The 60,948-nt window shown below is 40.1% G+C and overlaps 1 protein-coding gene across 3 annotated transcripts; it reads left to right on the forward strand.

Moving 5' to 3' along the window:
* The first annotated feature begins 30,478 nt into the window (after positions 1-30,478).
* On the forward strand, positions 30,479-60,305 carry rab11fip5a (RAB11 family interacting protein 5a (class I)). 3 transcript variants are annotated; one of them, XM_034111190.1, is made up of 6 exons: positions 30,479-30,704; positions 46,754-47,262; positions 48,474-49,047; positions 51,638-55,129; positions 56,787-56,937; positions 57,697-60,305. In XM_034111190.1, exons 1-6 carry the CDS (start codon positions 30,661-30,663, stop codon positions 57,952-57,954), a joined length of 5,028 nt encoding a protein of 1,675 aa, XP_033967081.1. In that variant the 5' UTR covers positions 30,479-30,660; the 3' UTR covers positions 57,955-60,305. The 3 variants fall into 3 exon arrangements, with proteins under 3 accessions (XP_033967081.1, XP_033967079.1, XP_033967080.1); XM_034111188.1 differs by lacking the exon at positions 30,479-30,704 and adding an exon at positions 31,452-32,184; XM_034111189.1 differs by lacking the exon at positions 30,479-30,704 and adding an exon at positions 31,452-32,184 and having other exon boundaries at positions 51,893-55,129.
* Positions 60,306-60,948: the final 643 nt, after the last annotated feature.

A 60,948-nucleotide genomic window follows, 5' to 3' on the forward strand; every position in this document is an offset into this window, starting at 1 on the left:
ACAACCAGCTGCAGCGTTGAAATACTGAGGATTTGACAAGGAATGTATGTGTTTTACTTAAACATTTTAATTAGTTCTAAAAGTAATCAACCAGGAGATTATAGAAAGCCTTATGCAGATACAGTAAATGGAAACACTCCATAGGTGTCAGGCGAAGACAGCAGGGGCACATTACATTAGGATTCAGACTATAACAAACATAACAAAGGTTTGATTTATGTGAATAAAGACTTGGGTCATTATATTGAAATCACAACGGGGGCGATTCGTTGATACAAAGCATCTTCGACACAGGATAAAACAACTGTCAGTCACACTGCCTATCAACAAGATGTTTAAGGTCGGAGTCTTGTCAACAATAATGTGATTTGTGTGAGCTGCAGAATAACTGGTGCCAGAGTGCCACCGTGTGACACAGGAAGGAAACACTAAGAAGATACATTTGTACAGCAGAACAGAAATGCAAAAATGTAGAAGCTTTTCTACTTTTATCTAAGATATCTTTTTTAGTTTTCCTACTGAGTTTATGTTATTCACCAAAGCAATGAATGTGCAGAGATTCCGGGAAATGAAATGATTTCCATTCCCAATCTAATAATAGTAATTCACCATATAAGGCACATGTGTCAAACTCAAGGCCCGGGGCCAAATCAGGCCGTTGGTGGATTTAATTTCGGCCCGCAGGATAATTTTTAATTACTATTAGATCTGGCGCGCCGGTATATTGCACGCACACCTTCACTCCATCCTGAGGGTTTCCTCAGAGCCTGAGCCCAAACATTGATGACCTTGCACCTAAGATGAGATGCCAAGTATCTGAACTAGCATCTCAGAGCAGCACACTGAGTTTACATGGATGTTTCCTTCTGCAATTTCTCTCTCACGACAACAGGGCATGTTTGGTTTTTTCTTTGAGGGAAATTGTTTTGTTGAAGCTGTTGTTGGCCTGTGGAAAAATATAATCCTAAGAAATGACTGAGGAAAAGCTGCAGATAGAGCCATAAGAAATGAATGCAACTGATTATTTATTGTTTAATGTTGTTTTTATGAGCAATAATTGAAGCTTTGTTAGTTCCAGGTTTAATATGTGCAATAAGTTCATTTCAATACGTTTTGCAATAAACATTGAACCAGTCCGGCCCTCGACTAGTACCCATTTTTTTATTTTGGCTCACTGTGTATTTGAGTTTGACCCCCCTGATATAAGGCATTTAAGAAAAATAAGGTATTTCTCATTCACCACTTTAGTTTGTTTACATTTATCTTTGTAAAACATTAACATGAAAACAACATTTGTTTTCCTCATGACACCAACAGCAGGTGGCAGCAGATGATAGTTTGTTTGAATGAAAACGACGTCCTTCGAGCCACTAGATGGAGACTTTGACATGTGAGTCGATGATGGAGAAAATCTGAATCAGTCTATCATTCTAGTTTTTGAGGTTGTCAGTCTGTGTAGGATAATAAGACACCACATTTAGACCAGGTCAACTATTACATGAGGAATTTAAATGGAAACCAATGTGTGCTGCAGTTACTTTCTTTTTAAGTTACACAAAAAAAATGGACAAAAATGAATTGACACTTACATTTATTATTTTAATTTAATATAAGAACACAAAATGTAACACATTAAATTAAGTAATAACACTCAGTTTCACTTTTTGAAAAGAAATGGGTATTGATGTTGGAGCTGTTTCTATACGTTGTGAAAATCCTCACATTGAGACTGCATTGTTTCTACTTTTAAATTCATTTTAAAGTTGCGTTATTGCATTCAATGAATCTGCATCTTGTGCACTATTTCCCTAGCTATTATATATACAGTTGATGTTTCCATGAAGTACAACTGCACATTCAGCTAAACGTCCCAAACAGGTCTCCTGCTTCTCTTTCGTGTGTGTTTTCCTCTCTGTTTTAATTATGACCAAAATCAAATAGCTTTTGTGGATTAATGAAATTGTGTCCCAATGGCACGCTAGTGTCTATACATAGTGTGGGTTAATCCAATGCTGAAAATATTCCCAAACAAATGTACTATTGCTATCTTTTTGAGTTACGTACGCACTTACAGTAACCTGCTGTTTTAGCTAATTATTGAGCCTTTTTGATATAACATTTTAGGATGTTTTCTTGAAAGGTTAGCAGGAACAAATGATGGGTAGAAAGTGTTGAAAGATACACAGCTTTTTATGTGATTTAAGGACAAAGCATGTTAATGTATCCGTCTATGCATTACTGAAATCACTTTTGTGTGCAGTGAGTGTGAAATAACAACCAAATGACATTGATTCAATTCATTATGGGACAAAATAACCCCCTTAAAACCTCTGATACCTAAAAGGGATTATTCAATCTGTTCCACATAAGGATTCATAATTACTCTGTCTTTAATGATGCTTTTATGACTTGTGTGAAGGACACAAAAAGCCTACAGCAGTCTCAGAAATGCTGTATTATAGGTGCACACACACTCACACACGCAAAGACACACATGCACGGTCAAACTGATTCAAGTTAAAGTTTTAATGCGCACAATAAGAAAGCAAATGTGTTTTGTTTATGGGCCTGTGCTGCTCTTTTATTTAATCTAGATGACTTGTATGTTCCCACCTTTATATGCACACAGGGCCCCGCTAATCTTGTTCTGCATCGGCCCCTGTGCATAATGAAAAGGAGCTTATCATGATGCTGGCCTCGGGGTGACGTCGACTTTCTCCATTTCCGCTGAAAATAAGGTGAACGCCACTTAAACCACGTGACCGGCAGGAAATCTCCCAGGACCCATAGGTGCCATCGCTGCCTGGAAAGGGAACAATAACTGAGAGAGAATAAAAATGAAGAGTTCAATTGGGAAGCGATTAAAATGAATAGAAGCTTTGACTAGATAAGACACATACCATTTTCTCATCTATTTAACATTCATTGAATTGAATAATCCGGTCCTATTATCGTAAATAGTCTGCATATTTACCCTGAATATGCTAATTTATGTTTGCTGCAAGCCCTGTGCGACTTAATAATTTCCCCATGCATATCTCTGGCTTTCACCTATAGCTATTTCTAAAGAGGAGTGGAGAGGGAGGGAGGGAGACCTAGAGAAAGAGAGCAACACAGTTATATAGTGCTCATTGTTTCTGTAACTTTTCTGCACTTTGCCCAAGGCCAAGCGAGTTACATTTCAATCAAAAGATTCATTGTAAAGTCATTATCCCAAACTAGGCTCCGATAATTGGCTGTCATTTTGCATAGTGGTGGCACTCTGGCTTTAGGGCAAATGACTGCGGTCTTATCTTTCACTTTTAAGGAAAAATAATGGACAATTTATCATTAATCTTCTCTGGGAAATAATAACAAGTTAAATGTCATTCCCTGTGTCGCGCATTACAATAAAAAAAAAAAAGAATAGTGTTGCTCAGGGCTGATCACCGGCTGACCCGTCCTCTTCACTGCGGAGGTGGAGGAGAAATGTACCAACCTCAGCAGGGTGAAACATTAAGGCCTCTGCAGCGCGTAAATAGACATGTAATATGAGCTATAACACGTTTTATTCGTCCTCTTCTGCTACACTCACTGTGTGGGGAGTTTTATCATTTTTAAGGCATTGTTTGCCTCCAATTCCTTTCTACATGTCACCTTATATGTTGATTTTAGGGCACGTATTTGAAGGAACTTGGCTCTAGGAAACAAAGGGTCCTTGGTTCAAGTCCTTGAAATGAGCACATTTTGATTAAGGACTGACACTTTGAGAGGTGCCAGTTCACCTTTTGAGCACTGCCGAGGTGCCCTTGAGCAATTAACTGGACCCTCACACTGCTCTGGGTCCTGTATATATAGAAGAGGCTCCACGTATACTAATTGAATGCAGAGTCTACATTTCATTGTGTACGTATGACAATTAAAAGTTGGTTAGGGTTACAAATCCTCAAAGAAAAAGGCAAGTTTATTGAGAGCTCCACAGCAGCTATGGACCAAGTGTTTATTTGTAGTGCTACTGTACACATTGAATGTTTTATGTTGAATAACAACAGGTAAAATGCTTCATTGGCACACAGAGAGATCTTCAAGACTAATTTGACTCACATCAATGAAATGCTTGCCATGTTAAAAGAAGCATGCTTACACTAAGCCATGTTGGCCTTCATCAGAGCATGCTCTGACAACATGGTAAAAGTGAGATCAGTCAACTGGAGATCTGAGTTTGTGTGCCACCTTTTTATCTTTGGTATTCAGTGTAGGGATAATATAACAAAACGTCAGCATGTTCCAAGTCAAGCTGAGTTTTAGACATCCTGCTAAACAAAAGAAAAAAAGAGCTGGAAAGGCTAATAAAACACTAAAGGAAAGAGTAAAATATATGTTTATTTACCACTCATGGAGTACTTTACCTACATTTTGCTGAAAATATTTTGTACTTTTCCTCAAAGTCACATTGAATTCAGGCCTTTAACTTTTAATGGAGTATTTTGAGACCCTGGTAGTTTTAGTTTTACTTGGATAAAGCATCTGAGTATTGCTTCCTCCACTGAAAGTCAAATACTTTAACTTTTGGTACTTGATGTACAGTTTCCTGAAGCTTTGCCGTTTTAACATAAGTATTATTTGAATGTCAGGACTTTAACTTTGAACATTATTGGGGCTTTGTATTTAACATTTTGGAAATAGTACTTTTACTGAGGCTCAGGATATAAGAACTACTTCCATACTATCCGTAGTAGTCTTTGTCTTTATCTAAGTACGACTTTTGGTTTGTGAACGAAGCAGCAGGCGTCTCTTAAAGTGACCCCGTCTATTCTTCAGGCCTCATCAGTAAACAATATGAGACAAATGGCAGAGTGAAAGGTTGAAATCTGCAGAGGACGACACTCATTCCCATTCGTTTATCGGATTAAGCCGCTGTGAGAGGAAAAAGACAGAATGACTTGTTTGGCATTCAAAGGCAACTGTGTCTCAAAAGAGTGTTTGTACAAGGATCAATTATCAATCAGTGTATAGGCGAGATTACCACAGCTATACGAGGCGTGTTGACAAATAACCTCACAGATCCTGTCAATGAATGCACACGGACAAACGCCTTTGGCTTTGACACTTGGCCACTGCTGAAATTCAGATTAGAGTCCATCTCTTCAGAAGATTAGTGCTGTTTATGTCTGCTGCGTCGTTTCTGTCCTCATTTCAGCCGCATTAAGCTCCGGCACGGACAATTATGTCCTTGTTAGCTTAAAGGTTACTTTCTCTTTGTCAACAAATCACATTGTTTTTGGAAATATACTCCCACACAGAACCACTTTACACATTTCTAATAATGTTGTAATTGCATCGGCATAAAGAAAACAATTTGACTCAGAAAACATAGATTAAATGTTGAGAAAATGTGTGTTTTCATGGACTAGACACACAAATAATGAGCTGCAGCTATACTAAGACAATACACATGCACTGTGCGGCAGGAATTATAAATTGTCTGCAATCAATTAAAACAATCGGTGAATGACTTAATTAATGAAGGATTATTCTTGGCTGCTGTAATTAATGCAGATGGTGGAAGAAGTAAATAATTAGCCTTAAATAAATCTAATACGCAGGTACAAAGGCACATTCTTACATGTTTTATGGAATCTAAAAGCTTTCAAAAGACCTGAAAATATATGTTACTCTGTCAAATGTTATTGTTTAATCAGGTGATAAGAAATATCCTCAATTCAACCAACCATAATATTAAATCTGCTGAGTTTTAAGAGGAGAAGCTATAAAATATACAAGGATTAAGAATTAACATGGTAGCTATTGATAATGAAATATGTTTATTTTATTTTATACAATATAATATATTCTCTCCTGCTTGTCTTGGTATCATTAACACAAAGTGAAAAATTAATAAAAATATACTGTACATCTTAATTTGCATTCGTATCCATTTCACAACATTTCTGCTACTGTATGTTTCACAGCAAAACATCACACCGACTAGACGTGAAAACACTACAAATACTTTGACACATAATTGCATAAACTTGTCAGTGAATTCTTGATCATAAAAAGGTTTCAAAGAGCAGCATGTTAAGGCAATGTGGATCAAATAATGCACGCTGCTTCATTGTATTCACGATTATCACAGGAATCTGCAAATACACCACAAACCTCCACGTTTTTGTTGAAAGTGCAACAGATGAGGATTAATTCGACCAAATGCTGCTGTTTGCTGATGCTAATGTTTCAAATAAACCCATCTACTCCTAAAGCGATAAATAGAGTGAGATCACAACACTCTCACGGAGGACATACAGGGGGTTTGACCCGAGTGGCAGTGGTCAGAGTGGCAGTTTGGAGGGCAGGTTGAAGGTCACGCCGGGCCTCAGAGAGCAAACAGACCCTGGTAATCCTGACCTTCTCCTTCTGCAGCCGCGAGTTGACCGTGACGGCTAAGAACCGCCGGGACTCCTCGGGCACGTCTGGACGCCGCTCAAAGTCGAGAGGACGGGACAGAGACAGACGGGCCTGCCCTGAAGCATCATGGGAAATGTGCAGGGCAACAGGATGTGCTTATAGTCAGGGGTAATCAACAGGAAGGAACTAAGTGCAGATGTAGCTGATGTACAGCTCAAAGAACATTGAATGCAGCTGTAAATGCATTCAGCCAGGGCCGTATTCACCATATACATTGGGGGGGGGGGGGGGGGACATCCCCCCCAATATTCAGATACACTCAAAATGTTTTTTTTAAAAAAAATGTTATTAAAATAAAATAGCTATTCTATGACTTCTTTATTTTAGTTATTTGTATACTTGAAAATCTATATTTGCTGTTATTGTGAACTTCACCAAAATGATATTTCTTTTCATATGTAAATTGGTTCCTTATTTTGTACCCGGGGGTGTATTTCGCTGTTGCACGTCTGAGTCCACCTTCAATTAGCTCGATGCTCCAAGCAGGTCAGTCATGTTTTAATTTGCCCTCCATCAGTTCTGGTATCTTTTCTAGTTACCCCTAAAGTAATCTATATTATTTTATTTCGTAATGGTAATGTTAATGAACCCTCCGGTTTAGCTTCTTTGTGTAAGTAACTTGTAGTTCTGATGTTAAAACCGAACTTTTCAGGAATAGTAGCTAACTAGCTGTGGGCTAGCTGGTTTCAGTTGTTAGCCAGGCTTTGGCGGGCTTGTGTCAGCTATGTGGAAAATGACTGTGTCGTTTTGGATGTAATCCAATAGATATTTATTCATGTGGATTATTTCTATTTTATTTTGTAATTTGTAGGGTGTGGAAAGATTTAAAACTGTGATGTGACACCTATGGAATACCAAAGGTGCCAGAATTAATTAAATAATAAAATAGTATTTCATAATCGTCAGAAGCATTTAAAAGATACTCACACGCAGGAGGTTTGCAGTGTGCATCATAGCTTGTGCTGGGTTTAGAACGCTCAGAATTGCTAATAAACATGTTTCATTATCTTATATCCAGCGCTGCTGACCCGTATTCATCACATCAGCAACTGCAGATCGCCGAGGTCAAGATGTAAGCATGAGCAAGAGGAAGGGTGGCAGTGACATTAGACAGTTTTTTGGGCAGCCTCCGAAAAGAAAAAAAGTAAGTTAAGAGCAGTGAGAAAGTGAGTATTGTTACCAGTCAGATAGCTTGTTTACTGATAATATTTCTTCCATGTTCACTCTGGTATGTTCAGAGTAAAGAGGGAGAGAGAGAATGTGAGCATGGCGACCAGACAGGGAGAGTGTGCGCTGGTGACATGGAGGTAAGTCAGAAAGGAGCTATATTGATGGTTAAGACAGAATAATGACAACATAGCAGTCTAATGTTAATGTTCATTTAAGATGAGATCATCCTCATATGTATTTCATATAATACCATCAAGCAGGGAGAGTGAGTTTGACAATGAGAGAGAGAGCAGCCAGGCAGGCAGGCAAAAATGAAGGTACAGGAAAGGAAGGGGAGGAGCTTGGACTTTGCCCAAATCATCTAAATGTGAAAGTCATACCCAGTCAAACCCTATCAAATAGAATACTCTACTTTCAGGAGAAGTGGTTTGAAGATCATACATGGCTCCATTACAGCCCCTCTGTAAAAGGGGTCCTCTGTTTCTATTGTGCTAAATACTTTGCAGCACTAAGCTTGCGTCAAAAGCAGATTCAGCGTTTGTCAAGACTGGTTTTAACAATTGGAAGAAGACACTGGAGAAATGTAGTGTGCATAAACACAGCCAGTGTCACAAATTAGCTGTGATGACTAGGATTCAGGAGCCAGATTGATGCTTTTAACTTCAACATTTAAAAACAAATCTTCCCGGGGGAGCATGCCTCCGGACCCCCCTAGAGGAGGTTAGGTCCCCCGCCCGCCCACACCCCCCGTCAAATTGTCCCACCCACATTGAGGATGCTTCCTACACCCATGCCTGAGACACAGTTTCGTGACTATTGTTGTGTTTTGCCCCCACGGGCAGGGGCATGGGGTTTAACAGGTTTTAAAGTATCCAATGTGTTAGTGATTTTTTATGTATTTTCCTTTAGAATGGCAGGAAATTAGTATTCAAATTTGTATTGAATTTTTGGTCCCCCCCAATGTTGACTCCATGAACATGAATACGGCGCTGCATTCAGCCCATGCATTGGCATCGGTCCATTAAGTGGCTTGTATCAGTTTCAAAGATATGGATTAAAAGGGGCTTGCTAAACCTATGGGTTCAGAAAGCTGTTTTCCTCTATTGACACGGTTGCTTACCAATAGAAATAAAAGAAAGCAGCTATATTGTGACATTGGTCTTTGCTATGGAAGACAATATAGTTAGTTTGTTGACGTAGTTAGCATTCCTCTTAACACATCATGTACAATGCTGATTAGTTTAGCAGAATTGTAATGTATAAAGGGATGGAGGCACTGGTAGAAGTGAATGTAGCGGTGTATTATGCAGGATTACTGAGCATGACAGATCATGTCTAAATATTCATCCTCCTGAAATAATATCAGCCCATTAAATGGCTGTTATCAGCAGTTATCACCATCACAGATATGGGTTGGAAGGGGCATGCTAAAGCAAAATTATTGCTTTTCCACCAAGGAAGTTCTGGGGGTTGGGGTTCAGTCCGAACCACACCCCCCAGAACTTCCTTGGTGCTTGGAACTCGGAGCAGGGCCCGAATTACAAACGTGTTTTTCATGTTTCTGCTGTTAAGGCTCCTTGAAAAGTCAGACACCGACTATTTGCCTGGCAGGCACCAAGAGCCAAGGGCAGCAAAAGAGTAGAAAGTTGTTGTTATAAAGTAGAAAGTTCTTGTAGAAGAGTAGAAAGTGGTCATTAAAGAGTGAAACGTTGTTGAAGAAGAAAAACTGACTCATTTGAGTGGAAAAGGGGTACGGTACGGTTTAGAAGGCTGTTATCTATTCAGAAAGGTTGCTCGCTAATAAAACTACAAGAAGCTGGTAATCTCTAGCCACAGTGGTGATTATGAATAAATGAAAGTTCCAGTGACGTGGTATTAATTTTCTTGACACATAACTGACAATGGGGTTTAGTACACGAGAAGAAAACTTCGAGAAGAAAACTTCTTCTCGTTTACTAAGAGCAGGCTATGTAGTGCCATCTTTCTACAGAGGCCATCAACGGATGAACATAACTCCGGCTCTTTAAAGACCCCGTGAAGTGTGTGCCTGTGCATGATCTGTTATGCTAATACATATAGTAATGACCAAAATTGTCCATTGAAACCCATATCAAAAGATGTTGGAATAGCAACTAATTTGATGAGTTTTGAATTTGCTGCCGTGAAATCCGCAGTTGACCTCCGCCTTCGTGGGCGTGGCTTGCGAGCTACTGCGTGACGTCACGAGATGGTCGCCTCCGAAGTGTTTACATTCATCACAGTGTATTGTTTCTCTGTTTCAAAGTCGAATTTATCAAAGTTTTTGAGCGAGTATTTTACTGGAAAGTGTGTCGGAGTCGACTGGAAGTGATTGCCAATCGAGAAAACCTGACAATGGAGGCGACAGTGAAGAAAAAGGGAGGAAAAACACACGGGAAGCGATGCATTGCCGCTGGCTGTAGTAATGTCAAGTCTGCCGAAGTGGCGATGTTTCTGTTCCCAAAAGATGAAGGTGAGTCTGGCTGGTGTCATTGTTTCGTAGATTCGTTGATTGTTCATGACAAATAAAGGCCACTGGTCGATTCGAGAGAGAGACAAAGAGAGACTGAGAGAGTTACAGGGTTGTTGTTAGCATCTAGTGCTAGCTCGGAGCTAACGGAGATTAGCTGTTTCAAGAGGGAGAGTCCTCTCCTGTTGGACTGAGAGAGATAATGTCAGCTCAGGGAGGTAAAGGACTCTGAGTGATTAGATTGTAAACTGTAGCCTAAGTTATCTCAGTTGGTTTGGTCATCTATGTAAACAAATATTTCCATCTATGTTAGTTGTATAAAATAGGTTAAGAAATCCTTCCAATGTTTTTTGATTATTGAAATATATGTTTGATATGAGTGTTGAGAGCTGTATCCATAAATCTCTTAATGTTGCCCTCAAAGTGCACCAGATTGATGCCTTTAACTTCAATTTAAAGAAAAACATCTTCCCGGGTGAGGGTGTGAGGTCATCACAAATAAAACAGGTTCACATGGATAGGATACTAGATAAGTGTGCACACTCATTATGTACATTACACATTTTTCTTGGATTTGTTAACACTATAGTCCCTAATATATTTGTAGAAAGGCAGGAAATGGAATTAAATCGAGAAAAACTGTCAAAATCAATCATTTCTCTCACACTTGTATCACTTTCCAAAGTCTCCGCCATGTTTACAATCACAACTGGGCCCATTTTGTGACGTCACCGCCGCTATTGTCTGAAACTTCCGGTAGGCTCAGACGGCCGTTATTATTAAAAAATATTTTTTAATTTTTCATAATGAATTAATCAATAATTAAAATTATTTTAGCCATGAACAGACACAATGATATGTAAGGAATGAAACTGCCATTTCATTTTGGCGCAAAAAAATGCACTTCACTGGCACTTTAAGGAACCTTTCATGTTTGTTATGCTACCTAATTGCCCCATTGGACGGGAATACAGTTGGCTGCAATCTATAACCTAACCAATAGATGCCACTAGATCATGTCCTTTACACAGCAACGTGATCCATGTTCTTTTTTTTAATACAAAAAAATACATTTTCTTACATGAAAATGTATTTGTTCCCCTTCTTTAGGACACGCACACACACACAGTCCTGAGGAGGGTCACGCTGCTCCTCTAACCTCATGACCTGCAGGAGGTCAACGAGAGCAGCTTTACAAATCCAGACTGTATAAAAACACTGGGTGAAGGTCCTCATGGGAATTACCGCTACCCAGGCAACCCCAAACAGTGAATTACAGGGGGCTTACATGATTCCTGCGTTCCCCGGGGACATCAAACAGTCAGAGGGACTCCGTTAAACTCGCCCCGCTCGCTCCACTTTAGATCTGCTCCTCTCTTTTGTTCCACTGTATTAGTTCAATCCCTTCCAGGCTGCAGGGAGCTGATCACTCTCTGCACGCTGTCTCTCTCTCTGTGTGCACGGAGATGTGTTAAAAATGATCTAATCTACTTAAGCTTGTTGGTGGATCAAGTGTTACACACATTTAGGTATCAAGGGAACAAAGTATTTTGTTGTTGTTAATGTGGCTAAAGAAACTAACATTTCTAGGGAAAAAGACAATCCAGAATACCTGCAGATCCTATTCGTTTCAGAACGTGTTATATACGCTATTAGATAGATGGATAGATGGATAGATGGATAGATGGATGGATAGATGGATAGAGATGGATAGCGATGGATAGATGGATGGATAGATAGATGGATAGATGGATAGATGGATAGATGGATGGATAGATGGATAGATGGATGGATGGATAGATAGATGGATGGATATATAGATGGATGGATAGATAGATGGATATGGATAGATGGATAGATGGATAGATGGATGGATGGATAGATAGATGGATGGATGGATAGATGGATAGATAGATGGATAGATGGATAGATAGATGGATAGATGGGTGGATGGGTGGATAGATGGATAGATGGATAGATGGATAGATGGATAGATGGATAGATGGATGGATAGATGGATAGATAGATGGATAGATAGATAGATAGATAGATAGATAGATGGATGGATAGATGGATAGATAGATGGAGATGGATAGATGGATTGATGGATAGATGGATGGATAGATGGATAGATGGATAGATGGATAGATGGATAGATGGATGGATAGATGGATAGATGGATAGATGGATAGATGGATGGATAGATGGATGGATAGATGGATAGATGGATAGATAGATAGATAGATAGATAGATGGATATGGATAGATGGATAGATGGATAGATGGATAGATGGATAGATGGATAGATTGATGGATAGATGGATAGATAGATGGATAGATGGATGGATGGATAGATGGATAGATAGATGGAGATGGATGGATAGATGAATAGATAGATGGATGGATAGATGGATAGATAGATGGATAGATGGATGGATAGATGGATAGATGGATAGATAGATGGAGATGGATAGATGGATGGATAGACGGATGGATAGATAGATGGAGATGGATAGATGGATAGATAGATGGAGATGGATAGATGGATGGATAGATGGATAGATAGTAGGGGTGTAACGGTACACGCACCCGTACCGAATAATTTCGGGACGGGCCATCCGGTTCGGTACACGTGTGTACCGAACGAATATAACGTTAAGCATAAAAAATTGGATAGATGGATGGATATATAGATGGATGGATAGATATATAGATGGATGGATAGATAGATGGATATGGATAGATGGATAGATGGATAGATGGATGGATGGATGGATAGATGGATGGATGGATGGATAGATGGATAGATGGATAGATGGATAGATGGATAGATGGATGGATAGATGGATAGATGGATGGATAGATGGATAGATGGATAGATGGATAGATAGATGGATATGGATAGATGGATAGATGGATAGATGGATAGATGGATAGATGGATGGATAGATGGATAGATGGATGGATAGATGGATAGATGGATAGGATAGATGGATAGATGGATAGATGGATAGATGGATAGATGGATGGATAGATGGATAGATAGATGGATGGATAGATGGATAGATAGATGGATAGATGGATAGATGGATGGATGGATGGATAGATGGATGGATAGATGGATGGATAGATGGATGGATAGATGGATGGATAGGTGGATAGATGGATAGCAAGATGCTTTATTAATCCAAAATTGGGAGATTCTTTATGCTATTTCGTGTGATGAAGTGTGCCCTTTCTACCTCATCTTCTGCAATGTACATTTGACCTGTTATTTGTTTCAAATACAAAAAACATGATGAAAATATATACAAAAAACAAGTCCATTGTTCCTATATAACAATTTTAAAATGGAAAACATGTTTCAGAAATAATGTATACACTAAATGAGAAGCAAATATGTTTTGTTTTTTATGTTATACTTCCATAAGTGGAAGCCTAGAATATTGTTGTAGTGTAAACAATATGAATGCTGAAAAAGCTGCAGCATATTATAAATAACAATCTGACTTTAAAAGGCAGAATTAAAAAGAAAACCGCCTAAATGTTAAACGGAGGTCTGAGGCTGCAGACTGCAGGTCTGTATTGACTCGGGACAATGGCTCGTATGTCTGAGTGTTTTTTCTCAGCTCTTCATCGGGAGGATCCCCGCTGGGAGCAGATTAGCCTCTTCATGGGGGATGTGACGCCCAGAGAGGAAGTATCAGAGGAGGACAAACACAAGGACAAATCATCCGGCCGTCACTTAATATTCAGCACAGACAAGCAGACAGCAGGAGAGGGCTTCCTCTGAGCTGCGTTTCTGCTACTCTTTGTTTCCCCACATTTTGATCTCTATTAGCTACTGAGATGTCTTTTGGTCATCTGTGGAGAAAGGAATGTTTTAAGTAACAGCAAAGGAGGGAAGGAAATGGAGATGTGGTCGCATTTCATATTCAGCAGTATTTTCTTTTCAGGTTTTATTTATTTAATATTTCAACTAAAACTGAGGAGAGTAGAATTTGTTGAAAGAAATTCAAAAATACAAAATGTGTGAATAAGGAAATTGACTTTTGGTGCACAATAATCTAATTGTTTATTCATAAGTTTTTCATTTAAGGTTTTATGATTTTATATGGCAGAAAAATCTTATAATACACATTGTTGGAAAATGAAAATATATGTTTATATTGTCAAGAAGGTTTTCATGTACAGCACAATAAAAATAAAAAAGTAAAATATAAAAGGGGACCACAAAAGTCAAGAATCATGAATATGGATTCACAGTAAAATAAAATATATCCGTTTTAATTAGAGGCTGCAAAGAATAAGCCAAACACACGCATTTAATGCCATTGGTATATTATTATAAATATGAAAGTAAAATTAGGAAGCACACATATAAGTGAGAGAATCAGCCAACAAAAAGATACAAAAATAGAAAAATTAAATCATGTATCTAAACCGGCCACTTCATATGTAAAAAAGGAGCTGTTTACATCATTTACCCAATCTTTCAGATCTTGAGCTTTAATTATTTTCCAAATGCCTCACAATATGTCTGGAGGCTGTAATCACACTGACCAACATAACAGAAAAGGCACATTTGTACATGTTTGGATTTGTCCCTAGCGGTTAATGTTTCCACCATTTTGCACTTATAGATTATTTATGGAGGAGCTGCAGTTAATTGTTTTGGGATATTTTTGTTGAATTACTTCATGATGAGGATGATGATGATGATGATGATGATGATGATGATGATGATGATGATGATGATGATGATGATGATGATGATGATGATGATGGAGAAAATGTATTCTTAAACAATTTATCACTGAAAGATTACCCAAAGGATATTGAGGATCCATTTATTTTTGTATTTCTTTGTAAGGAATTTTGATCTAACTGGACTAAACATGTTGTCAATCTTGTATGAAATAAATTAATTGAATAAATTAATAACATATATCATTTGGAATTCCCTAAAATATATTTAAATGAATGAATTTGTGATGAAATGTGATTACATGCAGATCTTTAACACCCGTCATGAGTCTCCTTTCCTCAGAGGTGGATTTCTGACCAACAGATGGCGTCAAATACAAGCTTTTTTTTAGATTGAACTGAGCGTTTCTCTACTTTATATTCATGTTATATCACAACTTTAGACACTCATTTTGATGTAATCTCAGTATTATTCAGTAAAGGACAGTAAATAAGAATATTTACTAAAGTAATTTGTACAAGTTTGAACTAATTGCTAATCATTGTATGCTGCAAAGTTTATACCCTTATTGCACTTTATTTGAAAGGGAACTTTTTACGCTTATGCCAGCTTTAGCACTTTGCATATTCAGATGATTCGTAGAACGTATTGTTGTAGATTAAGCTGGCAGTTTATATAGTCATCCAAATCAAAACCACCTCAGCTGCGACGTTAAAGTGTTGTGCGAGTAAGATTGCATTAAATGCAGGACTTTTTTTTGCTTCTTGGAATTAATGTAGAACAACTGCCGCATCACCTGGTTTTGAAATGAAATAAAATCCTTGTTTTAACATTGTATTTTTGAGAAACACAATCAGGTAACTTAAATTGCAAGTATTGTATTTACACATTTTGCATTGGTGTGCATATGAAAACAGTATGATACACTCAAATGTTAAATAGGAGATAATATATAATAAAATTGTACACAAAATGTTTACAAGAACTATAAAAATACAAAAAATCAACTACAATAAAAAAAAGCTGTGCAGTATTTCTGAATGGTCTCTATATTAGATATTGTTTGTGTGTATGAATATGAAGTGCAGCTCGTTGCTGGATGATTGACAGCTGCCAGGGTCAGCGCGCGGCTCTTTCCCACATGGCCCTCAGCCGCAGTTTAGCAGATAATTAAAATATAAATCGGACAAAGACCACTAAGACGCTGCTTAAGGGTTACAAAGGGAGAGCCCACATCCCCAGAGCTGGTAAACCTACACCGTATTATTGAACCGCAGAAGAAAAACACGCCGCGGTCTCCTGCCAGCTGTTACCCGCAAGTGTTGGTGCGTGCAGGGGCCGCGAGACGCGCTACAGACCGCGGGAGACACGCTGCGTTCAGGGGCCGTGGGAGGTAAGGGAATCCTGCAGTTTACTGAACATGATATGTATTGGTCAAGTGGATACTTACAAGCAGTTTCACTCAAGTTTATGGTGTATTTACACACAGAAGAATTTACAGGAAGATAGACATTTCTGTAAAATAAGATCCAAAATAAGATTAGGCCTAAATAGATAATTGATAACATAGAATGGAGGAAGAAAACTCAATAAACAATAATACTACAGAAATCAGTTCCCTCGCAACCTGCACATATTCATCATCACACACTTCAAAGGCCGAACAAGGTCTCTTTTCTATTTAATTGCAAGTATTGTCATTTTTCACATGTTATTTAATTAGATTATTTTTGACAAAATGCTGACAAAATAGTTGTAATGCAATACAGGCAGCTGTGTAATGCAGAGTTTCTTCTTTGAGAGTGAAGTTTGCCTGTTAATGTATATCCAACAATGTGCACTGACCAGTATTCTTTTAAAGCTTACATTGAATGTGGCGATATTTGAAAAATACAAAATTAAACTATCCTGCAACTTGGTTACGTTTATTCTGGTTGTACTCTGTTGCTTAAACTGCTTTTGAGATCAACTTAAAACTAATTTCCCTGACTGCATCCAACCTCATCTTGGAAGTTGAAGCTTTTAAAAATGGTCTAACTGCACCTGAATGCAGCATGCAAGGCAGACCTCTGAGGAGCTGCATTTGCTTTGGGCACTGAATGCATCTTCTCCTGTGCTGTTAAAGAAGAATAACACTTACATACATTCAGTGAAACACTAATCTGATTTTCTCTTGTGCAGTTTTTTTACAATTCTAAAACCCAGCTTTAAGTGAAAGTGCTACCAACACAATTTTAAACACCTGAAATAAAGCACTCTTGAGCTATTACTGCATGTTTCATTGAGACGTCTTATTAAGAAGCTTTTGCAAAAACTTTTGTATAATTTACAGCTGTTCTTTATGAGTTGCCTGTCCAGATAAAAACTCATTAAGGTCCTTCAGACATCGGATCTTCTCCACACAGTCTAAATATTTGGATTTACATAAAGCCCAGTGACACCAGTATCACCAGTACTCCCTTCAGGAACAGCTGCTGGTGCAGTGGTGTGACGGACAGGAGGGTCTGTGTTCACACTGCGTTATACTGACCACCCCATGAGGGGGAAAGTGATTATGACCTTCATAAAGGGAGGATTTGAATTAGTTTCAGGGAGGGGAACTTGAAATACTGTCATTTAACATACACACTTTTTGTTTGAACCCATCTGTAACAAATCTAGAAGTCTAAAAAGAATAAAACTAATCTACATATTTTGTAGAGTTGTGTCTTCATCAATCTCACATTTCTCAGAGTGTGTCGTCTGCCAGAAGCTGTCAAACATTTAACCTACATTTTGAATTGAATGAAGGATTTTAAGTGATCAGAGAAACAAGCTAATGTATGCGACAGCCAAGATGCAGCAAAAAACATTGATTTTAACATTCAACAAGGGGACATTTTTATTATTCTACCTTTATGAAACTAATATCCTGCAGGCACTTAATTGCTTTTAATGTCCAGTGGAGAAAACCTGTTAAAGTGTTAACATGTTTTCTGGGAATTGCCTTAAAGTTTAAAGACATGATGTAGTGCCATTAATGCAACCCTATGCTAGAAAACTCTTTTGTATGTGCACCATGGAGTGCAGCTGGTGTCCTTAATAATTGTTCACCCTCTCCCTTCAGGTCCACAGTGAAGAAAAGCAGCTTTACCTGAACTTATTCCACCAAAAAGCCAATGTAAACTGCCTGATGCAAATAATAAATACTTTAGTCTTTTGAGTTTTAATGGCTTCTCGATGAATTAAGTGTTAAACACATCTGTTGACATATTGTGATGTGCGGTGTTTACTGGCAGCCACAGCTGTTTGTTGGGCCCCGTGAATCAGAGTCCGTGTGAGTGCCACGAATACGAGTACAGGAGCATTTCATTAAGTTCATCAGGGTGAGAAAGTGAGCCCTGATTAGGTTTCTAATTGCCCAGTTTAAACTCTAAGTAGGCCATTTGCACTGTGGTGCATCTCAGAGCCTCGTCTCTCTGTTTCTCTTGGCTCCACAGAAAGTGTGTGTGTGTGTGTGTGTGTGTGTGTGTGTGTGTGTGTGTGTGTGTGTGTGTGTGTGTGTGTGTGTGTGTGTGTGTGTGTGTGTGTGTGTGTGTGTGTGTGTGTGTGTGTGTGTGTGTGTGTGTGTGTGTGTGTGTGTGTGTGTGTGTGTGTGTGTGTGTGTGTGTGTGTGTGTGTGTGTGTGTGTGTGTGTGTGTGTGGCAGCTGCTGGCCCTTCATTGTCTAGCAGAGTGTGTGTTTATAAGTGTGTGTGTATATTCATCTTACATGAGGATTATGTGGTTATGTAACAGCTGTTCTGATATGAATCTGAGAGCCTGATGAGGGGATGATTGGCAGCTCAGCTCTGGAAATAGATGAGGAATCTCTCTTTGAAGAGGCCCCGAGCTTTCTATAGAAATCTCCCTCTCGTCTGCATGATTGGCAGGGATACTATCTTAATTAGACAGATTAGTTTGTAAAAAAAACATTTCAGGCCCTCATTTAGAGCCTGTTAGATGCTTTTATGGCTCTCAAATCGGTTTTGTCTCTTGTGTGATTAGAGGACGTCGAGGGATGTTAAGTGACCTCATGTTGGTCTGCCGTGCATTAGAAAATAATAGGAAATATGGCTCTACATTTGTAGATGTTAAAAATGTAAGAGAAAATAAGAATTGAACAAATGCTGAAACAAATAATCAGAGGTAATATATAAAACAAAAATAGGAATATACATTTTAATTGAAACCATACAAGAGTAAGAGAAAGGCATACGTGGCAGTGGTTTCATTCATGATAACAATTTACACAAGAAAAACATGATTATAAATATAGGATATATATATTACAAAAAAAATGTACTGTGTAAAAATAGATTGCATACAAACTATTTTTCTTTATAGACGATTAAAATCCTGTTGAAGTCAACCTATTTTTTCAGCTTAAGTGTTTATAGTCTAAAACCATGTGTACAATGTGTGTGTTTTGAGTCAAGCTGTTGCTGTCTGTGCTGCCCAACAGAGGGCGCTGTAGGCCTCAGCTGGAGTCTGTGTAACATGTCTGACCACAAACTGGAGAGCTACAGAAACTGCTGCTGGTCCGTAAAGGTCTCAATGGTTTAGTGGAAAGAAAAACATTCCTGAGTATTGCTGCATTATGAGACACCAAGACCAAAACACTGAGCATCTAGTTGTTATGCTCCAAATACCTGGAAGAGTCTGTCGTCCCTTCTTTGAAAATCAAGGCTGGAGAATTTTCAGTTTGCCTCTTCTCACATACTATTACATCAAAAATATTATCTAGTTCCTAACCGGCACTGTATATTTCATTCTGTCTGTATATTATATTTGAATATCTTTTGTTTAATAACCGCTCTTTTGCACCATCTCTTGATTTAAATTAATGTCTTACTTGATAGAGAATGTTATCTACTTCACACATAGAGCATAACACTGATACTGGTTTATAGCTACTTACAACTCTTATCCATATTAAGGCTTTCACATGTGCAGTGTAGTTAAATATAATACAAAACAATATACACTATAATGCTTTGTATACCTTATGTGAAGCTCAAATGGTCTTGTAGCTGCAATGTATCATACATGTAAACCTGAGAATGCCTCTAGAGAAAATGATGAAGAGAAAAAAACAGAAACACTTTTGTTCTCTTCCAAGTAACCATCAATTATCTTGCCTGCAGGTAAAACCTGAGCGGCCGTCATAATTCATGCAAGGCGTGTCAGCCATTCATGCACAATCACTGTGTTTTGATTTGCATGGATACAGCACAGAGATCACACCGAGGTCAGTGTTTCTTTTCAAAGTGTACACACAAACACAATTCCCTTAAAAAGGTCTCATGTACCAATGTTCCTCAACACCAAGCACAACATTAAGATGTATTTACTTATGCTCTTTGATGCAAGTTTGGACTTGAGACAACCATGAGATCTGGACTTCCACCAACAACACCTTCTTCATCGTTCTGCCAAAGTAACATGTTTTCGCATCCAAAACTTCATCTTGGCAGCGCTTACATATTCCTGTCTATCTTCCAACTCGTATGAATTCTCCAGAACTCAGACAGGAACATTTATCAGAGAAAAGCTCCTTACACATTATGATTTATAAGAAGTGAAAAGGGTTTTTTCTTTTTCAGTTCAGGGAAATCACAACCTTTGACACCTGCACACACACAAAACTAAATGTACTCTCAAACCTCATTACTGCTTCCACTGAAATTAAAGTTTCCATGTCATGGCCATTTCTACTGATCATAATTCCATTGTTGAGGTCTACTAGAATATATTTACATTGTGCAATTTCCCAAACTCACATTGGTTTCTAATACAGTATCTCATATTCACTCTCTGTCCTACACGGCTTGTTGGAGCTCCTTCTGTGTTAGAGTTTTACTCGCTACAGGGTGTACTTTGAGGGTTTGTGACTCTGCAGACCGTTTACATGCCTAAAAACCTTCATAACACAAAAGGGGACGGGTAATAACCGGAAAAGCATGACATGGGACCTTTAACATCATGGACAGATTCCCAATATCTGATTAATGTGAATACATTGGAGAATTTAAATTATATATTGGATGTGTGTGACTTAAACATCATTTATATTGTACTCCATAAAGTTCTCTCTCCTAGAAAAATATAACTGTTAATAAATATAGTGCTTTTTTTTAATGCAGAACTTTTACTCATACCGAACGTTATTGCTATTTTCAAGTTATAAATACTGTCTTCTTTCGTGCCTGCCAATAAATGCTTTGTGAAACTAAACTTCTTTTTGTTTATGATGTTTTCTTGTTGACATAATTTGGTTAAAAATGTGTTCTTATTTGCAATCTCTCTCTATATAAGGAGCCTATATTACTTCTCGGAGGTCAAATAAGCCAACGAGAGGACACAACAGGACACATATTAGTTGAGGTTTGTCAATGAAAAGAAGAGAAAGGAGTGAGAGGCAGCAATTTTCAACTGTGGCTGCTTTGTCCCCCACATTTCAGTAAAAAAAAAAAAACTCCCTGCACTTAACACTTCATGGACACTAACATTTGTAAAGTGCCTCCCTCTTCTTGGACGTCACTTCAGAGAAGTGTTTACTCTGTCTTTACCTGAGTGGAAAATCTCAAGTGCTGCTGTCAAAATACCCTTAAAAAGAAAGAAAATCCCCGTACTGTGTGCACAAACTGCTCCATAAAGTAATATTTCTCATGTGGGCGGCAGTAAAATGTGTGTTTCTGTGCATGCAAGTCTCAAGAAGATTGGGTTATGAACAGATCCTTTACTTAAGTAAAAGTACCAATAGTTAGTTTAATAGGTTTATTTTTCCGCTACTTCCCCCCCCCACCCCCTTAACCTGTCTGCCTTTTTTCCCCTACTCCCCCCCCCCCCCTACCCGACTTGTAAAGCAACCTTGGGTTTCCTGAAAGGCGCTATAAAAATATTATATATTATTATTATTATTAATAATTTTTTGTTAAAGTACTGCAATACGTAAAAGTTCTACTTTCATTCACAGTGCGGTATAATGAGACAATAACAGGCTACAGATGCGGGGACACATATATATATGTATATATACATATATCTATCAGAGACTGGATATATCCCCCCCCCCCCCCGATTCCTTGCGTCCCTCACTTGCGTCGTTTCCCTGCGACTAGTCCCTCTCACCAGGGAAGCATGGAGAGACGCAAGGAAACCACGAGAAGCAGGGAAATGAGTTTTAAGAGCAATGGGACGTCCTTTCCTCCGGGGCGTCACGTGAAGCGACGTCCGTTTGTGATGACGCCGCACAGCTGATCGTCTGACAGCAGCTCTGTCCCTGGTCCCGTTGTGTTCACAAACTCCCCTGCCTCTGTTAGTACACATTTACTGACACAAACATTTGTATCATCTGTTGTAGACCCAAAAACATTAAATCAAATAAGAACTCATTCTCAAAAAAGATAAACGCCATTCTTAAAATGTATAAACGAACAATAGTTAGATTAATATTGATTATAGTGCACAATAGAAATAAAATAATTGAGAGAAGAAAAAGAGATATATTATTATCTATCAAAACCCAGTTAGTATAACATTCATTGGATTGCACACTTTGTTTGTTTGTTTAGATATAATGTAGCCAGTGATGTACCTGAACGCGTTCAATGAACGATCGTTCATGAACGCGTTCATATTTTGGGCGAACGTGAACTGAACGTACTGTATTTCCGCTAGATGAACGTAATTGAGAACGCGTTCATTCTCAGCGCTGTATAACGGCGTTCAAACGTGCGTTCATTCTCAGCACTGTATTATAACGGCGTTCAAAAGTGTGCCAGATTTCATATGCCTTTCAGCCGAAAACCCAGTTAAAACACACCGTAAACAGGCTTCAAAATAATGCGGAAAACCACCCAATCTGGCAACAGCAAGCTGCCTGTGACGCGTACGCGCCTGTCACCCCTGGCTGTCGCACTAAAATATACACTATATACTAAATATATCAGACTCCTCACAACAAACAATGTGGAACCGCGGAACCGGCGAGCATTGAATGAATGAATGAATGAATGAATTAGTATGGACGAAGCCGAGAGCAGCTGCAGCAGCACTCGCTCAGAGTGAGACTCTACGGCAGGGGTGGGGAACCTCCGGCCGTATACGGCCCGCGAGACAATTTGGTACGGCCCTCGAGGTAATTTATAAACACACGCAAAAAATAAAAAAATGAAAGAAATCTAGACCGCAAAAAAATTAAACAAGCGAGTACCTGTTTTTCCTGGCCAAGGTCAGGGTCCTTGAACACAACACGAGCCTAACGTGTCATCACGTGGTATATGTCTCGACTGACAGGGGTGCAGTTCTGACGGAGAGCACCAGAACGCCACTCCAGCACTTCAGAAATTGCAGTACCGATAAGTCCGTACACATGTCACAGTTTCTGCGTGTCTGTGTCTTTAGTTGAAAGCCCAGTGGCGATCTGCTCATCTGTCATACTATAATAACTGTGTTGTTGTCATTAGCATCTGGTTAGCTAGCTATGCTAACGAATATAAGAAGCTTTGTCTACAACCAGTGAGGTAAAGGCACATCTTTATATGATCATTATAGTTATAAAAAAAATAAGAGAATAAAGTAAACAGGTATAAAATACTATAAGACAGTTATTAATAAAGAAGAATACAGTTTGAAAGGGGAGTGATTTGTCAAATATCCATAAATTAAAAGAAAATCTGCTTACAGTTGTGTTTGGGTGTTGAGAGATGTGTCCATAGATCTCCTAATGTTGCTCTCAAAGTGCAACACATCTTGCCAGGGGAGCATGCCCCCCGGACCCCCCTAGAGGAGGTTAGGTCCCCCCCACTTAAACCATGTTCACATGGATAGGAAACTAAATACATTTGCACACATCTTGTGTCCATAAATTATCTTTCTGTTTAGGTGGTCACGCCACACCCTGCACGTGCATGCATACGCGAGTCATGGTGAGATATCTGGATTAGGAGGTTGCTTTTTCTTTGCACAGAATGAAATGAATGAGCTGTGATTTTAGTTTTTTTAAGCAGAGGTCAATAACTTGTACGGCCCTCTGAGGATATTGTAAAAATTGAAATGGCCCATTAACATCGTACAGGAGACAAATAATAGCTCGCAGCAACGTATTGAAAAAAGAACTATGAACTATAAATTAGTTCATTTTTGAAACCATGAACTTTAGTTCAAAATGTTGAATTATGAACTATGAACTGAACTAGTTCATTTTAAAATATGTGAACTGTGAACTGAACTAGTTCATGTAGAAAGTGAACTTTCCCAACACTGAATGTAGCACATTAACATTTTAATAGCACTTAATGACTGAATGACTGAATGGAAATGACAATAAATGAAAATGTAAAACGAATAAAGCGATCATGAAAATGTTTCCAAAAAATGAATAAAATGATTTTTGACCACTTTGTTGTTCAGATATATCACATATTTGTAACTAAATGATACATGAATTGAAACAAAACGGTATAAACTGAGGAGTGACTCCCGTGAGGTTCATGTGTTTTCTTCACTCCGCTGGGAAACTGCTCTCATGTCAAGAAGCATCAGATCAGTGCATGCACTGCATCGTCCAATCAGTGAGCGGTACACAGTAAGGGGGCGGGGCGAGTGTCTGAGGATTTCATCGAAGGATGGTCTGGTGGTTCCTCGATTATAGCTCCTCCATTATCGCTCCTCGCTCCTCGTTCCTCACTCCTCTGGCAGAAATAAGGCCATTGGGACGCTATTCAAGATGGCGCAGACAAATCAACTTCCGGTGATACCGAGACCGAGGAGCGAGGAAATGAAAAATAAGAGAAGTGAGAAGGGCCCCAGGGGATGCATGCAGAGCTGTCATTGGCTGAGATAAGTCCGGCCGTGCGTCACGACTCTTTGAAACATCTCTGTTGCCGGAAATGCATCCACGAAGGAGCCGTGGAGGACCCATCAGTGTATCCTCGGTTATAGGTCCTCCAGAGAGCCTCCTCGATGCTCGATGCTCGGTCCTCGAAGTGCATTTAGAGAAATTAGATGTCCTTCAACATGGCGCGCTGAAATTCATTTCCGGGTCACTACCGGAGGACCGAGGAGTCGAGGAGTCGAGGAGTCGAGGAGTCGAGGAGTCGAGGAGTCGAGGAGTCGAGGAGGGGGATTTGATGAAATGAGAAAGGGCCCTGGATCATTCCTCGTGTTTCCTCTTAGATGTGTTGCATGTGTTCCTCGTGCCATCCTGGTAGATTCCTTTTCTTGCTTTTCCTCTGTTTTGAGTTTACTTGTAACCAGCTTTCCATTTCTTAAAAATGTTTCTTTTGTTTTTTATACCTGCTGGTTTGTTCTGTGTTTGGGTACAACTCCCAACATAATGCCTGAGAGTAAAACACAAGGGAAGCATTGTGATTAGACACAGGTGGATAACAAATCAAAATGGAGCAGCAATCACAAAAACAAAGACAGGAAGTGAAACCAGACATTACACAAAGGGGTTGTTTTGTTACAAAAATAAAACAGGAAACAGACAAAACCATTAAGATCATGACAGTATTTCTACCTAAATGTATTAAAAGTCCCATGTCATGCTTTTCCGGTTATTACCCGTCCCCTTGTGTGTTATGAAGGTTTTTCTGCATGTAAACGGTCTGCAGAAACCCTCAAAGTACACCCTGTAGCGAGTAAAACTCTAACACAGAAAAGACCTGTCTATGCTGCCCCAGAACGCCTCGTTGGAGATTTCTCATTTTCCATTGTTTGCTTCCTGGGTTCTGTGACGTGTGAACACCCAAATCAACAACAAATGACCGGATTGGCCCAAATGGACCAATCCGCGGAGCACCTCACACACCAGGATCCCTTGGCTAAGTAACAGGGAGTCCCCATTGACTTGCATAGAGCTCCCTGAACGCTGGTAATAGACGAGATGGGATAGCGGAGAAATGCTCTCTGCAGACCCATTCTCACAGCGTTATAAACCTTTTTCTTACTCAATATCAAGCCACACTTATTGTTTTTACTTCGGCTGTGAGTGTTTGTGTGTGCTCAGGATGAGTTTCGCTTGTTCTCGCTGTATCGCCGACCCGGAAACCTGTCCGCTCCTCGCAGCAGCGGCGAGCAGCAAAGAGCCTCGCAACGTCCCGACCAATCAGAGCACACAGGGAGGGGGGGGGGGGGCAGGAGCTCCAACAAGCCATTTAGGACAGAGAGTGAATACCTGGTGAATACACATACTATACAGAGACGCTGTATGAGAAACCAATGTGATTTTGGAAAATTGCACGATATAAATCTATTCTAGTAGACCTCAACAATGGAAATAGGATCAGTAGAAATGGCCATGACATGGGCCCTTTAAAGCCACCATGACTCCAATGACAAAAAGACTGATTGTACCTCACAGAAAACCAAAGTTATTATTCTGCTTCTGCCTTGATTGGTTTGTTTATTGTGTAACTTTATTTCTGGGATTCAGGACTAATTCGTGCCCCACTAACATTACATTACATTACATTTAGCTGACGCTTTTATCCAAAGCGACTTACAATAAGTTCATTCGACCAGGAAGATACAACCTTGAAGAAAACAGAATCATATAAGTACATCAGGGGGGTATACTGCGAAGCAGGATTTTCGCTTAGCCGGCTAAATTCAGGGGAAACTCCGGCTTTCCGGTCCTACAAAGCTGGTTCTCTTTTTAGCAGGCTAGATCTCCATGGTAACTTATGCTTAGCGGCTAACCTGGTCGGGACCAGGGGGGTATACTGCGAAGCAGGATTTTCGCTTAGCCGGCTAAATTCAGGGAAAACTCCGGCTTTCCGGTCATCCGAAGCTGGTTCTCTTTTTAGCAGGCTAGATCTCCATGGTAATATATGCTAAGCAGCTAACCTGGTCGGGACCAGGTTAGGTTGCAGGCTAAGAGCTCAACTCAGTGAAAGCACTGCCTGCTGACCAATCAGAGCTCAGTGTGCGGAGTTTAAAGCGATCAAGTCATATTACAGGAGAAAGGAAATACAGAAAAGCTGCCGTCGCAGGAAAGACGGCCGGCAAAAATCACCTACTGTGTGAACGTGAACATTAATAGAATATTACCTCCCATCTTCAGAGCAATCTGACTATTATAACATTAGCGTTAAGAAAGCTTACTTAAATATCGGCCACAACATAAGTAACCGGATCAGAGTACATTAAGTACAGTCCGCTGCATATCACTTCATAATGTATCATATATCTCCTTATCTGAGTCAGCTGAGCCGTATCTGGCCGTGCAACACTCACAGTGTCACATACTGTATGCAGAAGTATTATTTTAAGCAACACATAAGTTGACGAAACACTCGAGACAAATGTAATTGAAGTCAGATCGTGTTTTAGACGGGGCAGTGATATCATAAACCTGTTAATGTACGCATTCAAACACTTTTTCTTTTGCCAGCTGTATTCACCTTGCAGGTGCAGCTGTGGCTTTTATCCTGGATAAAGTGTTTAAGTCAGGGATGTTTAAAGTTTAACTTTAACTTTAATTTTTGACTAGTATTAAAGTTCACTTTTCATTCAGGAAGTATGACGCTGCGCTGTCAGTGCGCTTCTCCATGTTTGTGATTGGTCGAATGCTCCAAATACCACCCCTTTCATGTGAACGCGCACCTAACTAGATAGGACACGGCTGGCTTGAGCGATCCACTTGATAACCAGCGTCGTAGTACAGTTTAGCGAGAGCGCGTATGTTTTGGATTAGGCCAACCGGCTAACTCAAACATATCCAGGTTAGGTTGAACCAGCTTCGTAGTATAGGCCCCAGGTTTCATAGAGCCAAACATTTCAAGTGCTACTCAACTGGCTATAGATAAGCCAGTCCTTTATTAGTATATAAGTGCTCTGTTGGCAGTTCTTTGTTAGTAATTCTATCGCTCGAAGTGGAGTCGAAAGAGATGAGTTTTCAGTCTGCGCCGGAAGATGTGCTAACAACATAACCCTGCTGCCTTGTGTTTGTGCCTCATTTGTTTATGTGATTAGTTCAGAGTGTATATATGTCAGTCTGTCTGTGTTCGTACCTGAATAATTTGTCGTGTTTGTTCCTCATGCCATCCCGGTATATTCCTTATTTAGTCTCAAGTTGCTTTTCCTCTGTTTTTGCATTATAGCCTCCTCCCTCAGTTTGGAGTTTACTTGTAACCAGCTTCCCATTTCTTCAAAATTGCCTTTTGTTTTTTATACATGTTCTACGTTTGGGTCCAACTGACATAATCCGAGTAAAACATAAGGGGATGCATTGTGATTAGACACAGGTGGATAAAATCAAAATGGTGCCGAACAATCACAGGAAGCATGAAAACCCAAAGACAGGAAGTGAAACCAGACATTACACAGGGAGATTGTTTTCTACAAAATAAAACCAGATCATGACAGTATTTCTACCAAAATGTATTCAAGTCAACAGACTCATCAATCCAGTAATTGTCCATATCATAATTTATTGATGCTTAGCTTGATATGAGCTTTAAGAGACTAGATATCCAAAATGTGTGTAGAAATCTAACACATATTTAGTGCCTCACAACACCGCTGAGGTGTTGACAGCTACAGGCAGACTGGAATGCCATTACTATGAGTAAATTAACCAATTAAGTACTTCTAACCTGAACTAATGATCCATTACACTAGTGTGTCTATGACCAAGAGGGAAGGTTGTCCACATTCAGCGACAAATTCTTCACTTCATTTATTGATTTTCTTGCACGACAACACCAACATCAGCAGCAACATTACCAAGTCCTGCCATCAGTAACTTGCAGGCAGACCTCGCATACCCCCCCCCCCCCCTGCAGACATGCACAATTTATATTTATTAATGTATGCTTTTACCATGACTATTTTGCTCATGTTTCCAGCCTTTTCAAAACAAATTGCACAGCTCTTTTTACTTTTAACTCAAATATTGTGTGACATATTATGTCATAATAACTTGTGACAAACTTGTATTTTTTCATATTTTTGAAACTGATTCTGATTGTGATTAAAACAGCTTAATGAATGTACACTAGCAACCACAATGATACTTAAATCTCCCCCGGGAAGATTTTTTTTTAAATATTGAAGTTAAATGCATCAACCTGAGAGCAAAATGAATTTATGGTAAACAGATTTTCTTTTTCTTTATGGATATTTTACAAATAATTCACCTTTTAATCTGTATTCTTGTTTTACTGTCATATAGTAGGCCTATTTCATAACTGTTTTTCATTTATTCTCATAAATGGTGACCAAAACGTTTGAGACCCACTGAGATAACTAGACTAAAGTTAACTATCTAAACAGAGTCCCTTACCTCACTGAGCTGTAGTTATCTCTCTCCGTCTGACAGGACAGAGCTCTCCCTATCAATTGTTTTAGAAACAGCTTAATATCCGTTAAGCTAACCAGATGCTAACAACAACAATGCAAATAGTGAGTTTGGTAGAAATATAGCCTACTATAATAGTAAAGTTATTTAAGATGATGCCATATTTATTGAAGATTTTACATTATAAATATTCCCCAAAATTATTCAAAAGCATATTCTTCCAAACTCCTTGCTGTAGTATGACACACAGGAGACCATTGATGTGTGTGGTGAGTTTGGTAGTATAAGCTGTATAATAGTGATTGAATATTATTGTATTCTCTTTTTTCGGAGTTGCACTTTGCAGACGGTCAAAATGTGATTGGTGTTCGTTGTCAACATTACGGTACTTAGGAGACGTCATTTGTGTCTGAATAACGTTTTGTTCATGAGTTATTGATCCGTGAAATCAGAATCTCCCAATATCGTTCCAACTTTACTGAACTAAGCCAGAAGACCGTCTCATTTCGTAGACCGCTCGGTTTGCTGTTCCTTCACTTTATTTTTATATTTATATGTGGCGTGAGTGCGTGAGATGGGTTAATTGCGTGACTCACGCTCAATGCGTGAGTGTTAGCAGCCCTGCGATAATAAAATAATTAAGTACAAAACAAAGAAAATAAAAACAATTCAAACTTAAGGTAGCACTGGCAGGGACTTAATATACAGTGTAATTGTAGCATCTGTTTAGGGGATTTACAATATGCAAAAATCTGCTGTCACAATGTCTGTTCCCATCATTTAACATAACGAAACCATCATGTGGAAACACTAACAGGATGTGCCAAATATATATCTGAGATGTGGTACATTTAAAGGTGGGGTAGGTAATTCACTTCAGAAACACTTTTTGTTATATTCCATGGAATGCTCTTAACATCCCGATAGCAATTAATCTGTGGAAGCCGTGGCGCTGTAAAAAACTAGGTCACTTATTTTCACCGGTAGGCCTACCTGCCTGTCAGCCTTCCATCTGTGCAGAAACTTATCTCGTGCCCTCATTGGTCATGTGCGCGTTCGTGTGTGTTGGAGGAGGGGCTCTGTAAGGAAGTCTGAAGGAAGGGGCAGATTTTTTTCGGCTGCGTACTTTCGAATTCTAGCGCGCTCGAGCTGGTTTCTCCATGCTTACCTACCCTACCTCTAACACAGTGGAAAAGAGAATTTGCTGATTTCCCTTCGACCCCCTGCAGAGTCCCTAATCATTATACAATATGTATTTATATATATATATCGCACTCTATTTGTGAAGCACTTTCTGCATTGCAAAGAGGCAATATGCAGTGCTTTTAGGTAATGCTAATATCAGCTCCTAGCCTGCTAACAGTGACAATGCTAACAGTTATACAGTCTGATTTCTTACATTTAACTTGTGAGCTTGTCGTTACGACATGGGATGTTTTTAACATGTTGGGCGTTGCCGTTTAAGTTGTAAAGTATTGCAGCTAGACAATGACATTTGTGTTGGCGTCTAAAGTCACTGATGCTAACTATTCAACAAGCTAGCAAGCGTATAAGGTTATTCAGGTAAGTACACTTTACATCAGGAACTTTTATTTTGTGCTGTTTTGGGTGGCCCCTGTGGACAAATGTCGAAGTTTTACTCCTAGCTAACACCGTCTTGATGCGTAAAGATCTTAATCTGTTTTGTGCATTTGTGTTGTAGACAGCCTATTCGTTATATTGGTTTACTTACTTATTAATCTCAATTTGGAGCAAACTATTGTTGAATAATTGTCGGTCATAATGCTAATCATCATCACAGAAAACTTTGCTTGAGAAATAACAAATGGTTATGCTAGCAAGATTGAACTGTTAGCGAGTGTAGCTTTGTTTTAACCACCAAACGCAAAGTGTATGTAATACCATTTATCGTCTTGTGAAAATGTTAAAGCATGTAAACTTTACACTTTACTACTATCAATTTGTGCACTTCACATACATTCTGGAGAGAAGGGTCAATTCATATATTGTTTTCTTTTAATAAAAAAAAACTCCAGAAGTGAACTAAACAAGATAAGAGAATGAAATGAACAAGTTGAATGAATATCTAAATGGGAATCAGGTTGAACTATCAGCAAGCTACTGCAAACAAAATGTAGCTAAACTAGTTTAATTACATTTAGTTCACTATGCCCATCACTGCTCTCATAGTGCAGAGGCCTCCCTTAGGGCGTCTGCAATCATGACAGCCAAAAAAGAGGCGAGTTTGACATTCTTTGAGAGGAGGAGTGGACATGCTTTGGTGGAAACATCAGACCCTGAATTCCTGCACAGTGCTCGGGCTATATTCTGTTGTGCATGCAGCCCACACGTGTGGAGTTAAACTTCCTCGTCCTGCAGAAGAAGAAGGAGGATAGAGGGCGTGACGTCGCTGCCCGCAGAGAGGCCCGCACGGTGCAGGAGACCGGGGCAGAGAGGCAGGAAACACCGCAGAGTACACACCGAGCACCGAACAACCGGCAACTTTGCAGAGGAGACACACAGCCATAATGCGGCACCGCCCGCCGACCCGCCAGCTGATGTGACCGTGCAGACGCAGGGAGGAAGCGGCGGACACCACCACCTCTCCCCGGTTGCCTCGCATTGTCGCGGTTGTCTGGAGAGAGGAGGAGGGAGGGGGGGACATGTCCTCGCTAACCGTGGAGGAGGACCAGAAATGGTTACCGACACAGGTCCAGGTGACGGTGCTGAGAAGCAGGGGCTTACGGGGCAAGGGCAAGCATGGCACCAGCGATGTGTACACCATCATCCAGCTGGGGAAGGAGAAATACTCGACCGGCGTGGTGGAGAAGACCACGGAGCCCGAGTGGAGGGAGGAGTGCTCGTTTGAGCTGCAGCCCGGCGTGCTGCAGGGCGGCGGGCGGAACGGAGGCTGTCCGGCCGGTGCAACCGAGCTGGTGCTCATCGTGATGCACCGGGCACATATGGGGATGGACGTGTTCCTGGGACAGGTTGTGATCCAGCTGGATAAGGTCTTCCATGAGAGTAGATGCGTGAAAAACGAGTAAGTTTAGCTGCACATGAATGTCATAGTAACGTGTGTGCATGCTTATTTCTGGTTTCCCATGTTCATTGAACTCATCGGGGTGTTCTGATCTGCTTTTGTCCTTTGTTGAGTTGCGACTCAGTTTGTTTTCAGATATAAACACAGCTGGTGCTGCACCAGGGCCCTGCAGACACACCCTCCCTCCTCCCACAAACTATCTGACCACTATTCACCTCACATCAAAAACCTTCTAGAAACATCTATCTCCCCTGCTGCAGGGTGTCCACACTAGGTTGTTTTGTTGTGGGTTGTTAAAATGTGGTTCCCAGATAGATGAGGCTTGATGTAGAGAATCAGGGGGATTAATGCCTGTCCCAATTCCAGGGATTATCTAACAGATTCACGATCCCAGAGCAGCAAGGTATTTTTAGCATAACATGTTGTTTGACAAAAGCCCACCCACCGAAGTTAAGAGGTGATGTGAAGTTAGATGTCGCTTACATTGACCAAATGACAAAATGACCACTGGTATATCAACGGTTACTGTTACGTAACGCTGATTTAGTGAATGGAAATGAGTTTTCTTGCATGCTTTCATGATGAATAAGAAATCAATTTGATTGAGAAAGTCTTGATGAACTTAAGTAATTAAATAGGGGCTGTGTTTAACAAGAGCAAAACTATATGAAAACAACTGTTTACAAACTGAACACACACCTGAATAATCCAAGTCTCATTGATACTCAAGAGATACTTTTTTGATGGTTAAGTATTACTTTAAACATTTGTCAAATCTCAAAGGTAGTTTCCATCAGTTTATGATCAATATGAGTTTTTTAACTCTCAGTTGCTTCTCACAATTATGTTCATCATTCATTAGGCTTTATAGATTAATCGTTCGGTATATAAAATGTCAGACAATAGTGAAAAATGTAATTTATACGTGTTGGATTGTAGGTTTTTGCATTTGTTATCATAGAAACAAGTTGTCTGATTTAGTGGAGAGACTGAAGGCAGACCTGGTTTTACTCCCGATACATTTAGCTGAAACATTTCCTGCCATCAAACCATAATGAGATGTGGTGGCATTTTGTTTACATTCTCCAAGACGAAGCACAAGATCTTGAAAAAGGATAGTTGGTGGGTTTTTGTGCAACTTTAATAAAAGTTTCATGCTTTTTGTCTTAAACCGGACCTTAACAAAATCTAGACTGAGGCTTTCTGCCTTTTTATCCTTTTGGAGAATCAGAATAGCTTTATTAGTCCCATAGAGGGGAAATGTACGTTGTTACAGCAGAAAAAGAGACAGCTTAATGTTACATATGTTACATGCCAAATGTAAAGTTGCCATATTTAGAAATAACTTGTACAAAAAGTAATACAACATGAATAAAGTCACAAAATCAATTTTAAAGAAGTCATTATAATAATATAAAAAAGCTTTATTTGCAAAATACAGGATGCAGCTCTAAGTGTTTTAACAATATGGCACACAATACAAACCTTTTGTATTTCAAACGTCTTTTTTTTAATGTGATTTACAAGATCAGATAGTTATCAGATCAGCATTAAGAATATTTGTACGAGTGCCAGAGTATTTTCTGTCCAGCAGTCCAGGATGAGTCAGATTTGGTAGATGATCCAGGACTTCCCCCGTCTTTCTGCCACCCTGTACCCTGAATATCTTGGCTTGTCGTGTACACAAACGTTCCTCACTACCTCTTCAGTTCCCCTGTCCTGTAAGGCAGCTTTCTCTCAGGTGTGAATATGAGCTGAATGGAGAAGCAGTCTCCTGTTGGTCACCTGAAGGTTAGAGTTAGTCTGGGATGTTGAAGCGTCAGCAGTTTGGTACATTCAGAGTCTCCATGTGGTATTCAGTCAATCTGGGCTGGTCAACACTTCCCAAAGTCAACACTGCTCATGTGTGTCAGGTCTTTGAAAAAAACATCGCCTCTAGTTTGACAGCAAACATCCAACAAAACATGAACCAGATTTCATGAGAAAATAGTTGTGTTTGTGCTAATTAAGGCTAGTGCTATAGAACGAGATGTTAAAGAAATAATCTACTATTCAAATTGTGAATTAGCCATCAAACCTGACTTCAATATGATTTTTAGTCTCAAATATCTACGACCTAAAATATATCAAGTTTTTTTGTTTTAAAAGCAATATGGTGAAGCTATACTCTCTACAAAGCTACTAGACGCCATTGACGAAACAGTAGTTTGTTAAAAATGTGTGATTAGGGTCATTCAGATCTAACCCTAAAACACCAGATAATGGTGTCGACAGAGGTGAGCTGAAATCACGAAATTGTTTACCATCTCAAGTAAAAAAGGATAATTTGGCTTTTTTCTTTTTGCATCTTTGAGAACTAATTGTTTTGCAGTATTTAAAACAACGTTTTTACCTCAGAATGATTTATGGTTTTGGGCTATTCCCAGTACTTTAAAGTAAAGCTGTGATTTGTCTGATCGTTTAGCTCTCATGATAGAGGTATAAAAGGTTCTTCAAGGCTGATATTTTGTTTAAGGTGAGCTTTGTTTACATAGTGATAAAACCTCAAAGGGAAGAATAGCGGCAGTAAAGTGTGATAATAAAAGTGCAATCAATTAGTGGCTGTGGTGATTTTAAAACCAACACACACCTATAAAGCAACATCAAAAGATACTTTACTTACAGATGACCACAATCTCCTTCAAATATGTGTTTTACAGAGACGGAAGTGTCACATTTAGTATTGCAGAGGTTGAGGGCTGTGCAACAACTCCTTCACTGCAGTTTGTAATATTTATAAAGCTCTTTAGAGGATGTGGGGGGCGTCACTGTGATGTCGTGCTCTGGGTGGTACATTGAGCAAATGGAGATGCGTCGGGTTGAAATGGCTCTTTCTTCTGAACCTCAGACTTGTTTTGTTTTCTCATCAGTTTTCACACAGTGTTCCTCTGAATCAGCGTGTTCCAGGCAGTGGAAATGAAGGATGAGGTTTACATTTAGGTTTTGTTAGGTTGGAGGATTCATTATTTTCAGCACCTGATGGTTAAACTAGCGAGGATGTGCCAGAGGTGAAGTTGTGGATCTTGTGACTTTAGCCTCTCCAAAAATGGAAAAACATGAGAGCAAAAGTGTAAGGAAGAATTTAAATGTAATGTTTATCTGCTCTATCGTGAGTTGCAATCGTTAGCATGCACAGCTAACTAGCCTTCTACTTACAGTATTAACTTATTAACTGCTTATAAAACCACATCATTACAAAACTGCATATTTGATGCATAGTATTTTCCCACTTTATAGAAGCTGCTCAAGCATGCTATCAGATTTTAGGCTAGCGTTAGCAGCTCTAGCTTTTCCTATGTAAGCTAAACAGACAACATGGGTTGTTAGAACAAGATAAAAGTCATATCCTTCATTTTATTTCTTGTCATCTTACATGTATAATAAAACAGCAAGAACAAGGCTGTTTATATACAAAATGTCCATGTATTCTACATGATAATCAACTTGTTAGTATGCTGCTATTTTCCTGGGACGTGTTAGCTTTAGCCTCAGTCATTTAGCACATTAAGATGTATCAAGCCATGAAATTAATATGTCTGATCCCTTTTGTAATATCTTCCATTGTTTAACAGGAAAAACGCATTCAAAAAGTGAGCTGGACTGTTCTCCACTAAATGATTGAGCTAGCATTAGTTTTGTAGAGCTAGCTAGATGAAGCTAAGAAAATATGCTAGCAACAGCTGTCTTTAAATGTAATATACAAACTGTTTAATTAAATGTTGCATCACATTTGATATAGTAATTTGATAACCACAAGTTGCTGCATTACAGTGCGTCCTGTATTACACCAAACCAATATTCTGGAAGAGAGCGACACTCTAAATAACCAGTTATTATTATGAGCTTAAATTAGGTCACAGTTATCACAAATTAGCATTGAGAACAGCAAATCAACCACATGAATGCTTTTTTTGTAAACATGTCCCAACACGTTCTGATCTTTCGTCGCCAATTTGTTCAGTAAATGTGAGCAGAGCAGCTGCCCATGACTGTATGGCATGGGAGGATGCAGTGGCTGTGGTGTATTTGCATGTTGAGCTATCAGTTTTTTCCGGTAAGGTGGGTGTTGAGTGCATTCCCCTGCAGGGTCTGTCAGGAGGCAGCTGCAGAAACACGGTGTACAAAACACCAGCAGGCAACCCACGTTTTTAACAAAAAAAAGAGGTTTGAGGAATTTTTGACTTCACATTTTTTCCCTTAATAATGGCGTTCTTCCCAAGAGACTTAAGGTTACCATTTCAGCTCTTTTTTCTGCAGATCAGTGATTCTTCTCGGTGTTGGTGGGGTGGTTATTGCAGTGCTGATATTTTCATTTTAGATGTTAGATTTCCAACCATTGCTTTTTTCCATTGCTGCCCCTGATTAACCCCAGTCATATTGTTTATCTATAGGAAGCAAATCTCTGCTGTTGTTTCAGACAAGTGAATGTTACTGAGGCAGGCCTGAGAAGTGTGTGTGTGTGTGTGTGTGTGTGTGTGTGTGTGTGTGTGTGTGTGTGTGTGTGTGTGTGTGTGTGTGTGTGTGTGTGTGTGTGTGTGTGTGTGTGTGTGTGTGTGTGTGTGTGTGTGTGTGTGTGTGTGTGTGTGTGTGTGTGTGTGTGTGTGTGTGTGTGTGTGTGTGTGTGTGTGTGTGTGTGTGTGTGTGTGTGTGTGTGTGTGTGTGTGTGTGTGTGTGTGTGTGTGTGTGTGTGTGTGTGTGTGGAACAGACCGTAGCTGCTGGAGAATACGGTCTAATGGACATTAGATGTTATATAACAGCATGGCCGGACAATCCGAGATGATTGAGACTCCGATTGTTGTAAACATAAAGAGATTTATCAGATTAACTTCAGTAGAAACACATTCTATAGGAAGCAGGATATATTGCAGGCTACGTGTAACATATACAGTATTGCTAGTGTCATATAGAGGCTGTTTTGTTGCATCATAAATGTCCCATCTGCCTTTATGAGATCCTCATGGAGACACAGTAAATAACTGTCGTGGTTTGGGTGAAGGAAACGTTAACAGTCTCAGCTAGAAGAGAGACTTGTTTCAAAATCTAGGTCACTGTGACACCACATCCCACATTGTCTTTAGTTCCTGTCAGTACTCAGTTCAGTCCAGGTCAGAGCACTTAACTGCAGCTCGTAATAAGCTAGTAATAAGCTGGCATGCTAATGTAGGAGGGCTAGGAGATGCTGGCCCCTACTAGCTTCTCCAGGATTGAGCAATTGTGTAAATATTGTAACACGTTTTAAATGACAAAATAAACCTTTTGGCGCATATGAGCCGTAAAATTAAGTGTTTTTCATTTTATTGAGGGGGCAAAGTAAGATATGGACAACCCTAGCTGTCCAAAACTGATCCAAGGACTGTTTTTCCAGTCTTGAAATATTGTATTTTCAAACTGTAAGTTGGTATCTAAATTATTTATTTGACATACATCTCCTTAAAGCCCTACACAGGATATAAAGCAATAAAGTGCTAAAATAGGGAAGTAGCCAAAGTGCATTTAGTGTCACAAGGCTCAGAATATTGCTACTTTGCTGAGAAGCATCTGAACACGGAGTTAACTGGAATCTGCTTTCGTAAGTTGGACTTGAATTTCACAAAATATGTCCTCATGTATCACAACAGCACAGTCCAATGGAGCGAACATTCTATTATTTGTAGCAGCCTTTGTCAGCACACAGAAACAGCAGCCTGCAATTTACTGTTGCTTTAAACTGGGGTAAACATGGGTTAGGTATTTTACAGGAGGGTATAATGCTACTACTACTACTACCACTACCACTACTACTACTACTACTACCATTACCTCTACTACTAATACATGTCTTCCGTAATTAATACATTTTATTTTGAAACCTTGTCTTTAATGGCATGCAAGGTTTCATTACACGACATAAAATCAAGCAATAAAAGATACCATTTTACTAACCTTACATCTTTGCTTAAAGCTACAGAAAAACGTCATTTAACTGACTACTAAAACAAATGTATTAACAGTTATCGTGCATTTCTAGTAAGCTGTTCCCTTAGTCTGCTAAGAATTGGTGGCATTTGTTTATTTTGTGTTTTAAACTTTTCACTTTTCTCAAAAGAAAACCTGAGGGTCTGTGGTTTTAAGACACAATGCTGGATTGTGTGAAAGTATTGGGAGGGAAGTTGGTGGTGAGGTTAGGGCTCATCACATCCAGATGTGGAATGTGGTCAGGGTCCCGTCTGCTACTTCTGCTGACGAGGCGGAAATCCAGGCCACGGGACCGATATGAATGCTCCTGCTGGGATGACTTTATATCATTGGTAGGGATGGAAAACGTCTAATGAAGTAGCACCTATCACCTACCTTGCATGTTATCGCCATTGTTGCACACACTAAGCCGATAATCTGCCACTTATGGGCGTCGATGAGGGTCTGCAGCTGACTGTGGGTTGTATATTTTTCAGTCTGGTTAGCATCGCTGGTTTGAGTTGGACCTTGCCGCTGGCTGTTTTGCTGAATCAGCTGTTCATAATAAGGAATCTGATGCTTCACACTTTAAGAGAACATTTCTGTTTATTAAAGAGGACATGTTATGCATATTTCAGGTTCATATCTTTATTTTGAACCTCGACTGTGACATGTTTACATCCTTTAATATTCAAAAAGGTCTTTATTTTTCTCATGCTACCTGTGCTGCAGCGCCCCTTTTCACCCCTTTCATACTTTAGATTAGGACCAAATATCTGCAAAACAAGAAGGGCTGCACCTTAACATCAATGAGTCAAATGACCCTTCATTTTACCTGATGAATTCAAAGGCCAGCCATCTTTTTCTTCAGTCACATTGCAATAGTGCCTTAATAAGTAATGTGAACAATGTTTCTCACCAGTGGTTAAACACATCAGATAAAAATAGTTATGACACAGCAAGAGTTTCACACCCACAACGCTTGCTTAATGTCTCAAGGTGTTTTAAGACTGGTTAGGTGACTTGCAAACATTGGCGTTAGCAGACTGTATTAGTTCATTTTCTAAATGTGAGATTTAATGTCAGAGTTCGTTTGTCTTTTCTTAAGTTGTACTGAAGCAAATCGCTCTCGAGGTCTCTGTAGAGCCCCTTTGGCCTCACAGCAGTCCCTTAAGGAGAGGATTTTCGGAGTGATGTATAACCTTAAAGGCCAATATGTTTGGTGCACTCCTAACTCCCACTGTTGACACAGATCCTGCGCCCTTGGCACCAGTTTCATTTCCGAGAGTCTCTTCTCGGTGGCTCCGATACCACCCAGACTGCCGGAGCCCCGCAGAGACACGCAGGATAAAATAGGTTGATAGCCTACTTGTCTTGTAATTTCAGCCCCGTCCTGCCTTGGAGCGAGGTTTCCAGGGATCGACTTGTTCCACAGAAGAATTTGTAAGCCGAAACCTAGAATAAGCTAAGAGAACATTTTCCTATCTGCTCCTTGGTGGATGAGGAGATGGTGTCACACTTGGATTGGGTGGGGTGTTGTGATTTCCTGTTTTTGCAAGATTGGGAAGCCGATACGTGGTCATGCTTTGCAGCTCTGGAATGGGTCTGGAAACCTGTTTAGACAAACAAAACAGGCAGAACATTTGAATGTAAAACATTTTTTTGTACTGTGACGTTCATCTGCTATTTTCGTGGATTCAAACCAAAAAGGCTGTCCAATATGAGCACGGCGGCCTCGTTGAACTGTACTGCGTGGGACGATAGGAAACTGGTCCTCTCTAACAGACTGATCTCTGCCTGTGTACGTGGGCTTCAAAATGTAGGGTGCTGTTTTTGTCAGAGTTGCAGTTTCTGTATTTAGGCCTCATGTGACTTTGTCATGCGTCACATGACCTACTGTACCAGCGCAGGTGTTTGAATGTACAAGGGTGTGCACATTGTTTTGCATCGTCTTCTAAAATACAAAAGACCGAGTGTGTCACGAAAATAGGTTTTGAAATGCTTAAAGTAAGCAGAAGCAAAACTATTTCCTCATTTCCTCCTTTTTTTTTTATACAGTTTTAATGCCTAATTCAAATATAAAAGCAACATCTAATAAGACAATGCACACCAATAAAGTTTTAGCTTCACAATCTTTAACAAAAATAAGGGCTAGGAGGCACACTGGATTCATGTCTAGTCTATAGGAGACATTCAAGTTGACTTGTTTAGATATATTGTGCAGTATTATTTTGGACACTAGTGGTTCATTAGATGCGAATGGATGTATATATATGGGGGCATTGGTGACAGCGAAAGCAGGGAACAGAGGAAGCGCTGACAAACTGAAAAGTTGCTACACCTTCCAGTATTAAGAAAACCCGGTACGTTTGTCTCGATGTACAAATGCTTATTAACACATCAACTGAACTGCATATAACGACAGTACATCTGTTATACTGTGTTTGCGTACAATCACTTCAACCTTACTGCGTATTAATGGCAACTGCAAAACATTGACAGACATTGGAAACATGAGATTGTCATTACACAGTAGCCTAGATTACAATCCCTGCATGGTCGACGGTATGGCGATGGTCGTAGTAGCTGTACGCCTGCAAAAAAATATTTTTTATTTAGTTATTTTTTATTTTTATTTTTTTAAATTGTACGGTGTCCTTGGGTGTCATGAAAGGCGCCTACAAATAAAATGTATTATTATTATTATTATTATTATTATTATTAAAAGAAAAACCCTTACATCGTGCCCAGGTCCTATGTTTGGAATTTGAGCCCCACCTTTGGCTGCAGGGAGTTGGCCGTTGAATCAGGAGCAGCACTGACACTGTTGTTGAAGCATCGATGTGAAACTCGAGTCCACACCTAACAGTGAGGTATGCGAGGGAGAAGCACTGGTTTACACTTGAGAAAGAGCCTACTCATAAAGTCTTTATGTTTTTTACATGCCTCTTGACATTAAGAAGAATGCACGACATGCTCAGATTGAATTTGTTCACATGCAGTTTGATAATCCGGCAACAGGATTTGACTCCAAAGTAAACATCTGGATTATTATCATTCTGATTGATTTGTATGCAAATGCCACAGTTTAAACATCTCCCTACATCTTTTTAACGTGTGTGTGTGTGTATGATGGGATTAGTTAAAGAACTTTCCAGTGCCTGCATATTTCTATTGTTGTCCATTTATGAGCAATGTAATGTGTGTTGTTCCTGTGGAGCGATACAAAGCATTGGCATTCCTCTCTTTCTCTTCGGTGCTCCGGACTCCACCTTCTTGTTATTTGCAGTTTGTTCTGAAAGGAGTTTGTCTGCTAATTGTTTTCACTGCCACTTGTCTTGGGTGTTAGCCTTGCTTCAGGGCTGAACTTAAGGTCGAAGGCAGGATGATGATGATGATGATTACACAACAGCCTGTGCTGTGAATTATACCACCAGTGTTGTTTCCCCCACTCTGCAGCCTACAATTACACCCATGTTTATCCTCGAGAAGGAAAACGTTCCCGTCTCTTTTCCGGTGAAAACAAATAACTTGCATGCATGTTAGAATAGAACTAACAAAATGAAAATAAGGGCACTGAGTTTATTTTTTATTTATTTTTTCCTTTATTTAAGCAGGTGAATCCCACCGATCTCTTTTTCAAGGGAGACCTGCTGTAAGTAGGTTCCACATGAAGACATACATTTTTTTAATGGAACCAAATTGCTCAGCTTCCATTCTTTTCGCAGACTGTTCCAAGTTAGAGGAGCTGCGCATCTAAAAGCTTGTGTCCCTAAGACAGTCCTAGCACTTGGCACATTTAACAAAACCACATCATGAGATCTCAGGCAATAGCTACTTTCAATTCGCCGTGTGATCAGCGAGCAGATATAAGATGGTAGTTTACCCAACATGGCTTTGTAGATGAAAATGTACCAGTGACTGAGCCTCCGTACAGTTAGTGAAAGCAAACCTGCCTTGGCATACAGGGTACAGTGATGAGTTAATACTTTACAGTTAGCAACACATCTCAGCGCGCTGTGATACGCGGCATCTAACTTGATCAGGTAATGGGCAGGTGCATTCATATAGATCAGAACACCATAGTCCCGCACAGGTAAAAAAGTCACAGAGACTAGGGTTGCGTTCGGATAGTTTAAAAATCAGCTCCTAAGTTCTAACCCTATCGTCTATTCCTTGACCTCTGAGTGAAACGTCACGGGGTTAAGGGATAGTGGATAGGAGAATTCAAAAGGACTTAGGAGAAGAGACTGCGGTACTTTAGAGAATCCGAATGCACTTTCACTATCCGACGTGTTTATGATGCGCCAGCGGACGTCATTTTGTGCGTCTGCTGCTTTGGGGAAACTATGGAAACTACAGTTTTCTATACAGCGGACTACAACATGGATGTTTAATAAGAACGAGGGACTACTGTAAACTCATCTAGAGACTCTGCTCCGTGCTCTGATGCTGCTGCTTTGCTTTATGAACGTGGACAACAGAGAAACATATTCTTCAGGACCAAAGTTGGAATTGAAATAAAAACCCTCTCCCTCCGGTCCACATTAATACCAATGATCCCAATACGTATGATTGTATGAAAATATCTTAAAATAAATACAAATGTATTTATTATAAACGTTAGTCCTTAACATCTATCACTGTGTACATCACCATTCAAACATCTTTTAAAAGTTGAACAAACTCCACACAGCTCAGTGAAATGTTGACTTTATTTGATCATTTCAGTAAAAACTAACGTTCATATTTCTCTCTTTGATTATAATACTGATGAACGTTCAAAACAAAGCACTTTGGCAAGTTACCACTTACGTTTTTATAAATGCTTAATAAGCACCGTAACTTTCATGATATAATTTCTCGGTCATAATCGTTTGTGTCCGTGAACGGCCGACTGTTGTGTGACGTCAAATGCTGCAGCTGCAAGGCATTGTGGGGCAGCATTTTCTCCTCTCCTTTCGGTTAGGGAGGTCCAGTGGTTCCTAAGCTAAAGGAAGTTTGAAACCTCCTTTCCTTTCATTCTAGAGAATTCGAACGGCACTTATCATGGCTGCCACTGAGGGACTTCCGGGTCATTTCACTCCGTTAGGAAGGTTCCTAAGCTAAATGGACTATTCGACTGCAGCCTTTTCCTGGCCTCAAGCGAGAAACAGGACTTGTTTCTGAAAAAGAAACCTAGTTTCAGATTAGCAGATAATTGACCTGAAGTTTAAAAGAGAGGCAATCATCAAGCCAGATACCAAGGTATTTATAACAGGTAACCACTTCAAGTACTTGTCCTTGCGTAGTAACAATATCTAAAGTGGCCTCCGTTGTCCTTTTGGCTTTTGAAAAAAGTATTACCTTAGTTTTATCAACATTTAAAATAAACTTAAACTCAGAGAGCTGAGTCTGGATAATATTAAAAACTGCCTGCAATTTAACAACAGCCTCCTTAATGGAGGGACCTGCACAATACATCACATTATAGGTCTCGTGAATCCAGATCCTTTCAATTGAAGCTATATTACAGGATTACTGCTACTTAAAACTTTACAACATGTTAAACATTGAATTATCATCATAGATTATGTAATGAGGAAGAGATGATGATAATAATAATAATAATAATACGTTTTATTTCGAGGCGCCTTTCAGGACACCCAAGGTCGCCTTACAGTGCATTTAAAAGTTAAAACAGCTAAAACAAAAACGGAACACAATCTAATCGAACCGACAAGGCAATACAGCAGCATAAAAGCATAAAACAGGCAAGACAAGAGTGTGGAGTGAGAGGGATACTTCAGCTGCATCTTTTGTCAATATTTTTGCCAATATCCAAAATAGGTTAAGGCCACTCAACATTTTTTTAGTTGTTGTGAATGAATGTAAAATTATTTGGTTGTATAAATTCTAACTTTTAAAGCTAATCCAATAACTAATTCAAATATACAGTTCCAATACCATGTAATGCAAAGCCAATCTTCTTCGTGGCAAGAAAACTATTAAGTACACATGTAGTTAGAAATTGTTGCTAACAGTTTGCTAACATAGCATACCAACAAGATATATGACAACAATACACATTAGCAGGCTAACTTGTAATATTCTGGCTAATATGCTAACAGTTTGATGCTAACTGTACACATTTTACATGATAACAAAAGCTAGATTTTTCCATCATAAATCTAATATTGTCATGATTTATTTTCATGGAATTGTTTTACATTTCTGGTTTTCAAATTAAACATAATTCATATTAAGCTAAATATTGTTTGATGTTAGGACGTCATGTTTGGCTCTGTTGGTTTTTTGGCCATTTCTTAATCTTAAATCGATATACATTAATCCAGAATGATGTCCTTTGCAGCCCTACCGAGAATATCTGACGCCTTTATGTGTTTGGGTTTTCCCCCATTGTAGTGTTGCCGAGTTTGTGTAGTCACCCTTCAGTTTTACAGAACAAAAAGGAGGAAATGTTTTCGAGGCGAAATAAAAAGCTCTCTGGTTTCTAAGAAAGCTGTGAAGTTAAAGTGTGAGGTTATTTTCTCAGTTCCTTCACATCCGTGGCCTGGTTTCTTGTCTTCTTTCATGTTGCAGCTTTCAAGTCTTGTCTTTGAGTTTTAAACCTTTGTTTTTCTGGCTCTTCTTTCATTTCACATTTGATTTTCTTGTTGACTTAACGGACCTTTTCCCATTTCATCAAGCAAAAGAAAAATAAGAACTCATCCTATTTGTGCATTGACACAGTTTCACTTATCTTTTAAGGATGTCGCGTCATTTATTTGCTTTTAATTGATTAAAAGAAAATCACTAAAGTTTCATTATTGCCATGTAGATAATTCATTACAAGGAATCTGGCTTGGTGTAAGGTGCATACAATAAACATATTATAAAGAAATATAACTATATATGATATGATGATGCCTTACAGATCTACTTTTAAACTTACTTTTCTTTAATTTTTCATCCTCATGTAGAATGCTATTACGAAACACACGTTTGGTTGTTTACAGCATAAAGGACATCTGATTTAATGTGAGGTAGGGGAATAATCATTTGAGTATAAATATGTAATTTACAACAGCTGTAAGATGTTTGAAAATGCACCTTGAAAAGTATTTTAATTTGTAAAAGGTGTAAGAACCCTGTCTATGACTGAGTAATATGACGATATACATCTTCAAATGGTTTAAAAATGACAATCTTTTTTAATTGTTCGATATTTTTTCTATCGCAAAAAATGCTAGGCTATATTCTTTGCTCCATATTTACATTTCACTGGGTTTTTCACTAATACATTATATTTTGTTTCCGTAAACCGATCCATTTTGGAGCAAACCTGTTTAAACTGGAACTATGTACACACAGAGTCGTGCTATTTGGGCAGATATGTGTCACTCAGCCTCTCCTTTATGAACAATAGAGAAGTGTATCGTGGTTGAGGTGTGAGGTGAAAATAGCCTTGCAGCACAGGAAGTGAAAACATAAAAGCAGGTTGTGGTTTCAGACCAAGTTTTCAGTCTTGCTCCCTGCGCTCGTTGGCAGCATGCAGTGTCAGAAACAAATGTTAACTGGGGGACTTTTTCTCACTCATTTTATTCTCTATAACAGAACAGGTGAGACTTTCCCATGAGTCAGTGACCTTGTTGGCGCTGTAACGCCCACGGGTGACAGCGTTTCTAAGAAGTGCTCCTCGGTGCCCGTCTAGAGTGGAAGTTGGGGGCAAACTGTTGGTTTTTATGTAGGGCAATCACTAAGTTTCAATAAGACATGAGCATTGTTTAACTTCATTGTTCTTTCTTACCCGGTCACTGAAAATAAAAGAAGCCTCGTCTGGGTATTGTTGGGTGTCTGCCTGGCCACAAACAGTTTTGTGGTTTAGTTGGACACACACACACACACACACACACACACACACACACACACACACACACACACACACACACACACACACACACACACACACACACACACACACACACACACACACACTCTGATTAACCCCATTCATGATAACAGTACAATATGATAATTTATTAAATGCTAACACAGATAATAATTCTGTGAAGTGTTTTTTTTGTACACCCTACAATAACTACATTATTACACTTGTACTATATTTAATACCTTTCCCACACTGTAAATGTACTTTAACACCTACTTTTTTTATTGAACTGTTATTACTGAGGCCGCAACTAACGATTTTGTCATTATCAAAGAATCTGTGATGATCATTTTCAAGATTAATTGTTTTAGTAAATAAACTCTCAGAAAATTGTGAAAAATGTCCAATCCCTCTCACTCTCACCCAAAGTCCAAAATAATGTCTTTAATTGTCCAAAGATATTCAGTTTAATATATTATTGAACTGTTTCCGCTTCTGCATATTTCAGAAGTGGCTTTAACAGCTTATTTATTTAAAAGGTTGGCAAATATTTGTCTGTCAATGTAATCATTGCAGCGCTACCTCCAAGAGGACAAGTGTGAACTTGTTGCTGTAGGTTTATACATTTTCATTAAAGCAAATTTGTTTTAAAAGCTACTTACCTGATCCTAATTCTTCCAATGTTTTCTGTTAATCTCATGTTTGTGTACTTTCCTCTGTGACAGGTGGTACAAGTTAAACTCCAAGTCGGGGAAGAAGGAGAAGGAGCGAGGAGAAATCCAAGCCACCGTGCAGTTCACCAGAAACAACCTGACGGCCAGCATGTACGACCTGGTCATGACGGACAAGAGCGCCTCCACCTTCGGAAAGCTGAAGGAGCGCATCAAGGGGAAGAGGAGATCCAGTGAGGAGGACTCTTCCTCAGCCGTGCTGCCGAGTGGATACGGCTCCCTGCACCGGATGAGGCAGCGACTCCCGAGCGACGGAGGCGGGGAGGAAGACTACGAGGACGACGAGGGAGGGGAGGCCCGGCGCAGCAAGATGAGGACCTTCTTCCTGAGGGGGAAGCTGAGGAAGTCCTCGGACACTCGCTCCAGCACGTCGCTGGGCTCAGAGAGCAGCGAGTCGTCCCGGGGGGGCAGTCTGAGCCCCACCGCCGGCATCAGCATGGTGGTGTCCGACCTCTCCAACTCCCCTAGCAACAGCAGCAACCTGTCCCCTGACAACAGCCCAGGTGAGGGGGTAGAGTATTTGACTTTAAACTCATTATACAAATCCACAGTCATACATCTTTCATTCAAGAGGACATTTTATGCTCATTTTCAGGTTCATACTGTATTTGTATGTTATTCCTCTACTTTGACTTGTCTACATTCTTTTGTGGAGGAAACTTCTGTGTAGCAATGCAGTGGGAGTCACCGACTCATGAAGGAGACACGGGACGAGCAGGAGTTCTGATGTCAAACACTGATATTTAATACAAGCATCGGCCCGGAGAAATTCACATCACAAGTCACACAGTCAAAGGTCCTGACTGCACGGGTGGTTTGCCATGTCAAATCTGATCAGCCTCGCATCTTGGTAGACCTTTTAACTAGTTTACAGAGAGTCAAATCCACCTATTGGAGATGGGCGTAAACACATCTGCAGACACAGGAGATGTCTCTCACATCTCTGGTGCTTAGAAAACCCCCCTTGTGCCCACCAGGTCAGGCCATAAACCTAGTATCAACATATGACTGCATTAACACATTCCTTACGGGAGATTAGAAGCAGGGATGGTCGTAAATGTCAACACACAAAATAAGGTTAAATGTCTAGGAGTAAAGACAAAATGAATCCCTAACACTTTAATGTTCAAAAAGCTCTTTATTTTTCTCATACTGCCTGTGCTGCAGCACCTCTTTTCACCCTCTGTCTGAAACCAGAGGCCAGTCTGCTCTGATTGGTTAGCTGGCCGGATCTGTTGTGATTGGTCAACCGCTCAGAGATGTCCAGCCCCTTAGTCACGTACAATGTGTTGGAGTGCTAGCCAATAGAAGCGCAAGTGTTGCATCGTGATGTTACTATGCGTTTGAGACAGGGGGTGAGGGGGGTTGTGAGAAAAATCTCCCTCTGGAGGGAACTTTGGGATTTTAGCCTTTGCAGACCATTTACATGCACAAAAACCTATATAACACACTACAGGAAAGAGAAACCCCTAAAAGCATAATAGGGCGTCTATAACATCAAAACATTTTCCTATCTGGGATCATTAAGTACATCTAATATAATGTCATCTAATTATAACACCTACTGTAAGTCTGCTTTTAATCCATCCCTCTGTAAACATATTTGTCACTGAGCTATTTTATGGTTTTATCACCTCACTAAGCCACTTGTTAAATAAATAAGTTAATTGATTAACTTCATTGTTTCTCTCTCCTCTCCATCTCCCTTTTGCAGAGCACACGGCAAACTCTCTCCAGTGTGAGTATGGAGACGATCCCGGGGAGATCTCCATCATCGTGCCTCCTCTTCCGACCGCGTGGGTCAACGGAGGCGACGCTTACAGTGACCTGCCCCTGGACAAAGGCTCAGTAAACCCTGTGGATTCTCTAGGCCTGCCGCCGCTGCAGAAGTCTTTGCCTCTCTCCGTGTCTTTGCAGAACCTCAAGCCTGCCTCGGCCGCCCCAAAGAGCCCCATGGGAGATGGGCGGCGCTGGTCCTTTGACAAGCCCGACGAGGAAGAGAAGGCAGCCATAGCGGCGGCGTTGGAGAAAAGCGGCCCCATGCTGGGTGACGAGGAGGAGGAGGAGGAGGAGGAAGAGGAGGGATTGGGATATGCTGCTCAAATCAAATCCTCCTCCTCCACGGTGGAGTCCGGGAAAAAGCAGAGGAGGAACTTTTTCTCCCACGGGAGAGGGGAGTCTGCGGGGAAAGGGCAGAGTCGGGGCAAGGATGAGTCTGAACAGGCCCCCGCCGCCGAGGAGAAACACAAGGGATGGTTTGGATCAAAGGACTCGAACAGCAAACCCAGGTGAGACACACACACACACACACACACACACACACACACACACACACACACACACACACACACACACACACACACACTGTGATCACTGAGGAGGGGAATCACACAGCTCCAAGGGTTATAGGATCATGAATTATCTTTTTAGGGTGATTAATAAAAACTAACTATAGGTCAAAATATCCACCAGCATTTACGCAAATCATAATAATTCAATATACATATCATTGTTTGAACAAGCCAACCATTATGCATTACAAGTACTATTACTTTTGGTACTTTCAGTATTTTGATGAGAATCAACTCAAGTAACATTTAAAATGTAGGACTTTTAATTTTAAATCCAGGTTTTTTTTTTTTACAATTAAGTATTAGTAGTACCTTTACTTATATCTGAGTATCTAATATATGCCACCACTGGTGACCTGTATACTGTGAGAGGGTTTGAACCTTTTCTCACATCATCATTTTACATTTAGTTAATAGTTTGGCTGGGCGATGTGGAGAAAATCACTACTTAAAAAAAAAAAAATACATCAATATTATCAATTTTCTGATATTATGGGTTAAACTCAGAATCTATAATCAGAGAAGAAACAATATCTTGAAAAGTTATACATTTAATAGTTTCCTGTGTACCGACCAACATGACTCAGTCTCTGGTTACAGCTCATATCTGCAATGCAGTTGGGGGGGGGGGGGTGCTCCTTCAAGCTGGAGCCTTGTGCATGGTTCAATGATAATGCCAGTTTCAATGGAAAGATGATGTGAACAATATTTGTTCTCTTTCAGGGTGTGTGTGTGTGTGTGTTGCTCACTGTTGTGCATCGCTGCTGCTGTTTGTGTCTCAAAGGCTTGCAGCTAACCATTATTTGCAATATTGATTCATCTGCAGATACTTTTCTAGATCAATGGTGTATAAGTTGTCATAAAATAATGAAAAATGTCCAACCAAGTTTCTTAACCCTCCTATTGTCTTAGTTTCCCCCCCCATTACTTTGGTGTTTGTGGTCAAATTTCACTAGTCCTGTTTTAACTGCTATTAAATTAACACAAAAACCATTAATCATCACCAAATTTTACTTAACACCCTTTCAAACTGTAAATATTGTATCAGACTACTGGTATACATGAACAACTGCAGTAAATATACAAAGAATACACACTGAACATGTATTGCGTGTGCCAGGTGTGATCCATGTACCTGATGGGCACATAAGAGCGGGAAATGTGTCAAATTGCTCTCTGTGTGTGTGTGTGTGTGTGTGTGTGTGTGTGTGTGTGTGTGTGTGTGTGTGTGTGTGTGTGTGTGTGTGTGGTGTGTGTGTGTGTGTGTGTGTGTGTGTGTGTGTGTGTGTGTGTGTGTGTGTGTGTGTGTGTGTGTGTGTGTGTGCCAGGTGTGATTCACATGGGGGGGATTGGGCACATAACGGGGGGGGGAACACAGATCTAGAGTATGTGTGTGTGGGTGTTTGTGTGTGTGTTTTTTCTGATCCGGATGGTTACTAATTCCTTTTCTTTATGGCGGTAATTTTTTACCGGGAACACCATGGGTGTTACAAAGTTGACTAAATCATCCAAAATTCAATGAAAGTGTGATCAGCAATTTTATACGTTCAAATGTCTACTGTGAAGGATATCATAAAGCCTCAATGCAATCGAATGTAAAACAAAAAAGTTTGATGAAAGCAGTAAATCGGTCAGATTTGACCCGAAGACAACAGGAGGGTGAGTCCAAGGTTATGTATTTAATAAGATATACAGTAGTACAGAGAAACACTCCAAATCTCAATATTTAACTGCATTTTTCGCATGGAAAATTACTTTTATGATTAGTAAAAAAAAAAAATTCTTGGTCAATTACTCAAAAGTCATATATCCAATTATAAGCTATTTAACTTGTTTTTTTAATGATGTCCCTGACAAGGACCAAAAAGGAAACCACCACAGTATGGTAATGTTTCCTTGCACTGAGCGTAAACAAAATATTGGACCTGCTGATTGAGGCAAAGTCAGCGATTCTAGAGTGTAGTACACCCAATAGCTTCCTGCCAGCTCTGTATCTTTACATTTTGACAGCCCTCACAGTTATCATTACACCCAGCTGAATCAATTATTTGTTTAAAAAGCATTTAGCTTTATTAAGGGGGCGGTCTATATATAACATTTAAATATATAACATTTAAATAACCCCTATATTAAATCTATTTTTTTTTTTAGGGTGATGACTTCCTAAAAATATGACGACAGCCATTTGTGGCCTCATTAAAAAAATGAAATAGCTTTCAAATGTGAATAACAGCATTTAGTCCTGCTGTAAAATGTATTTATTGTGTTAATAGATTATTGCACTGTCTCCAAGTTGACAAAAAGAACTCGGGTTAAAACGTATTTTCCAGACAATAAAGCAGCAACACTGCTAAGCAAACAGTGTTTAAGGGAATAGCAAGAACAATACGTCTTTAATAATGTGGGTTTAACATATTAGCCATTCTGTATCAATGTATGATTAAGATGTGATTTGAACCAAAAAAACCTGTAGTCGACCTGAGGGATCCACACTAATCACGAGGACTGTGTCCCCTTCCTTTCACAGCCTGGTGGTGTCCCCTAAACTAGAGCCCAGCACTGACCCCCACCCCCTTCCACTCCCACTCAGTCACCCCCCGGGTCCCCCTGTCGATCCTCTGGTTTCCCTGCATCACACTAACCCCTTCTCACAGAGCACCTCACCTCCCATGTCCCCCTGCAACCCTTTCTTATCTTTCATCCAGCAAAACCTTTTCTATGACACCATGCTTAACGCTGAGCCCCTAAAACCTTCGCTGCCTACTCTGCCTTATCTCTCCAGCGCCCGGCCTCCCATAGCTCAGCTCTTTCCGCAGGCGAGTAACCCTTACCCCACCCTCAACGACGAAAACCCAACCGCAGAGGACTCCGGCATTGGTACAAAGAGCGACGCTAAGAAACGACCTCTTCCTCCACCTCCCACATACGAAGATAAACCTTTAAACGTGAAGTCGTCCGGCCATTTTATGTCTGCCGGGGCGCTGGAACCTGAATGGGACGAATCCTTTGAAGCGTTTGCTGCTGGCAGGCTGCAGTCTCCCGAGGATATGACCGCAGACTGCAAAACACAGCAAAACACACCCAGTGAGCATTCACTGGAACACTGCAATGAAAAAGCAGCATTACAACCCATAACGGATCAAAACACTAACGTGAATGATGCACTACATACTCAACCTTGCACAGAATTTGTATTTGATGCACAGAAATCCAACGCATATCATCTTGACACATTTGCACATTACCTCGAGACAATCCCAGAGCACACCAGCTTTGAGAATGACAATGACACTTTGAATACTTCCACTAACTCGCCAACACCAGATGCTTTCACTGACCCTCATCATACTAACGCTGCTACTAATACAAATGATGTTACTGACACTAACGTGCATCCCAGCCCCGGGCATGCCTCGCCTGCGAAGCTCAGCAGCAGCTCCCCAGATCCGACTTCTTCAGGCCTGGGCAGTTCTGCAGAAGAGGATTTCCTCTCGTGTGTATCTTCTTATTCAGACAAATTAGCAGAGACACAGAACTTTGAAAGCAGCATCCTCGGCTTTGAGAAATCCTCCGATTCATCTGTTGTAAGGAAGCCCTCTGAATCAGAAGATGACTTTACTGACAGGTCCATTGATCTGGATTTAGGCAATGTGTCTCAACATGTTATGAAGCATGGGGATGGTGATGAAAAGACAGATTTAGAAGGCATATTAGCAGCACCAATGTCAACAGTGCTTACAAATCAGCAGTCAGCAACAGAGATAAGAAGTGAGTCACCAATCTTTTCATACTTTTCACCAGAACTACAGCCAAAATCCTACATTTCGTTACAGCCCGACAATGAAAAGGGAAAGAAAGGCATCGACAAGGAGGAAGCCGAGAAACGGAACTTTGAAAGCAGTACCTTCGGCTCTTTTAAAGAAGACGAATCTGTTGCAACGAATCACTCAGAATCAGAAGTTGACATTACTGACCAGTCCATCTGTCTTTCTTTAGAGGATGAAGCCCAGCACAATGTTATTCAGCACAGCGATGGTGGTGAAAATGCAGATTTAGACGGCTCATTGGTACCAACGTCCCTAAAGGTAACACATCAGCAGCCTGTGGGAGAGACAGGAAGTAAGGGTGCAGATACACAGTCACCAAACCTTTCGTACTTTTCACCAGAACTGCAGCCAATATCCAAAATATACTTGCAGCCTGAAAATGAAAATGGAAAGGAAGGCATCAACAAGAAGGAGGAAGCCGAGAAACTGAACTTTGAAAGAAGCATCGTCGGTTTTTGTGAAGAAGAAGAATCTGTTGAAGGGAAGCCGTCAGAATCAGAAGTTCACATTACTAACAGATCCAATGATCAGTCATTAGCCCAGCACTATGTTACTCAGCACAGAGATGGTGGTGAAAAGGCAGATGTACACGGTATACAGGGCTCATTGGGACCAATGTCACCAGTGCTTACACATCGGCAGCCTGCAGGAGAGGCAGGAAGTGAGGATGCAGCAGACTTGTTACCAGAACTACACGCAAAACCCAACATATTTGTACAGTCTGTCAAGGAAAATGGAAATAAAGGCAACAGCTCTGCAACGGATTTTGTGTCAGGTGTCTCTCCTTTTTCAGGCAAATTCCCTGCATTCTCCTTGGAGGAAGCCGAAGAACAGAACTTTGAGAGCAGCGTCCTCCGATTTAGTAAAGAAGAATCTGTTGTAAAGAAGCCGCCAAAATCAGAAGAAGACACTACTGACCGGTCCAATGATCTGTCTTTAGTTGATTTAGCTAAGCACAATGTTATTCAGCACGGGGACACTGATGAAAAGGCTGATTTAGACGGTATCGAGGGCTCATTGGCACCGCTGTCCCCAGTGATATCACATCAGCAGCCTGCAGGAGATACGGGGAGTGAGGATGCTTCAAGCTTTTCAAACTTGTTAACAGAACTACACACAAAATCCGACATCTCTTTACAGCCTGACAATGAAAAAGGAAAAGACATTGGTGAAATGAACACATCTGTAGAGGATTTTTCTAAATTGTTAAATGATTCCTCAATATCTGAAATAAACACTACGGATGTGACGACTCCAGATGATAAACTGTACTCCACACAGCAATCACTACGCATCATAACCTCCTCCCCCAATGTGAGGCACGGTTCATCTGACTCCCCCATTGAGAGCACTGGTTTAGGAGGGCAGGATGCAAGCCAGCGTTCAGGTGTACCATTTGGGCTTTTTGACGACTTCCTCAACACCAGTCCCAGCCAAGACTTTGACGACACCATGTTGCACACTCCTGCGTCTGATCAAAGCACCAGCAGCTTCCTCCAAAGCCTTTATGTCAGCACCAACTCGCAGGATTACCAAACCTGTGTGTCTCAACCCTCCTCCAGCGGCTCAGAGAAAAACGAGACGCTGCACTCTGCAAACTCAACGCTGTGTGGCGATCTGATTGAGATTCAGACAACCCCTGAAGCTGCTTTGGACCAAAAAGACTCCAGAAGCCATCCATTTCACGAGGAATTCGACAATATTGGAGGCTCTTTCTTTGGAGCCAAGGACACTACACCAACTCTTAAACCAAGCTTCACGATAGCGGATAACTTCGGTTTACTTTCTGCAGCATCAACAGACCTTTACAAGAGCTATAATCCATGGAATCTCGATGACGAAGCTGTGCAATATCAACATGTCGTCTTGGGTGACATGTTCTCGAAATCCTCTCAGGCACAAAGTACTACACTACCCCGCTCACACTCTGAAGGCACACTGACACCTGCCTTTGAAGACCTCCTGCAGCCCTTCTATGGGAGCGATCCCGGTGCAATACAGGCGTCCTCCTCGGCTCCTCCTCTGAGCCCTGACCTCCCCTCTCTGACCTCCTTTGCTCCCTCTCTAACTCCTTCAAGTAGTAGCTCCTTTTCCCTCCCTTTTCTTTACAACGCTACGGCGAGATCACCACCCAGCACGGCAATGCTTGAGGAGATGCACCGGCAGCAGCAGGCAGCCAATCAGCAGAACAGGTGAGGTTGCACATGCTTGGGGAAAAGGTGGACAGGAAGCACTTTTTCCCACTTCCAGAAACTCTTCTATCCTGTGGTGTTTTCAGTCTCCGTCTGCCGCTTCCGCCCGCTTTCTCTTCTGTACCGACGTCTCTCAAGGGAAATCTCTTTTTGTGGTGTGACTTTCTCTTTTTTGTCACTTTAAGACTCACACACGCACACGCACACACACACACACACACACACACACACACACATACACACATACACACACACACACACACACACACACACACACACACACACATGCAGCCTGTATGTGTGAGATATATATATATATATACACATACCTCCTCTGCAGGTGTCTTGTTGTTGTTGTGTGTCCTGGCTCTGCGGTAACAGGAGGGGAAACAGAGCCTCGGGCCAATTAGCAGTTATTATTTTACCCTGTTTCTAACCACACACCCCCTCCTTCCCAACACACACACATCTCAACCAGAAAACCAGGTTTTACACGAGAGCAAAAGAGGTGTTGTTGTGTCACTGATAGCATTTCCTTTCCTCCTCGGGGTAATAACACATTTTGCACAATTCTACATGTTTGATTGCACCAACGCATGCAATTAAATCTTTCAATTTTCACCAGTATTTCCTTTTAATGAGGACATGCCTAACCTCCTTTTATTCTTGATTGCTAAAATTAACAGTTTCTGGGGATTTTAAAAGGTTGATGTGTTGTGTAGCATCCATGTCTGCCAGGAGGTCCAGAGGACAATATGTTGTGATCCGATAACAGCTAAAACTTTATTACATGCGTTCAAAAAGATATATATGAAAACAATTATGGTTGTATTAATGGAAGTCACTGCAGTGTGTAAATGATTAGTCTGTTGGTGGTAGACTTTCTGGTAAATGTAGGTCACTGACACAGGAAACATGTCTTTCCTGTGTTATTATTGTAGAGGTGTTTCCGTTAACTGGCCAGCTTTGATTTAAGAGCCACAGAGCTGCCTCATTTTAGCCAATGTGGGATGGTTTGGTTTTATGAAAAACAACAACAACAACAAACTAAATTGACAAAAGAGGGATGTTCTTTTAGAAACTAGGGTTGTGTTTGTGTGATTTTCACAATAAAAGCTAAGTTGCAACCTTTCGCTTGTGACAACTCATCACAAGTTAGGGCCTCCTTGTTGACATACAGTAAGTCACTTTAACTAGAAATAGAAATAAATGTGATGTGTTTCTTCTCACATGTTTTTATATTAGCATAATAAGGCCTGATGAAGGGAAATAAGTCACGATAAAACATTTAAGAGAATTTAGGAAATGTTAACATAATAGATATTTATTTTTCCCAATATAAACTTGTGTAGCAGAAATGCATTTACAAAGAATTATAGTATACATTAAATTAAAACAAGCCTTGTGTTTTACCCACAGTCACAAGCCGATTTAACTTTTATTTAGTTTATTTTAAACAAAAAAATTTAATTTAATTTCAGACGCATCTTCTTTAAGACAATTGGCTTTTTTGTTTTGTCATGAATATCAACAACTTTGGACCTCCAGGAAGACAGCCTGATGGATGTCTTTAAAACTAAAATAAAAAGCCACGGTGATGTTGTTGTACCTAGTGTGATACCTGACCATATATATATGTGTGTGTGTGCTGCTGCAGCCCCCACCCAGTGAAGCCCCTCACCACCACCACGTCAGAGAAGCGGACGGAGGGCCGCTCCGTGCTGGCCACCGGCCTCGAGAAGCTCAAGTCCTCCATCAGCCCGGGGAGGAGCAGCCAGCTGAGCGAGCAGGAGACCAGCAAGAAGAAGGTACCGTTTGTGTTCATTAAAAATATTGAAAAATACTGCAATACTGCCTTTCAGAGGCAAACATGTTCAATGAGCAAAACGTATTTATTAATTAAATAACACCTCTCAAGGAAAATGGGAGTTTTGGGAAGCTGATCGCTGTCTTTCTGGGCCGGGTTTCAAAAGCACTTAAAAGCTTAACTAACAGTGTCATTGCAATTTTATCCCTTTTTATTAGTTTTCTTTCTTGGTAAACGTTGATTTTCAGGCAAGGCATCCTGATAGGGTTTTGGAAATAAGTGGAAAATAATAAATACAATAACTACATCTTGGGTACAATTACATTCTTCCTTTTTACTTTGATAACCTAAATGCTTTAATAAATGTTTTTACAATTATAGATTACACCACTGTGTAACTGTCCTGTTTCTATCCCCTGAATAAAGATTTTAAAAACCAACTATAAACATGTCTAACACCTATGCTAAGAGTAATGGTTAAGAGTGTATAAAACTATGCCTATTTAACACCTTTTCTTTCCACTCCCTGGTTGTCTCCAGTTTGCTTATTATTGTGCTAAAGTTTTTGCATATAGTGTAAGAAAGCTTAATTATTTGGATTAATCCTCTGGTGCACAGAGATCAACTGTAAGTGACATTAAATTAATTGCCATTAAGGCTGAAAAAAAGGCAATATAATCAACTGAAAGTCAAATTAAAAGACGTAACATGTTTTATCTCTGTTAGCCTTTAAGTCCCCTTCCTGTCTGTCTGTCCGCAGCCTGTGTCGGAGGGGGCGGGCTCGTACTTCCACCTGAACCACAGCGAGCTGGTCGCCCTGCTGGTGCAGCGGGAGGCCGAGCTGGAGCACCAGGAGGACGAGTTTAAACGCCAGAAACGCCTGCTGGCGAAGCGCGAGGTGGAGCTGAAGAAGTTGAAGCCGCAGGTCAAAGATCTGGAAGACTACATAGACACGCTGCTGGTGCGCATCATGGAGCAGAAGCCCACACTCCTGCAAGTGCGCTCCAAGCTAAAGTGACCAAACGTTTGCAGTTCACTCCACAACAGCTCTTTAGTCTTTTCACTGCTATGCTGTCCTTTTTGATACAAATATGTAGGCACTGAGAGACGTCTGGAGGGCGGCCATGTTTCCCACCCGGCATGCTTTTCTGTGCTGAAACTCGTAGAAGGCTTTCAGTTCGGGCGGTTCTGAATGTAGCGGGTCCTCAGGTTGTTTTCAGGTTCACAAAGCAAGGTCACAGAGGAGAGCCCGGATGCGTCCACATTGGAATCCTGATTGTAAAAACAATGATTCCTTCTTTTTTCACCTCACCTCACTCCTATCACCTTACCACAAAATGTTTGAAAGAAATGGTAGCGTGTCAGTCCAAAACAGTGTATATCTACAAACCTCACACAGCTGTGTTGCTGTGCTTTAGGACAGGAGAGCCACTCTGATGGTTTACCATGTTTCAGACCATTAACGATAAACTGCATATTCTTGAAATCAAAGCTGGATATGTCTGAAGCACACCATCAGGTTTAGATAGATGTTATACCTTCAAGGCAGCCACTGGGTTCCCTTCATTTCAGTGTTGCATGAAACTCAACCTGCAGGGAAATTAAACTGAACATTTTGACGTCTTTGTAATGTCGTTAAAAGGAGGGACATAGTTAAAATAGTGATAGACTCCAAGATTTAAGATTCGGATTGAACCCTCAAACAAAGCCAAAAAAGCAACAATAATCAGTATTTTGAAAACTGGTTTGAACAGAACTGTTTCCCCTGTTTCCAGTTTAATGCTAAGCTAAGCTAATCACATCCTTGCTCAAGTTCCACACTTAGTGAAGAGATTTAAAATAGGTAAAAATAATCTATTTTTTTACCGCTAAATTAAAAGCATATTTTGAAATGAACTTAAACTAATGGCTGCTAAAAAAGAAGAAGAAAAACATTGACAATCTTCAAACAGACGTTGGAAGGTAGTATATATATTTTAAAGTATGCCCAATAGTTGGTTAATAAGGTAAAATCATGCAAAACCACCTAATGGGACTCTGGCTGTGATTTGCTTCCCTTTTAAAAAATATGTTGTTTTGGATTGACACTCTACAAATGTTCCCCAATGAATACCGAGTGCTCTGACTAGTTTTTGAAACTACAGACCCAACGCGCACATCACTGGGAACTGACTGTAGCTTCTGAATGTTCAAAAGTGTTCTTAGCCAGCAAGTGAATGGTTTTATTTCCTACGCAGGATAAGTGCTGTTTATCTTTTGCTTGCTCCTTTTCCTTCTTTCTGTTCTATGGGCATGTCTTGAAATTACCCACAATGCTCAGCCACATAAGCTAAACAGATTCTTGTATGGGTCACGGTGTTATCAGGTGAAGACAGTATCAAGATCAGCCCTCAAAAGCTCCTCTGATCTCATGCTCCTGCCTTCCCACGTGTGTTATCAACACGACGCCGCTGTTGAGGAAATGTCTGCGACATGCTGGCTCTTGACTCCCGTCCCTCGCTGTCACATCCGCTTCTGCACAAGCACGCAAATCGCTTCTGCTTTCAGGTGTTGCAAAGGGATATACAGTGCATTTTACAGCATATATGCCGTATTGAAATGCCAAATGCTGCCTTATTTTTGTTCTGTTTTGAAAATCTAGCACTTCATTCGAGGCAGGTTTTGAAGAAGATAAGCCATCTGTTCTCTGACTGTTCGCTTTTTTTCTTTTACTTCTGTTAATGCTGTGTTACAATATTCTTTAGATCACTGCACAATATTAAATTGTATGCATACGAATAGAAAATGAGCAGATTTTCTGTGTAATACCAAAAAAAAGCCTTGAAACAAAATCTATAGAGCAGATTGAGACACCATAAAGTATTCTGATGCCACGTTTAACAGCGTTTATGGATGTTCTTGCACTACTTAATCGTCAGAACATCACTGTACCTGTCTGTTGATATCGGTATAGTTAGATCTACTTTACACCGTACTGCACTTTCTAATCGCTCTGTGATTTAAGCACGAGGCCAATTTGACACCACATCCTTGATTTTTGCCACTGAGCTTGAAGCATACAAAAAAACATCCAAAAACCGTCTGGTCATCTCAGTGCTGCTGTGTGATCGCAATATGAAGTGCGCAGATGACTGTGGAGACATATTCAAAATGTGACTCGGCACTTATGAAGCGCAAGAATAAACGTCCTCTTCCCATGTCTTCCATTTTAATTTAAGTTTAAACTGATTGTATTTTTGTCCTTTGAGTGTGTAGCCGGTGGAATGTTCTTAAGGTAGTATTTGAGATTGGAAAGTTTACAATTCGTGATGCAATTCTGTTTCACACATTTTGTATATTTAATAAAGAATATTTTGTGTTTCTTGCTCACCGTATGTTTGGTTGTAAATCTTTATTTGGGGTGTGTTTGTTTTTTTCCACTGAGCTGATTATAATCTTGGTTTACAGGGTGGTTCTCTGTTTGTTTAAGATAACTAGCTCCATTTTCTATTTGGCTGCCATTAGGTAAAAAAAACTAGATTATGTTCAGCATTTTTCTTATTAACAAAAATAGGGTTAAATAGTAGCTGCTTGTTTGCTTTTCATGTCGGTCTTTTGGTTTCAGGAATAACTTATATATGTTGTATTTATTTATTATCTATTTTCAAACCTTGGATTTTAAAATGTACACATTGTACCAATCACAGTCATCATTTGAGCTGGGGACGCTTGGGACACGTCCCCACCACTTTTTGAAATGGCCAATTTTGTCCCCACCACACAATTACCACAGCCTCGTTAGTTCCATTAGATTGAGATGGAATCCAAACACAGACCTTCAGGTTTAGACATCCATTTAACCCTTAAGCTAAGGCCACCTGTGGAGGTGTCATCAACTTCTTAACAAGAAACAGGAAGATTAAATGTGGTCTCTTAAACATAAGATCTCTAGCATCTAAAGCAATATTGGTAAATGATTTAATATCAGATTATAATATTGATATATGCTGTCTCACTGAAACTTGGTTGAGAC

This window comes from Pseudochaenichthys georgianus, chromosome 22 (genome assembly GCF_902827115.2).
Source record: "Pseudochaenichthys georgianus chromosome 22, fPseGeo1.2, whole genome shotgun sequence".
NCBI classification, from domain to species: Eukaryota; Metazoa; Chordata; class Actinopteri; order Perciformes; family Channichthyidae; genus Pseudochaenichthys; species Pseudochaenichthys georgianus.

Coding starts and splice junctions, on each gene's coding strand:
- rab11fip5a (XM_034111188.1), top strand. CDS start 31,805: ATGTCCTCGCTAACCGTGGAGGAGGACCAGAAATGGTTACCGACACAG. Junction 49,048..51,637: donor GACTCGAACAGCAAACCCAG/GTGAGACACACA, acceptor TTCCTTTCACAG/CCTGGTGGTGTCCCCTAAAC. Junction 56,938..57,696: donor AGGAGACCAGCAAGAAGAAG/GTACCGTTTGTG, acceptor GTCTGTCCGCAG/CCTGTGTCGGAGGGGGCGGG.